General features: G+C 40.0%; 3 protein-coding genes and 1 pseudogene across 3 annotated transcripts; all 4 read left to right on the top strand.

Moving 5' to 3' along the window:
• Positions 1-29303: 29303 nt before the first annotated feature.
• LOC118835339 (olfactory receptor 2AJ1-like) lies at positions 29304-30251 on the top strand. The gene has a single exon (XM_036742530.1). It carries the CDS (start codon positions 29307-29309, stop codon positions 30249-30251), a length of 945 nt encoding a protein of 314 aa, XP_036598425.1. The 5' UTR covers positions 29304-29306.
• Positions 30252-44395: 14144 nt separating this feature from the next.
• LOC118839547 (olfactory receptor 2L3-like) lies at positions 44396-45334 on the top strand. Its single transcript, XM_036747021.1, has one exon. The coding sequence runs from the start codon at positions 44396-44398 to the stop codon at positions 45332-45334; it is 939 nt and encodes a 312-aa protein (XP_036602916.1).
• A 4064-nt stretch (positions 45335-49398) lies between these two features.
• Positions 49399-50683, top strand: LOC118840435 (annotated as a pseudogene).
• A 16139-nt stretch (positions 50684-66822) lies between these two features.
• On the top strand, positions 66823-67761 carry LOC118839726 (olfactory receptor 2L3-like). The gene has a single exon (XM_036747255.1). It carries the CDS (start codon positions 66823-66825, stop codon positions 67759-67761), a length of 939 nt encoding a protein of 312 aa, XP_036603150.1.
• The last annotated feature ends 4328 nt before the right edge of the window (positions 67762-72089 follow it).

Below are 72089 nucleotides of genomic sequence, written 5' to 3'. Positions count from 1 at the left end.
GCTCCTTGATAGTCTCTTCTTTTATAGTTTTCAGGACACCCCACTCTTCTGGTTCTCCTCCTACGCATCTGACTATTTCATCTCTGTTTCCTTTAGTGTCTCCTCCTCCAGATCATTTAGTGCAACCATAAGTATAACATAGAGTTCTATCTTCAGTCCTCTTCTTCTTCACTTGATAGTCTCATCAACTCACATGGGTTTAATTCCTATCTCTATGCTAACAATCTTCAAATCTACTTATCCTGCACAACATCCCCGATGACCTCCAATCTTGCAACTCTAAATGTAATTTTTATACATCTCAAACTGAATATCTAGTAGATATCTTAAATTCCAAATGTCCAGTACCAAACTCATTGCCTTTCCCCTCTAACCCTCCCCTCCTAACTTCTCTGTACTGTCTAGGGCAGCATCAGTCTCCCTTTCCCCCAGGTTCAAAACCTGTGAGTCATCCAGGACACCTCACTATCTCTCATCCGCTGTATGCAATCGGTTGCCAAGGTCTGTTAATTTCACCTTTGCAACATCTCTCAAATATGTTCCCACCTCACACCTAGTAAACTACTGCCATAGTCTACTGGTAGGTCTGCCTTCCTCAAGTCTCTCCCCACTCCAGTCTATCATACACTCAGTCACTAAACTGATTTTCCTGAAGCACATAAAACAATTGGTATTTGTGTTGATTCCAAGTCATCAAAACCTAGCCAAGGAGCCACAGAGGCTCAGTAAATTGGGCCATCTTTTGTCTTACTTCTTACCTTGTTTTTAGTCATTGAATGGGTGTTGCCTCACACAAACTGAAACCTGGGAAATATCCTAATTTAAAAAGGAAAAGGTCAGCCACCACTTCTTGGATTTCCTCCAATTAAAAGTGCTCATTAAACAAATAGAATTAAATAATTAGAGAAATATTGATTAGGTGAGTTAATAGAATAAAGTGGCATTACTATCTAAATGAATATCCTTGTGTAAATGGTAATTTATAATACCAAAGGCCTACCTTAAAGAATTAGACAAAATGATAACAAAGTTCGTCTGGAGGTACGAAAGGCCAAAAATACCAAGAGAAATAATGCACAAAGTGGGAAAGAATGAGGCCTACTGAATCTAATTTGAATATAATTATCATCAAAACAATGTGATGTTAGCTAAGAAATAGAGGAATGAATCAGTGGAATAAATTTCCTACAAAACATATGGAAGTTATGAGCAGAGTAGCCTAGTGTTTGATAGACCCAATAATCCTGGCTTAGTAGGTAAGACTCATTATTTCAAAAATAAAGCTTCTGAGAAAACTGGAAAGCAGTCAAATAGAAACTTGTACAGACCAACATCTCACATGAATACGATAAGCTGCAATTGGTTTCATTAATTAAGCATAAAGGATGACATCACAAACAAATTATAGGAGCAAGGAAAAAAAAGAAATCTCTCAGATCTATAGATACAGAAAATGTTCATAGTCAAAGAAGTGACAGAGACAGTCAAAGAAGATGAATTGGATAATTTTTAATAAATGAAATTTTAAACATGCCTGTAGAAACAAAATCAATGTAGACAGAAAAATCAGTGGAAACAGGCAAATGGGGAAAATATTTGCAAGATTCTCATAAATGTCTCATTCTCAACAGGTATGGAAAATTAATAAATTAATAAGATTGAGATATATTGGCGATTGATAAATGATCAAAGATATGAACAGATATTTTTATAGGAAGAAATTCAAGATACCAAAAGCCACATAAAAGTGCTTCAAATTGGAGAAATGCAAATTAAAGAAACTATGGGGGTTCAACTCACACTCATAATGTTGACAAAGTTGCCAGAAAAAGAAATTAATGAGTTCTATAGGGGCTTTGGGAGAATGGGTATATGAATGCATTTGGTGGCACTGTGAATTTCTCCAGCAATCTGGAAAGAAATTTAGAGCTATACTGACAAATTTATTACACTATACAACCCTTTGACCCAGCTGCAAAATCTGTATCCTCAGGATATCAACCTGAGCCAGGATTTCTCTGCTGAATGGAACAGGAAGGAATCTTCCACTTCCAAAACTCTTGCTTTCCCTGTACTAGAAACTGTTCTCATTATAAGGCAAGGAGGTTGTGTGGTGCTGGAGAAATCAGTTATTGCTAAGGAGACCCCTGCCCCCAGCCCCTAACTAAAACCCCAGTTTGCATAAGAAAAACGGACTTAGTTCCTGCCATTTGGCATTCAGCAAATGTCCCTGGGCCCAGTGACTGTTCTAAGGAATGTAGACTAATTAACCAGAGGAAAAGCCTGATGCTAACAGTCTCTTTGTTTCCTGAGCAGGCTCAGAGATCTTTCTATCTTGAGTCAACAAACCCAGCTGGAGCATCCGTTGGTCTGTCTATGGCCATTAAGGATGAAAGCCTCAGCCCCAGACATTATCTCGAATTATATAACTTTACCTTATCTTGATATTTTATGAACATGTTGTGGGATGTTAATGGCAAATTGGACACAGAGATCCTGGGCTGTAATTTCAGTTGACACTTTGTCAGCTATCTGACTTCCTATTCAGGAAGTTCCTCTTCTTGTATCATGGTCATAAAAAGTGAAATAACTCAGGCTTGCCAAGTCTGCTAAAATAACATATATAAATTTCAAGAGATAATTAACCACTGCACCCTGTTTTTTCTGTATAAATATGACTTCTTCACCCCAACTCCTGGCCATTCTGATTTGGGCTGTTTATGCCCCAGAACGGACGCCAGCTAATAAATTTTCCATTTAAAACTTATACTCTGTGACGTGTCTAGCTCACTCTTGGTATAACAGTTGTACTCCTGATTGTACCAGGAACTCTCAATTTAAAGTTAAGAAAGCCCCCTCTCATATCTGGAAAGTGACACATATGTGTGTGTGTGTGTGTGTGTGTGTATACATATATATGTATATGTATATGTATATATGTCAAATATCATGTGTATATATGAAGGGAATGAATAGGATGACGTCTAAAAGTTATGGCAGGCAAATGTCTCCTCACTCTGTGACTCACTCTCAATATCAAAGCCAACAATGATCTTCAGAGTGAAGATGGTGTATGGATGATGGTGCATCTGTGTATCCAGGAAAGAAATGCGGAAATAAACAAGCTTGCATGCAGTATTGGGGGCAGGATTGGGAGATGGCTATAAAGGATTTGGACAGCACAGTGGCCACAAAAACAGGAGATGTAAGAAAACTTGACCATGTAAAAGAACCAATATCGAATTTCGATTGTGCCTTTTACTGTTGAAACCAGCTTTGGAAATTGCATCAGGACTGGCTAAGCAATGGCATCCAATGGGTCTCTTCTTCAACACCATGTTTAGAGGAGAGAAGGCCATCAAAACTGGGATCAGAAAATCACATCTTTAGAGTGAAAGAAACATCTGAGATCAGTAACTTCAACCTCCTCATTTTAAAAATGAGGAAACTATATTAGGAAGGCAGAATTTATGATTTCAAAGAGAATCTCATATGTGCCTAAAAGGTCCGGAACCACAGGATATAAGGAATTCTCTAGGCAGAAGGCAGGAGAACTAAAGCATGTATTTACACTCCACAATAACAAGCCCACAAACCAGCGTCCCCATTTTGATATTTTCATCAAAAGCTTCCAGGCCCAATAAGTCCGCCTCACAAGAGTAACTAGGAGGCCACAGAGAAACGAGATGGTATAAGGCAAAATCGTATACATGCTTCCCCTCTACGGTAAGAAGATTACCCACTAGCCTCTAGTCAGCTCTGCTACCGGCAGCTCAGCTTCGGCTGTAGGCGTCTCTGGCTCCAACCGGAAAAGGAAAAGAGGATCTTCAAGCTGTCCTCTCCCCTCTTATAGAGTTTTTGACATCATCAAGCGCCGCCTGAACGACCAGGGCCGATTGGTTCTTGACTTGGCCCCTCCCCCAGCGTAGACCACGTTAACACACCTCCCCTCAGCCAGCGCCACGACTCATCACACAGGAAGCTCTGGTCCTGCCCCGGAAGAGCAAGCCCCAGCATCCAGGGAAGCTCAACAAGGCAAGCTGAGTCATTCAAAGAAAACAAAGTCCATTCTGGCTACACTCCACCCCTCACAATGTTCTAGGATGCACAATCCAATCATAATTCAAATTAAATTATATATCCTAGAACATTGTGATCCAATTATGCAGGAAACTAAAACATATCATTCACAATAAAGCAAAACATATCATTCAGTGACATTCCCAAATATTGGTTTACGATTCAAATGTGATCCACCCCTAGATCCCAGCCAGATAATCTCTTCAATCAATCATCCCAAAATAATTATTAATAATTCAAATGTCCACCCCTAGATCTTTGTATCCGTTACATAGGATCAATAATATCATAACAATAAAACAATATAGCAAGGATAACACAAAATAAGTACACAGAACACTATCATCATTCCCCCCTCTCAAACAATTGGGGCTCAAAATCTTGGGGTAAGGGGTGAAGGTCTCATTTTCCATAGCTTCTTCTTGCTGAAATTGGATGTAGAGGTGTCCCTGCCCCAAAGAGTCCCATTCCAGAGTTCAGTTCTTTAGCGAGCTGGCAGGAATTCCAAGAATGCTACGTTCTTAGGCAGTCACCGGAAACTGCAGGATGCTTAAACCTGCAGGAGACAGAACTAGCGACAAGGTTAACTAAAACAGAAAACAAAAAGAGTAGGCAAGTAGGGGCTATTATCCTTTAAATAAAATCATCTCCAGTTTAGTTGAAATTTCAGTTATGCAGAGATCCAATATCAGAGCCAAACTCAGATGGGAAATGTTTCTTTTTAAACGGAACACAATGAGGAAACTAAGCCAAGAAGATCCCACCCTAGATGGAGACCAGGATTGTCCTCCCAGCCTTTCCCCAGATGTACAAGGGAGACCAGGAGGATCCCATCCTAGATAGACTAGGATTGTCCTCCCAGACTTTCCCCAGATGTACAAGCTTTTATCCGTTAATCACACAAAGTCACCTTCCCTCTGAGTGGCTTGTGTCAATTACCAGCATCAGCCATACCTGTGGGGTCCGTGAATCTAATATTATAGCCCTATTCACGGTAAAATATATGGTTCAGGGGTACGATTTGGTAATTATCTTCGCCTGAATAGACAACTGTTACAGTGTTGTTCTTCCCATGGGCTATGACTTCTGCAGCCTTTGGAATATCATCTGGCTTCCGTTTTACCCATACCTTAGCTCCCAACTTTATTCTATCAATGGAGCAAGCCCCTTTTGCCCCTCTAGTAGTTATTCTGGGAGGAGGGTCAGTTTTCACAAAGGGTATTTTTTCACAGGGGATAATAATCACTTGAACTATCCTATCATTCTTACCAAATTGTACAGGTTTTTCACCCAAATTCTGGAGTGTCACAACAATTTCTTTTTGATAATTCGAATCTATCACTCCAGCCAATACATGTATTCCTTGAGCTGCTAATCCTGGTTTAGGTAATATCCGTCCAAAATGATTCTTGGGGATTCTCATACATACTCCAGTAGGGGTTTTTCTTATCTCTTTCCTATTCAACCTAAAATTCTCTATACAATGTAAATCATATCCTGCCGAACCAGGTGTTTCTGGACATGGTAGGGGGACATCTTCCCTCACAGTCCAAAATTCAATATTTTGGATCTCACGTGTTTGCTGTTCTCTAATCTGCAAATTTGGGGTCATCATTCTGGCTAGAGGTGTACTCTCCCCTAAGGGCCTATTGTTCAAATTACGTAAGGCAATAGACAAATTATCCTTCCAATGTAGATATGAATTATTAGAGCTTAATTTTCTCAGCTGTTCTTTCAACAATCCATTCATTCTTTCAATCAGCCCAGATGCTTGTGGGTAATATGGAATATGATATATCCATTCTATATTATTCAACACACAATATCTTTTCACTTCTTTGCCCTTGAAATGTGACCCATTGTCACTTTGAATCTGCATTGGGGTTCCATAGTATAAACTTACAATATCTAGGGTTTTACAGGTGTTTTTCTGAGTTGCATCCTTATAAGGACAAGCCACTAGGACACCTGAATAGGTGTCAACACACGTACATACATATTTACATCCTTTATCCTGGGGTAGTGGGCCAATATAATCTATCTGCCAAATTTGGGCTGGAACTTTTCCCCTTGCTATTTCTCCAGTTACTATCCTAGGAAGAGTTCGTTCTTTTTCTAATTGGCATATACAACACCCCTCTGTTATTTGTTTTAACAACGCATGAGAGATACTGATACCTCGATCCTATGCCCATCGGTGGGTGGCCTGGACCCCTAAATGGCCGGAGGTCTGGTGGACCCATCTCGCTAAGGCCAAGTCATCAGTTGGAGTTGGAGTTGGAGAAGGGACAATACATTCAGTGGCAATCTTTGCTAGTCGATCCGCGTGTGCATTGTACTCACGCTCTGGTGTGGTCAGGGTCGCATGAGCATCAACATGAAAAACTGACAAATCCGTAACCAAAGACATGTCCCATATATTTTCCCATAACTCTTTACCCCAAACTTGTTTGCCATGAATCTCCCAATTCTGATTCCTCCATATAGGCATCCAAGTAGCTAATCCATTAGCTACCGCCCATGAATCAGTAAATATATGACACTGTCCTCCCTTCTCCATTCTGATGGCCTGATGTACTGCCATCAGTTCAGCATATTGGCTACTTCCCCCTATCCCAGAACTTTCCAGAGTTCGCCTAGTACAGGGGTTATAGGCTACTGCTTTCCAATGTCTCTTCTGTCCTAAATATTTTGCTGTCCTGTCAGTAAACCAAGCATGTTTCTTCTGTTCTACATTTAGTCCATCATACCCATTATTCCATTTCACCAAGGATGGCACCATCTGTTGCTTAGATTCAATGGGTTTTTCATTTCTCTCAGTGCCAATGTTCGCCACCGATTCATGTAAAGCAGAAACTCCACTTTTGCTTGCTCTGGACCTATTCTGAATATACCACTTCCATTTGATTATGCTCGCCTCTTGTGCATGTCCAATTCTGTGAGAAGCTGGGGTACTCATTACCCAAGTCATAATTGGAATTCCAGGCCTTAATATCACTTCATGACCCAGGGTTAGTTGCTCAGTTTCTACTAAAGCCCAATATGCAGCTAACAGCTGCTTCTCAAAAGGTGTATACTGCACTCCAGATGAGGGCAGTTTCCTTGACCAAAAGCCTAAAGGTACACTTCGGCTCTGTTGTTTTTGCCACAGACTCCAATTTGCATAGTCATCTTGTACAGTCACTTGTAACTCCACTGGCCCATTTTGCATAGGCCATAAGTCCAGAGCCAATTGTATAGCAGCCTTTGCTTCCTCAAAAGCTCTACTTTGTTCAAGGCCCCAGTCGAATTCATATTTCTTTCTGGTGACTTTATACAAGGGTTTTAAAATCTGTCCCAAATGTGGGATGTGGTGTCTCCAATAACCAAATAGCCCTATGAACTTTTGGGCCTCTTTCTTATTAGTAGGGGTGGGAAAATCCTGAATTTTTTGTCGAGCTTGTGGGAGAATTTCTCGCAGTCCTCTATTCCACTGTATCCCCAAGAATTTTGCAGTTTGAGCTGGCCCCTGAACCTTTGCGGGGTTGATTTCCCATCCTTTGCTTTTCATATGGTCAGTTAATAATGCTAAACTCTCCTCCACTTCTTTTATATTCTTTCCCTGTATCATGATGTCATCTATGTAATGTGTAAGCTGTACACCAGGTAGCTTTAATTCATCCAAATGCTCAGCTACAATCCTGTGGCAAATAGTTGGGCTATGAATATATCCTTGTGGCAGGCATGTAAATGTATACTGTCGGCCTTGCCAAGTAAAAGCAAACTGGTTCCATTGCTTGGGGTCTATTGGGATCATAAAGAAGGCATTGGCCAAATCAATAACTGCATACCAAGTCCCTTCATGTTTTTGTATTCTCTATTAAAGTAACCGTGTCTGGAACAGCAGCATACAAGGGAGGAGTCACTTTGTTCAGCTGTCTATAATCTACTGTCATCCTCCATGTCCCATCTGACTTTCGGACTGGCCAGACAGGGTTGTTCCATTGAGTAGTTGTAGGGACTAACACTCCTGCCTCAACACATTCTCTTATAGTGTTGGCAATTTCATCTTGCCCACCTGGCACACGATATTGCCTCAAAGTAATTACTTCAGAAGGTTTGGGCAAAGTGATTGGATCCATCTTGATTTTCCCCACTAAGACTGCATTAATGCTTATTTTCCTCACAGCAAATTGGTATTTCCCTTCAGGTAAATTTAAGGTCATACCCTTCAAAATGTCTATTCCAATGATGTATTCAGGAATAGGCACAATAACCACACTATATTCTTTCTTGGGCAACTGTCCAATTTTCATCATTAATTTAACTTGTCTGGCTGATATTTCAGTCCCTCCTAGTCCTGTGATGGTAATAGGAGTTCCATGGCTGAATTTGTCTGGATTCCCATAGATAAGGGTGGCCTCGGCCCCAGTATCTATTAATGCCCTAGTTACTGTACTTGACCCATTTTTCCAATATATGGTCAAGTTAATGTGAGGTCTGCAATCCAGCTTACGTATTTCCTTAATTTGGGCTGGGGCCTGGCCTGTTTCCTAGTATTCCCTGGCATGTGATTCACTTGGGTATGAAGGTTCACCATCTGTAGCATTTGCAGGAGCAGTTCTTATTTCCCTATCTCTCCTGTTATCGAGTCCTTTATCTCGGTACATCCTGTACAATTCATTGGTTGGAATGCCATCTATCATTTCAAAACCTACCCCTGCTCTCAATAGAGCAGTGAACATTTCTTTTCTTGTCACTCCATTTTGGCGCCAAGTTTGCTGGCTGTTCACCCTTCTCTCTCGAGGAGATCTGTCCCTTCCCCAGTCTCCTAAGTCATGTAACTGTAAAATCTTATTTATCACCTCTGTAAGATGGCTCCCTACTTCCCCAAGTAACAAATTCAAAATTAGTTGTTTATAAGCAGGGGGAGCTGTCCTAATTATTAAATCCCTATGAGGGATTCCTATGGGATCATTGTAATATTTGTCTGCAGTTCCTGTCATAATAGCAGTCTTCATTACCTCCTCCTTTAGTCTCATGATACAATCTTTAAGTGAATACCAGGGTCTGTGCTCAGTGGGCCACATAGAATCATTAGTATATCTCTTATTGCATCCCGCAGCAGCTAATGCCAACAGAGTAGTCCTGCTAGCATCATCTCCTCGCTGATGATGTTCCCTAAAAGCTTGCTGAACTAGAGGATCGTGGCTGATACCTATGAATCTCATACAGTCCCTCTTATCTACTAATATTCCACCGGCCCCTTGATCACTGAGCCTTACAATCCAAGATATTAATGGTTCTCCTACTCTTTGGCTGAATCTACTCAAAATATCTGTGACCTCTTGTGGTGAGAAATCTTCCTGAAATTCTCTCGTAACTAAATTGCCACCTCTGGTTTCTGTCCTCCTCCTCTCTACGGGACGAACGCTTGTCTGAGTATTTAACCATCTCCCATTCTCTGTGCGAGGGATGTCCTGAACCCTAGTCACGTTTTCTGTCTCAGCCCCTAACACTGTCTCATTTTCCCCCCACTCGCTTCCCCTGCCACCATGGCAAGGACAAAGCAGGCAGTCAGACTTGGTCTGGACTGAGTTGGGATGCACTCTTGGCTTATTTGGCCTCCTGTTGCTCCTAGCCACATTAATAGAAAAGTTCTCATCTGAGTCAGTGGGTTCTTGAGCAGCAATTTGTTCTCCTGCTATCTGAGATTCCCGTTCTTGCTGTGGGGTAGGAGTGCCCCCATCTCTTTCACTTAATCTCAATCTTTCATATACTAGCCGGTAGGCTGATAACACTATCCAGCTTTGCCTAGATAGTGATGCCCCTGACTGAATCCCAACCTCTTGTAAACACCTTTCCAAATCCTTAGGATCTCCTTTCTGTAGCCTTGGTTCCCAGTTTTCACAGGGTCCGGCTTTTTTAGCCAATTCCTTTGCTAAGGAGGAATAAAAAGGATCCTCCCACCCTGGGATATTCATCTCTTCCTCTGAAGTTCTTCTGCTTCTGAACAGAGATCTTATATCTAGCGATCCCATCCACCTCGTCGCCAAATATATTAGGAAGGCAGAATTTATGATTTCAAAGAGAATCTCATATGTGCCTAAAAGGTCCGGAACCGCAGGATATAAGGAATTCTCTAGGCAGAAGGCAGGAGAACTAAAGCATGTATTTACACTCCACAGTAACAATCCCACAAACCAGCGTCCCCATTTTGATATTTTCATCAAAAGCTTCCAGGCCCAATAAGTCCGCCTCACAAGAGTAACTAGGAGGCCACAGAGAAGCGAGATGGTATAAGGCAAAATCGTATACATGCTTCCCCTCTACGGTAAGAAGATTACCCACTAGCCTCTAGTCAGCTCTGCTACCGGCAGCTCAGCTTCGGCTGTAGGCGTCTCTGGCTCCAACCGGAAAAGGAAAAGAGGATCTTCAAGCTGTCCTCTCCCCTCTTATAGAGTTTTTGACATCATCAAGCGCCGCCTGAACGACCAGGGCCGATTGGTTCTTGACTTGGCCCCTCCCCCAGCGTAGACCACGTTAACACACCTCCCCTCAGCCAGTGCCACGACTCATCACACAGGAAGCTCTGGTCCTGCCCTGGAAGAGCAAGCCCCAGCGTCCAGGGAAGCTCAACGAGGCAAGCTGAGTCATTCAAAGAAAACAAAGTCCATTCTGGCTACAGAAACTGAGGCAGTTAAGTGGCTTACACAAAGTTGCATAAACAGTAAGTGCCAGAGCCTGGATTCAAAGCCAGGTCCTCCTGATTCCACAAGTACTATCTGCAAGGGATCATATAGGAGAGTCTTTGTAAAGCTATTCTTTATTTTCATTGAAGATACAACAATACAAGATACTCCAACAGCTAAATCAAACTCACATTGATATAATGAGCTACCACGTATAAAATACTCCAAGGCTGGCCAAGCCATTTATCAAGATGATTTCATTTGGTGCTCACAAAAACTCTATGACACAGTTGCTATTACGGTCATGTGAAGAATGAGGAAACTGAGGCTGAGAGAGGTTAAGGTACTTGTCCAGGATCACACAGCTAGGAAGTGTCACAAGAAGGATTCAAAATCCAATCTTTCTGACTTCAAGTCTGACAGTAACCACTGCCCTATCCAGCACTATCCAATATGAAGATGAATGGGACGGATAATTGCGAAAACTTCACAGGGTATGTCTAATGGAGAGGTTTTGGGATTTGGCCTTGTAATTTTGGAAGGCATGCCCTTCCCCCACTCTCTCTCAGATGTTAGAAGACAATGAACTTCCTGTGAGCTATTTGTTCTCTGCTCCAGGAAGGGTCTCTCCTTCCCCCACCCCATTTCTTCTCCTAGACTTTCAGATGCCACCCTGGCAGTTGAGTTCTGATAGGGAAAAACCTGAAAGGACCGGATCAATCTTGGTCCTCTGTGTAGTTTTTGCGCCTAGACTATAAGCCCACCTCCCAGCCAATGGTGAGAAGGGATAGAGGTGGGTGGGAATCTTTTCATTAAGACTGCAAATTAAGGCAGGTTCCCTTTTACTTGCCTCCTCCATTATGGAGGTGTGCCCCCCAAATCTTGCAAGGTTTGTAGAATAAATTTACTTTGTTCCTCCTAAAGATGTCTCTCCTATTATTTAAAAATTCTGTGCCATACAAAGAGAAATTTTCTCCCAACTCTCCTTTGATGGAGGCAGACCAAGTATGGTACTCATGTTACTGTTGAGTCAAGGGAACAAGATTCTAGTAAGTATTGGAGGTGGAACTAAAACAGTAGTTCTTTGTAATTTCCAGGCCACTCCATCACACCATCCTGCCTTCCTTGAATATTTGATTAGGAAAGAACAGATTCCCGGATAGAAATGTGAGAGATGATGTAAGCACAGGAGTCTGTAATCTCCATAGAAGGATAGCAGATTCGTCTTTGCCAAGGAGAAGGCAGGCATGCTTCTCCTCCTTTGGTGCAGGGAGGAGATTGCATTGGGACCAGGAGCCCACGATTGCTGTAGAGACAGAAAAACAGTTGATGATTCTCTGTCATGTATGTGTTGGAGATCTGAGGAGCAAGGAGAATCTTCAAGTCAGGACTGCGCTATTAAGTATTTAACTGACTCTCCCCCCTCCAAAAAAGAAGTATGCTTTAGACAATTTTCATTTTAATGTTAATTATTAATGGTTTGATCACTTTAAGTCTAGACAATCAAAAAATCAATGATTTCTGCCCTAATTTGTAGGAATTTGTGCATTTTCAAGGTGTAAATGTTCACATTGAAAATTTAACAATCAGGTCTTATGATCCAGTTTAAGCTGGCTGCAGTACACCTCAGCTTCCAATTCTACAATTCTAAAACTGCTGTCATTGACACACATGTATATTGCCCTCCTCATTCTACCAAAGACCTTCAACATCAAGTTAAGCAAGTCCCTTTTGCAATCTAGAAATTAGTCTTCTAAATTTAAAATGAAGGGATTGAATTAGATAACTTCTAAAAGCTGTATCCAGCTCAGAAATTCTCTTCTCAATGTATTTTTCAGTGACTTAGTGTCAGTATATTCCCTTTTGGTCTGCTCTTGGTGAATGTGCAAGCCAACAATCATCTCCAGAGAGACGATTCATGCATGATGGCATGTTTGTATGTCCAGAGCCAGGGATGTACAAATAAATGAACTCAGGGGAAATGTTTGGCCAGAGATGGGGGACGGTTGCAGAGTGGTCTCTGAGGACCTGGGCAGCACAATCACTGCACAAAGAGATATCAGCACACTTGACAGTATCAGAGAACAGAGGATTTCACAGCTGCCTTTTGCTGCAGCAGCTACCTTCAGGAATTGCATCAGGACCAGCTCAGCAAGAACAGCCTATCACTCTGCTAATCATCCCTTCTTGTAAAGGTGAGAGGGGCATCAAAACTGGGATCACAGACTGGGATTGCTGGGATCAAATATTTAGAGTTGGAAGGACACTTTGAGATCATCAAGTCCACCTTGCTCATTTGACAGATGAGGAAACTGAGGACAAGTGAGATGAATGTGCATTCCCAGGTTCTCATAACCAGTAACTGTCTGAGATAGAATTAAAAGTCAGGCCATTCTGACTCAAAGTCCATTTCTCCATGGTCTATGCTAAGCAAACAGAGGGAGGATCTGGACAAAGTCATTGCCAATTTCCACTGAGGAGTATGTACTAAGACATGCTCCAATAGCTAAATACTAAAGCAGCTCACATTCATATAGTATTTTCCTTATAGAACATTTCTTTCTCAAGACCCCGGAATATGGAAAGTACAAATATTTGTACCCAACACAAAAATGAGAGAGCTGAGGTTCAGAGAAATGTAATCAGTTTCACAGGTGTGACTAAAACCCAGGTTTTTATATGTTTTATAATTTTTTTCAAATGCACGCTCTCCATCATGCAATTCAGCCTTTCCTGAAATTTAAATTAAACAAAAGGACAAACTGCTAGATATGGAGAAGTAACCAAAAGAGTCTGTGTAACATCCTTCTTTGAGGATCATCAAAAAAGGCAGGTTGTCTTCCCAAGAAAAGGGTCAGCATGGTCCTCCTACAATGCAGAAAAGAGGTCACCTTGGACAGACCTTTCCCACACAAGGAGTCTGTGATTGTTTGGGGGAGGTATTTGGTGTGAACACATCACACGTGTGCAAGGGCTCTGAAAAGCAAGAGAAGGAGGAGGCTAGAGCTAGGTCTGCAACTGTGTGTGGAAATGTGTGGGAGGGACAGGAGGGTAAGATGTGCAAAAAGAATAAGCCTTGTCAGAGGATGACAACATCCCAGGGTGGCCTTGGAGTCAGGCATTTTGCTATCTTCTGAGCCATCCTAACTCTGACACTGATGCCAGGCACTCCATTTCTCACACCAGACCTCCCATCCCCAGCTTCACACTTAATAGACAGATATTCTGTCTGTGATTCCCCAGCTCTGTGCCCAGACTGTTGAACATCTCCATGGCTAGGAACAATGACTGTATTTCAAGATAGAGAAAACTTCAGAATTCAATTGATTGATTCCTTTACAAGAAATCAAAGGCAGCCATGATGAAGAGCAAGGTAATGTCGGGAAGAGCTTATTTCTGCAAAAGCTGATGACTTGGAGAAGATGTTGAGGTCTGTGCATGCCTTCTCTGTGTGTATGTGTATGTATTTATGTGTGCCACATAAATTGATGTGGTGAGCAAGGAGTTATATACAGAGTTTCCTGATGTAATTACGTCATTCAGTGAATCTATCCTATTTCCCAACATTCTTTTCAACAAATAGACTTTTTCCCATCACAGAAATATCACTTAACTCTTCATTAGTTCTCTCTTAGCTCCTCAATATGATTTTTATGGAGCAGACTGGATACATACTCCCTTTCATCCACTTATGGTATTTGCCAACATGACCTGATTGATATTCATCTACATCTAAAGTCTGAGTGATCAAGGTGTCCGGGTGTCTTAGCATCACACACCAAAGTACCAGTCAAGTTAGAAAAAAAAACAAAACTTAATTTATAGGGTTAATAGGACCCCACAGACCATCTGACCCTCACTTTATACGTAAGAAAACAGAATATCTGGCGGGTGAAGGGTCTTCCTATGACACACACAGAGAGGAAAGAAGGTCAGCAAGATCCAAAGCCAGGCCTTCTGATTCCAAAACCATAACAGCAGTGTCCATCTCTAGTATTTCACAGTTGTGGGGATCTTCTTCTGTGGAACCTCCCTCCAACAGTGCAAATTATTACCTTCCACCCAAATGACTGGGGCCTCTAATATGTTGTAATGTGCAGGGCATACCAGATCTTGTCAGATGCACTCCCTACTCCAGGATGCGCTGGCTGTCCCTCCCCCCTCCAGGGTTCACTGCTATGCTACTTAGCAGCAGCAGCAGCCACAGCAGCAGTAGCTCATACTTGTATAATACTCTAAAGTTAGCAGAGCAGTTCTACCCTCTTCTTCTCCCCATGGCTCTAGAATGATTTCCTGCCCAATATGCTGTTTCACCAGGACCACCAGATTTCTTGGCCTTTATTTTTCCTTATTTTCATGTAAGTTGCCTAAAGCCAAGTACTTACAAGTCAACTGAGAGAATTGCTTTAATACTGGGCTTTCTGGTTGTAATTGTTAATATTGTTGCTATAAATGAATTACTCTATCAAGGCATTATTTGGTGCTAACAGCTAAAGGGATCCAAGATCCTTCTGCAGCCTAGCTGTGCTTGGTTTTCTACACAGATGGGGACTGGCAAATGATGCACATTAAGTAAATGCAGATACGTTCACCTTATCTGTTTGGGGACCCAAGGGGAAAATAATCAAAAGAATCTCCTTATCCCTTGTCGAATGCAAAATGAAGATACTCATATGTCTACCTTCAACACAAGATGATGATGATAAAAACATTAACTAGCAATCATGAAATAATAGTATCACTTACATACGGTGCTTTATCGATATAAAGTACTTTTAATGCATATAAAAATATGACACCACCTCACAACATGAATATCTTAATAATTGATATTCATATTATATAATGCTTTGAATTCTGTGGTGTTAAAATGATTTTGGAATGGTTTGGATTCCTTGGCATTGCTTGATTTGGTTTGATTGGAATGGTTTGATTCCTTGATGTTGGTTAGAGTTGGAAATATCCATATGTTTGTTTGTGCATCTATATCTATCATATATCTAGCAGTTACTCAGGGACTTACTGGATATGTCACCCTGGGCCACTCACTTAATTGATGTATACCTCAGTTCCCCCATGTATAAAAAGACATAATAATAGCACCAACCTCCCAAGGCTATTGTGAGGATAAATATGGGATAATACGTGCACTGTCCTTTTAACACCTAAAAGCACTATGTAAACGCTATGTATAAATAATACTTAAATAACATACATTGTATAAATTAATATGATATATAAATAAATTATATTAATCCTATATATGTATACGTGTATATGGATAAATGTAATGGGTATCTATTCTTCATAAAATTTTATTATAGGGGCAGGTATGTTAGGGGGCATTTGGAGAAGTGAAAGGAGGGTTTTGTGCCCCCGAGGAAGATACTGCTACTTTGAGGAAGGAAAACTACAGTATTTAAAGCAATTGGTATTGACTCCAGATAGAGTGTGACCTCAGAATGGCAGAAATCTAGGGGAAGCAGGGTAGACAGGAAAGCCACCTGGAGGGACTGGAGCATTGCCTGATCCCTGAAGGATGAAAAGACTTCTTGAGGAAAGATGGCTCAGGGTGTGCTGGAGCTGGCTCCCATTGTTAACTCTTCAGTGTGAACATTCACACCTCAGAAATCAACAGAAGCTCCACATCAAACATCAGGAGGTTGCTTTGTTTCATTGTTGGTTTAGATCACCGACAGTGATGGAGAGCATGTCAATAGCTCAGATTAAATTTAAACCATAGCCTACTTTTCAGAGAGCTGGTTGTTACACATTTACAAATACATGGAAGAGAATGTACAAGGCATGAAGGGAAGAGGGGGTGCTGGGCACATACTCATATTGTGGATGCCATAGAATCCAATTCCCTTCTTTGACAGGTCCAAGGTGGTTCCTTGAGCACTAAAGGGATCTGCCCCCATCAGAGCTTATTAGTTACAAAGCAGTAACTTGACACACACCCCCATCTTCTTGATGCATATGTCCACGTCTATGCATAGGTATAGGCAAAGGTATAAATATAGCTATAGGTATAGGTATGGATGGAATCCTAAACAAACATCTAGTAAAGGAAGCAAGGATCACAAAGAACCAGCATGGCTCCATCAAGAATATATTAGGCCAGCATTCCTTTATTGTCTTTCTTGACGGGATTACAACCTGATAGATCATATGAATACTGTGAATATAATTTACTAGCACAACTGGGCCTTTGTCAGTACCTCCTATGGACATCCCCCTCGCTTCTACTGGCTAATTTTGTTACTCATTATCATCCCTAGTTCTAAGGTGAACAATGAATATATAATATTTCCTCATAAATCAGATGAAATATTAAATTTAAATTATCAATTAAAATTACAAAATTATTCCTCATTAATTAGGTTTAAATGTATGAGATTAAATTATCCCTCATTAATCAATAAACTCTGAGTTTCCAGCCCAGTTTATAAAATAGTGACAAAACAGAGAAATCTATTTTTTTCATCATGTCTAGCCCAATGCACTTTCTACTCTTTGTATGTGTGTATGTGTGCATGTATGTGTGTACATGTGTGAGTGTGTGTGCATGTATGCTCACATGCATGGGTGCGTTTGTGTGTGTACGCATGTGTCTGTGTGTGTGTTTGGTGTGTCTGCTGGGAAACATAAGATCTCTGGTGGCTATTCCAAGAAGACTGTACAATGAGACCATGTTATCAGAATTGAGAACTTCACAGTTATCAATGTATGAATGAGGAATGTAAGTAATTCTGGATGCAATCGATTTCACCACTTATACATTGAAAATAATCACTTATGATAGCTAGATTGACTTTTATGCTATTTATCAATTGCAGTGTTAGCAACCTTGGTGTTTCTTTAAGCCATGTGGTTTAGGGGGCCTGGAATATCTATCTATCTATGTATCAATCTTCCTATCTATCTACCAATCTGAGAGCTGTCATATGTATTAAGACCTAAGAACAAAACAATATTATTTCATCATAAAAATAATGAAAGGGATAGATTCAGAGAAATGTGGAAATATTTGCATGAATTCAAATATAGAGGAGAGAGTTTAACGAGAACAAATTATACAATAATTATAACATAAACAAAAACAACTTTGAAAAACTTAAGAGGCTTGATCAATGCAATTATAAACCAATCAATCAGTAAACATTTATTATGTACTACTACAATGTACTAGAGATTGTGCTGAGTGCAATGAACATGAAGTAGAGCAAAACAGAGTCCTGACCCTCAAGAAGCTTACAATCTAATGGGGAATATAACTTGCAAATGACTATGTACAAAAAAAACGTGTGGACAGAATATATAGGAAATGATCAACCAGGCAAAGGCATTAGAATTGAAGAATAGGGAAGGTTAAAAAAAAAGAATAAGGAAGGTTTCATGTAGAAGTTGAGATTTCATTTGGGACTTGAATTCAGCCAAGGAAACCAAGAAGCAGAGAAGAAAGAGCCTTCAGATATGGAAGACTGTGCAAGTGCCCAGAGCTGGCAGATGGAGTATCTGTTTTGAGGAAGAGCAATAGATGTTAGTATCACTGGATCACATGGTTTATTTGGGGGCGGGGAGGTGAGGTATACGTATTCCACTCAAAAATCATTTATTAAATACCTGCTTTGTACCAGGAAATAGTCTACATGCTAGAAGGAAGATATCCCTGCCCTCAAGGAGTTTACAATCTAGAGAAAACTGAAAATTATGGGGAACAGGTTACCAGAGGCTTTGAATGTTAAACAGACAGTTTTACATTTGTTCCTAGAAGTGATAGGGAGCTACTGGAGTTTATTGCTGACATAATTCCTGTGTTTTAGGAAGATCACTTTAGCAACTGAGTAGACAATGACCTGGAGTTTAGAAAAAGCCTTGAGGCAGGGAGACCAACTATCAGGTGGCATTAGGTCATGATGGCCTTTCCCAAGATAGTGGCAGGGTCAGAGCTGAGAAGGAGGCACATCCAAGAGATGGCATGGAGGTAAAATTGAGAGGTTTTAGAAAGAGCTTGATGGTGTGGGCTGAGAGTGAGGATGACACCTAGTTTGTAAGCCTAGGTGTCAATAATCTAATATAAAATAACATATATTTTAATACTCAGCCCCTTCAGTGCAAAAGGAAGCTAATGAGGATATGTTGGGAAAATATGGTTTATGAGTAAAGAATATAAAGATGAAAGGCTTATTAAATGGATCCAAACACTATGTCAATACATCGTGAATATGTTAATTGAGAAGAGAATTGGGAAATGTGAAACATGATGGATACCAAATAGAATCACCAAAACTAAATGAAAATAACTCCAATTTAATTGATGTAAAGTGACTGGTTATCATGGCAGGATTCATTTCCAAATGGCTCTCTGCCCAATAGTCAGACCTGTGCCTTGTTAGACAAAAGAAGTCAAATGAGAAGAAATGTCCTTTGTAAAAGACATTCAAGAAGGTGAACTTGGGAAGAGGGGCCAGACTAAACCAACAACACATGTTGGAAGCAACCCTATTTTGAATGCACTAAGAGATTTAATGCTACTGCAGAAATCTCCAATATAATTTCCTTTTAGACAAAATTTTGGTCTCTTGAATAGGGTGATTCAGTGGTACAATAATGGACAGTGCTAGGCCTAGAGTAAAGAAGACCTGAGTTGAAATCTAGCCTTAGACATTCACTAGCTGTGTGACCCTGGGCAATTCACTCAACCAATGTTTGCCTTAGTTTCCTCATTTGTAAAATGATGATGATAATAGCACCTCCCTCTAAAGGTTCTTTTTAGAATCAAAACAGATCATAACTATAAATCAGTTGGTACAATGTCTGGAATACAGTGAGAGCTATATAAATGTTATTATTATTGAAAAGGTTGACATCTTAAACTTCATTTAATAAGCTTTTTAAATATTTGTGGAAATCTTAAATTCTTAACATGTCAAAAGTAAAAAAAAACTGTTTCATTTAGCTAGGAAGACACTCTCAAGATAATATGGTTAAGTGGCTTTTGCTTATTTCAATCATTTTATTTTGCAAAAAAAAAAGGAATTTGGATTTTAAGATATTTGGAAAAAGAAGAATATTTCACTATCTTGAAAATTTCACACCTTTTTATTATGAAAAGAAAGGGAGCTATACAACTATGTTATATTTTTTCTCCCTTCTGTATAATCTTTGAGAGAATTTGCAGATACAATATATTAGATGAAGATTTGAGAAAAGAATAGGCAGCCTTTGGTATAAGTATGAGAGTGGGGCTGTGTCTCTGAAGTCTTTGGTATGAGTTGGGGGAGGGGCAGTGTGCCCCCACCTTTGCTATATGTGGGGGTAAAAGCAGTGTCCCCTGAGCCTTTTGTGTAGATGGGGGGAGGAACAGTGTCCCTGAATGATTACCAAAACCCTAAATTTCTCACTAAGTCATTCAGAGGTAAACTAGGTATGAACAAAGCCTAGTTATGCCAGTTGAACTAATCCATAAAGCTCTAGATTAGGTTCAAAAAGTGCTTGGTCAATTTGGACATCTTTGAAATCCATTAAATTAAATGGCACAATATTGTACAAGAAACATATTTGGATTTCTTGAGGAGCTAGAGTAATGTTCTGTTTTGGTGGCTGTTAAGTCCTTTCTCAAACATGTCTGACTCTTCATGACCCCATTTGGAGTATTCTTGGCAGGTACTGGAGCACTTTGCAGTTTCCTTCTCCAGCTTATTTTACAGATGAAGAAAGTGTTAAGTGGCTTGCCCAGGTTCACACAGCTAGCAAGGGTCAGAGGCCTGGTCTCAGGTCTTCCTGACTCCAGGCCTGGTGCTCAATCTACTGTATCACCTAGTTTCTCCTACCTAGCTGCCCCAATGTCCTGTGGGGTTTCTAGGAAAGCAGCAATCTAGTTTGGAATCAAGTTTTCAAACCTCTAGCAGGCTAAAAGAGAGGGAGCCAAATGCCACTTATGGAATTAACCAATGAGGAGAAGGGAGGACCTTGGCTTCCAGACCCACTCTTGAACAGAGAGCCTGAAGAGAATTACAGAAGACTTGGACTTATCACTGGTGTCTTAAACATGCCTCCATCCAGAATCACTATACCTTATACTACTTTCTCCTTCAAATCAGTTCAGTGAACATTTATTAAGCACCTAATGTGTGCCAGGCACTGTGCTAAGAATACAAAAAGAGACAAAAGACAGGCTCTGACCTCAAGGAGCTTGCAATTAATGGAGGAGACAACATGCAAACAAATATATACAAAGCAACCTACATACAGGATAGATAAGAAATAATTACCAGAAGGAAAGCACTGGAATTAAAAGAGGTTAGTGTAGGTCTCCCATAAAAGATGGGAATTTAGTTGGGACTTAAAGGAAGCCAAAGAGATCAGTAGTTGGAATGGAAGTTAGAGAGTCTTCCAGGAATGGGGCCAGACAGAGAGAATGCCCAGAGCTGAGAGATGGAGGGTCTTGATGGAACATCTAGGACACCAGTATTACTGGATCAAAGAATACATGTTGGGAGTAAGATGTAAGAACACTGGAAAGGGAGGAGGGAGATAGGTTATTAAGAGCTTTGAATGCCAAACAGTACAATTTGTATTTCTTCACTGAGGCAATTGGGAGCCCCTGGAGTATACTGAGTGGTGGTGTGTGTGATATGATCATATCTATTCTTCAGAAAAATCACTCTACCAGCTAAGTGGAGAATGGAATAGAGTGGGGAGAAATACTTGAGGAAGGCAGGTCCACCAGCAGCTATTGCAGTAATCAGGATGTGAGGTGATGAGGGCCTGCACCAGCTTGGGAGCAGTGTCAGGGGAAAGAAGGAGGGATACTCAGGAGATGTTACAGAGGTGAAATCTACACCCCTTTGCACCATATTGGATATGGTGGGAGTGGGAAAGTTTGAGAGATAGAGCAGAATTCAGGCTGATTCCTAGTTTGTGAACTCAAGTGACTGAAAAGATGTTGTTGCCCTAGACACTTATAGGGAAGGTAGCAGAGGAAAGGGATTAGAGAGAAAGATAAGTTCTGTTTTGGATATCTTGAGTTGAAGTTGTCTACTGAACATCTAGTTGGCAATTTCTTAAAGGCAATTAATATTGCAAAATTGGAGGTCAGCAGAGCAATTGGAGCAGGAATGGTGGATTTGAGAATAATCAGCATAAATATGGTAATTAAATCCACAGGAGCTGATGATATGATCAAATAAAGTACTATGGAGGGAGAAAAGAAGAGGGCCCAGGACAGAATCCTGTGGCAACCCTATGGCTAGATGATCTGCAGGAGAAACCATACAGCAAAGTTCACAGAGGAGGAGAGGTCAGATAGGTAGGAGGAGAATCAGGAAGGAGGGGTGTCCTGAAAATCTAGAGACTAGAGACTGTCATGGAAGAGAGAGTGGTTGACAATAGCAAAGTCTGCAGTGAGGCCAAGGAGAAAGGACTGAGAAAAAGCCACTGGGTTTGGCAACTGAGAGGTTATTAGTAACTTTGGAGAGAGCAGTTTCAATGGAATGCTAAGGTTGGAATCAGGAACTCAGGACAAGCTTGAGTCGTTGAAGAAAGGAAGCTGGGAGATTCTTCAAGGAGCTCAACCATAATGCAACTTGAAGGCAACTATTGACATCACTATTACAATTGATCTGGGGCCATGAATATTCTTATATAAGACAGCAAACGTAATTGATAAATGTCTAACTTTCTTTTCATAATTGTCTTGAATTGCTTTTATCTTTTTTCTAATTTTTCCTCATTTTCTCTTAGTTGATTTTTAATTTCCTTTTACTTTCTTCCAAGATTTCTTTTGTCATTTGTGGCCTCCTGACATTGACTTTTTTTACCTCTCTGTCTTCTTCTGAATATAAACTTAAATCTTCTTTCACATGCAAGCAGCTATCAATGGTCACATTCTTTTTCCTCTGCTTACTGATTTTTATTTTGGATTTGTCTTATTTTATTTTTAGCACCTTAATATTATTATTATTGTTATTAAGTTTTGATGCCAAGTTGCAGATAATGTTGCCCTAGGCCTCAGGTCCTTCTTACTGTTGTTTTCTGAATTCTTTCTGTGGCTCAACATCAGGGACTCCACTCCTCCCCTAAGCTCCAGCCACGCTATTCTGAAAGTGTTCTTGCTCCCTGGGTATTGAACTAACCAAGCTTCTGTTCTCTCCTCCTCAAGTCAAGCCACAGCCCATGTCTGGTCATAACTGCTGGGCCTGACCTCTGGAAATAGTAAGTGTGTTCTTCATTCTTCTCCCACTCAGCATTTGCTGCTCATTAGATGAAAATTTGTGAGGTAAAAGTTCATGAGGTGAAAGCTCGTGACGTGAAATTTCTTGAAGCCTTGAATGATGTGAAAGTTGAGGTGAAATTTCTTGATGCCTAGTCTGCTTCCCTGCTGTTTGTTGATTCAGTGGAACCTGGAGGTGTTTACACTTCACTCAGACCAAATCTCATCCCTTAGACACTTCTCTGAGGTCTTCTTGAGAAGTCTTAGGAGGACAGCTGATTTACTCCTTTATTTGGGGGGCTTTACATTCGTTTCATGGTGATTTTCTGTCTGTTTGTGGAGTAAATATGGAGAGCCTTGACATGTCTGACCTACTCCACCATCTTCCCAGAATACATCTACCTTTAGTTTTGGAAAAAGCCAGCGAATGAAACCAAATCCATCTCATTGGTTATTTTGATCATTATATGAGAGGTGGCATCTTACAGAGCAGAGGGGTTAAGCCATGGCCTGGAGCCACATGCTAGTCAACACTCTTAAAGTGCAGCCCAAAGTAGGTTAATATATGTCATTGGGACAAAATTAACAAAATAAAAAATACAATAGGACATATTATTTATGTAAAGTTATTATGCCAACCATAGAGATCCTTTCATATGAATGAATGGCTCTCATTTCTTTCTGAGTTAGATATCACTGGTGTAAAGGATGAAGTGAAGAGTTGTCTTCAGAAAGACCAGTGTTCAGATTCTTCCTTTGACATTTATCAGCCAAGACATTTAAACTTAATTTTCCCCAGTTTCCTCAGCTATAAAAGATAACAATTATACTCAGATTAGTTATATCGTAGTGTTTTTGCAAGGTCCTGAGATCAGAAACATAAACTATTTTTGAGATTTTAAGGTGTGATATGAATGACCGTATTGATAATAAGATGATGATAATGGTAATTATAATGACGATGATGACAATGATAATGACAGTGATAATACTGATAATGGTGGTGGTGGTGGTGACGATGATGATGATTATGATAAAGATGATGGGGGGGACGTTATGTGAAGATGGTGAAGTAGGTCAGAAGTTTCCAGGCTCTCCAGATTTCCTCCACAGACAGAAAATCACCAAAAAATCAACACAGAGTAGCAAAAATAAAGGAGTCAAATAGTTGCCTTCCTAAGATAACTTAAGAGGACCTCACAAAAGACAAACTTCTGGGCACTGAGGTTTGGCCTGAGTGAAGTATAGACACTTTTAGTTTGAATGAATTAAAGAACACCAGCCCTAAGGGCAACTCCTTTGGGAAGCAGTCTAGGCCTCAAAAAATTTCACCTCAACTCTCACATCATTCCCAGCCTCAGGAACTTTCAACTCACAAACTTTCATCTACAAACAGCAGATGGTTGAGTGGGAGAAGATTGAAGGACCACCACCACCACCCCCACTGTTTCCAGAAACCAGACCTAGCAGTGCTGACCAGAAGTGATCCCAGGCTGTGGATGTGGGTGAGGAAGAGGAAGCACATGCCTGGTGAGTGCAGTACCATGGGAAGCAAGAATATTGGGGGACAGTGTGGCTGGGGACCCTAATTGTGGCTTAGTGGAACAGGGAAATCCTAGAGGTCGAGCCTGTGGACAGGAATCAGAAAATAACAGTAGGGAGGACCCAAGGCCTAGGGCAACATTACCCAGAACTTGGGTTTAAAACTTGATGATGATAATAAGCTACTAAAAATGAAACAAAATACAAAGGAAAAAACAAAGGAAAAAGTAACCCAAACATAAATAACAGCTTTGGTGTAAAAGATGAAAAAAATAACATTTCTACCCTAAAGAAAAATGTCAAGTGGTCAAAAGCCACAAAAGAAATCTTGGAAGAACTTTAAAAGGAATTCAAAAATCAAATAAGACATATTGAAGAAAAATTAGGAAAAACAAAAGCAACTAAAATTATGATAAGAGAGTTAACCAATTGGAAAGAAAAGATACAAAATCTTTTTTCTATTTTTTTAAATTTTCAATATTTATTTTGTTTTAGTTTTCAACATTCACTTTTATAAGATCTTGAATGTTAAATTTCCTTCCTCTCTTTTCCCTCTCCCCTCCTTAAGATGGCATGCAATCTGATATAACCTATAAATATGCAATCATATTAAATATATTTCCATATTACTCATGTTGTACAGAATTAGAACCAAAATGAAAAACCACAAGAAAGAAAAACAAACAAAAAAAATAAAGAAAATAATATGCTTCATTCTTTGCATTCTTGAAAAGAGCAAAGTCTGTTGAAGTTGGTCATTAGACAATGTTGCTATTATTGTGTACAATGTTTTCCTGGTTCTGCTCACTTCAGTCAGCATTAGTTCATGCAAGGCTTTCCAAGCTTTTCTTAAGTCCAACTTCTCATCATTTCTTATGGAACAATAGTACTCCATTACCTTGATATACCACAACTTGTTCAGCCATTCTCCAATTGATGGGCATCCCCTCAATTTTCAATTCTTGACAATTGCAAAAAGAGCTGCCATAAATATTTTTTGTACATACGAGTCCTTTTCCTACTTTTATGATCTCTTTAGGGTACAGACCTAGAGAGGTTATTCCTGGATCAAAAGGTATGCACAACTTTATAGCCCTTTGGGCATAGTTCCAAATTGCCCACCAGAATGGTTGGATGAATTTACAACTCCTCCAACAATTCATTAGTTTTCCAATTTTCCCATATCTTCTCCAACATGTATCACTTTCCTATATTTTCATATTAGCCAATATGATAGGTGTGACACGGTACCTCAGAGTTGTTTTGATTTGCTTTTCTCTAATCAATAGTTATTTAGATTTTTTTCATGTATTTATAGATAGCTTTATTTTCTTCAACAAAAACTGCCTGTTCATAACCTTTGACCATTTATCAGTTGGGGAATGACTTGTACTCTTTTAAATTTGACTCTGTTCTCTATATATTTAAGAAATGAGGCCTTTGTCAGAGACACTGGCTATAAAAATTTTTTCCACCTTTCTGCTTCCCTTCTAATCTTGGTTGCATTACCCTTGTTTGAGCAAAACCTTTCTAATTTAATGTAATCAAAATTAAGAAATACAAAATCTTAGGGAAGAAAATAACTCCTTGAAAAGTAGAATTGGGCAAGAGAAATTGAATAGCCATTATAAGACACTAAGAAATAATAAATTGAGAAAAATTGAAGAGAATCTGAAATATCTCATTAGAAAAAGAACTGATCTGGAGAAGAGATCAAGGAGAGAATACAAAAATTGTCAAACTACCCGACAATATTACAAGAAATTACTAAGAAAAATACCCTGAGATTCTAGAAAAGGAGGGTAAAGTAAACATAGGAAAAAAATCTAGTGTTCATCACCTGAAAGGGATCGCAAGGGAAAAAGTAACTGGAATGTGATAGCCAAGTTTCAAAGCCTCCAGGTTAGGGAGAAAGCATTGCAAGCAATAAGAAAAAATAACAATACTGGAGAAATACAGTTAAGATTTCACAAGACCTAGTAGCTTCTACTCTAAAAGATCATAGGTCTTTGGACATCATATTTCAAATAACAGAAGACCTATCATTGCACCCAAGAATAACTTATCCAGCAAAGTTGAATATAATCCTGAATGGGATAAATGGATATTTGATTGACTGAAAGACTTTTAGTTACTTATACAAAAAGAATGCAACTCAATGAGAAATTTGATATGAAAGAGCCAGAAGAAATATAAGGAAAACATTAAAGATTAATTATAAGGCACTCATTGAGGTCAAACTCATTACTTATGATATGTGAAAATGTTATCAGTATACTTAAAACAGTCATCATTACTAAGGTAATTTGAAGAAGGTTGGGCCTGAGATGTACATGACAGGATGATTTTTTTTTTCAAAAATTGGGTAGGAAAAGGTAAAAAGAAGAAATTATATTATAAAAATGTAGTGCGAAAGGGAGAACTAATACAGTGGAAGCAGGTGGGGGTGGAAGGCTCGTAATGTTGGAACTTTACTCTCATCTAGATTGAAGAAGAAACAATGTGTACATCTGGAAAGGTGTGGTTGGTGGTTTTTCTCCTTCATTCTCAAGGAAGACCAAAATGACATGACTACTCTTGAGTGAAATTACGGTATGTCGGACTGGGGCTAATCAGACCAATATGAGCTGGGAATGTTCTACCCCAGGTCAGGCACAAATAATCCATGTGAACATTTGGGGTTGATTCTCCAGACTTGAACATCTCACATTTCTTTTGAGCTACTTCAATTCTGCTTTTTTCATAGAGCAGAGCACTTTCTCTGATATTGGCTCACCATGCTGGGCAGTCCTACGCTAGTGTCTCCCATGTCACCCCCTCAATTCCAAAGTTCTTAAGAGAAACTTGAGAGTGCCCTTGTATCACTACTTCTGACCACCATTTGAACACTTGCCTTGTGTGAGTTCTCCATAAAGCAGTCTTTTTGACAAGTGTACATTTTGTATGGGAACAACATAGCCAGCCCATCTGAGTTGGGCTCTCTGCAGTAGAGTTTGAATGCTTGGCTGTTTAGTTCAAAAAAAGACCTCAGCATCTGATATCTTATTCTGCCATGTGATGTTCAGAATCTTCTTAAGACAATTCAAATGGAAGCAATTCAATTTCCTGGAGTGGCACAGGTATACTCTCCATGGTTCACAGGCATACAACAATAAGGTCAGCACAACAGCTCTGAAGGTCTTCAGTTTGATAGTCAGTCTAATGCCTCTTGTCTCCCACACTTTCCTTTGAAGCCTCCCAAACACTGAGCTAGCCCTGGCAATATGTGAAACTACACTACCAGGATAAGTAAAGTTAGCCATAGCATTCAAACCTCCTCCATTTGCTGCAACTGGTGGTTCCACATATGGATGGAACGATGTAGAAGTCTTCTGAACATGTAGAGAGGTGAGAAAACTGGGGCACAAGGTGAGGAAGGACTTTTAGAGGAGGATGTAGATTAGGATTTGGAATGGTAAAAGGACAGGATTGGGGAGAGATTTTTGAAGGAGTGTGTGGCTTGGAATTGGGAAGACAGGAGCTGGACTCTTGGAGAAGTGGATGGGATGAGGAATAGGAGCATGGAGGGGAAAGATAAGGTAAAAACATAAGGTAAAAAGAGAGCTGAAGAAGAAAATAATGAGTTAAAATAAGATAGATGGAAACACAAAAGTAGTAATTATAACTTTGAATGTGAATGGGATGTGTGTAGCAGCTCTCTTTTCATTGGGCAACAACTGAAAATTTCAGGGATCCCAATCCATTGGGGAATGGCTGGACAAGTTGTAGTGTATGGTTGTGATGGAATACTACTGTACTATCAGAATTAATGAACTCAATGTTCTTGGAAAGGCATGAAAGGACTTGGACAAAATGGTGGAGTGAAGTGAGCAAAACCAAGAAAACATTGTATACAATAACAGCAATATTGCTTTAAGAATGACTTTGAGTAACTAAATCATTTTGACTATTAAAAATACACAAATTAAAAATAAAGGACATATAAAGAAAGGACCTACGTGCATCCAAAGAAAGAACAGAAGAAGTATGTATACAATAATATATATATATATACATACATATATATACATACCAATTCGTGTCTAATGGTAGCTAGCTATAGAGTAGATTGGGGGGAAAGGAAGAAAAAAAAGAAAAAGGAAATTTGCATGATAACTTTATTATATATTTAAAAGGAATAGCAAGTTGTACATAATTGATTTGCAATATCATGTATAATCGTGTTTTTATTATATTATGGAAATGCTTTTTTATTCTAAGTTAAAATAAAACAAATTTTTAAAAATAATGATGGTGGTGACAGTGATCATGATGATGATGTGAATGAAACAATCCTTGGTTAGCTCAGGGAATTTTTTGCTCCTGAATCTGGTATATTTGCATATTTTATAAACAAACAGTTCTCTCCCAAAGTTTCATTAGTTTCTGATCACTTCACTGCATTGGAAAATGCTATTCACCCAGTCATTGAGAGGTTGAATCAGCTTCCTGATGACCTATCAAGCAAAGAAATCAACTAGGAAAGGAACATGAAGGTAGAACATCCCAGATGAGGCACTTTGATTTTTTGCAGCACTTCAGTCAATGAATTGATTATCCCAAGGACTCAGTTGATCCAAGTAATTCATTTGATCAATTCCTTTGAATTGCAACTCACTGACCTAAACCATGAAATCACTTTTGCTGACAATCATTATTTGTAACTACACATTAGTCCTGGACTTTGTATTTATTCAATCTTCTTCCTTTTCTGAAACTTCTCTTTTGGGCTTCAGGTGAAAAGTGAAATAACACTGATGTGGGAGGAAGAGAATCAGACTTTTGCCAGAGATTTCATCCTATTAGGATTGTTGCATCCAAACCAGTATGGATTACTGTTATTAACTCTTATTCTCATCATTTTTATGGTGGCCATTGTGGGGAACACAGTCTTGATTCTTCTTATCCACCTTGACAGCCGGCTCCACACTCCAATGTACTTCCTGCTCAGCCATCTCTCCTTCATGGATATCTTGCACATCTCCAATACTGTTCCCAAGATGGTCAGTAACTTCATATCTGGCCAGCATTCCATCACATTTGTGGGTTGTGGGTTCCAGATCTTCCTCTCCCTCGTCTTTTTGGGAGCTGAATGCCTTCTTTTTGCAGCCATGTCCTATGATCGTTATGTAGCCGTCTGCCACCCACTGCATTATCCCATCCTCATGAACCATCGCATCAGTGTCCTTATGGCTGCTGGGTGCTGGATTGTGGGAATCATCAACTCTACAATTCACACAACTTATCTACTACACCTCCCCTTTTGTGGCACAAGGGTCATTGACCATTTTTTCTGTGAAGTCCCAGCCATGTTGAAAGTTTCCTGTGTTGACACATCACACTATGAAGGAGGAGTCAATGTGAGTGCTGTATTCTTCCTCCTAATTCCCTTTTCCATCATTCTTGCCTCTTATGCTCAGATTCTCCGTACTGTGCTTCACATTAAATCTGTGGAGGCCCAGAAAAAAGCCTTCTCCACTTGTTCCTCCCACCTGACTGTGGTTGTCATGTACTATGGACCATTTATCTTTACATACATGAGGCCAAAATCCTATCATACTCCAGGTCAGGACAAGGTCTTAGCCATCTTATATACCATTCTCACTCCCATGCTCAACCCAATTATCTACAGCCTCAGAAATAAAGATGTCTTATGTGCCCTGAAGAAGGTTGTAGGAAATACATTTATGCACAGAAATTAAGATTTATTTAAAATTAGATTCAATGCCCTGGTTGTTTTCCTTCATTCTTGAAGAGGACCAAAATGACATCACTGTACTAGAGTCAAGTTATAGTGTGTCTGACTGTGGCTGATCAGACCAGTATGAGACTGGAATGTTCTACCACAGTCCATGTAAACATTTGGGATTGATTATCTAAATTCGTGTACCTAATGTTTCTTTTGAGCTACTTCAATTCTTCTTTGCTCATAAAGCACAGCACCTTCTTTGATTAGGGCACACCATGCTGAGCAGTCCTGTGCCAGCATCTAACATGTCACACAATCAATTCCAAAGTTCTTAAGAGAGACCTTGAGAGTGTCCTTGTATTACTTTTTATGACCACCATGTGAATACTTGCTCTGCGTGTGTTCTCCACTTTTGGCAAGTGAACATTTTGAATTCAATGTGCCCAGCCCATCGGAGCTACGGTCTCTGCGGTAGAGATTGAATGCTTGGCAGTTTACTTTGAGGAAGGACCTCAGTGTCTGGTACCTTATCCTGCCAGATGATCTTCAGAATCTTCCTACGACAATTCAAACGGAAGTGATTTCACTTCCTGGCACGTCCCTGGTATACTGTCCATGTTTCACAGGCATACAACAATGAGGTCACCAGAATGGTCCTGTGCCCATGGATGACCCATTAGAACTGTGTGGAAAATATCCCAAATAGCATTCATGCATTTTTTGGATTGACAGCAAATAATGATGCTTCTTGCTACCTTTAAATACACAATGCAACGAAATCAAACAACTCAAGTGTCTATTGGCATTCCTATTAAGTTGCTGAATTTATTTCATGAATTCTGGTTTAGTCGATACCAAAAATGATGTTATTGATTTCTGTTCCGGTTCTTTCATTATACAACAATCTCGTATGTAGAAGGGAGCAACAAAATGTTAAAATAATATGTTTAGATGATTTAAAAGCTCTGCGATTCATAGCAAAAATCGTTCACTGTCATTGCTACATCAAAGGTACTATCAAACTGCATCGTTGTTGGTATCGTAGGTTGACATTGTCAATGAATTGCTCCCTGGACGACTATCTGGAATCCAACTTCTCCATGCTCAGCAGGGCTTACTGTCAGGCATCAAACAGTTCACACACACACACGCATACACACACACACACACACACACACACACACACACACACACACCTGCTCCAATGACAGAAGAAAATCATTTTACCCTGAAAAAATAGAAATGTGATTTATGATGATGTGGTTATAGATGATTTGGGGTTTTCCCTTTGAACTACTGAATACGATTAGCTAAGATTAGGGATTATTGGTTGATATATGTGAGATCACCACTCTTGATATATAACCCTTCTATTATTTTTCATTCTACAATATTTGTGCATGCTGCATCATAAATATTTCATAACCCATCCAATGCACTAAAGCTCTTTGTATTATACACACACACACACACACACACACACACACACACACACCCCTATGTAGAAGGGTACACAGAAACCTACACATATACGTGTATCTTGATGTTATCAATTTATCCTTCAACCCATCCAACTTCAGCTTCTGTTCTTTCCTATATCACCAACCTACCTCTTTGTCTATTGTCTAATAGAAAATGAAGTCCTTGGGTCCCTGTGCTGTTTACCTTTTCTATATTTATTCTGAGGGCATAACAATGTGCTTTGCACACAGTACACCCTGCACTCTTCTCTTGAGGTTCACTGTCCCTCATCACTATGCTGTTTGTATTGAGCTTTGAATCATTCCCATCATTTACTACCTTCATTCCTAGACACATTCAGATTAACAAAAATGAAGAGGACCATGTAACCATTCTGAATGGGGCAACTACACATTAATGATTCACAACTGGGCCCTCACTGCTACTAGGATATCCTACTGCAACTGCCTTATCAACTCACTATTCTGCTCTCGACAGTGGCTCTTTCAAACTTTTTCATCCATTCTTAAACTTCGCATGGATCTCCCTCTCACCACCTTCTCAACTAAAATTCTTTGTCCCATATTTTGCATTAAAAGTGGGGCAAGAAGCTTCCTTTTCTCTCCTCGTCTTCCTCTCCCATCACTTATATGGCTTTTCCAACTCTCTAGACCTTCACTTTATCTCACATGATGAAGTAGCTTTAATCTTTACTAACGCTAACCCCTCTACCTGCTCAAGCAATCCATTCCTTCCTGTGTCTCCAACAGATTGTCCCTCTCTGTTATCCCAAATCTGTCACTTATTTTCAATATCTACCTGTCTATTTGCTCATTTCCTACTATCTACAAACATACCCATGTTTCCTCACCCTAAAAAGACGCCCTCACTTGATCCTTCCATCTTTGCTAATGATCATACTATGTTTCCTCTGTTTATTGTATTAAAATTCCTTGAAAAACCCCAGATACAATATATGGCTCTACTTCTATCACTCTCTTCTTAACCCCTTACAATCCAGCTTTCAACCTTATTCAACCAAAACTGCTCTCTCCAAAGTTGCTAACGATGTCTTACATGCCAAGCCTAAGACAGTAACCACTGCCATAACAAGCACTTCCCACTACGAAGAGGATTTTTCACTCAGTTCTCATTTAATGGTGGCAGACCAAGTATTGGTACTCATTTTACTGTTGAGTGAAAAGAACAAGAATCCAGTAAGTACTAGAGGTGGGACTAAAGCCATAGTTTTATTATTTCCAGGTCTATCTCTTCTGCATGCCATCCTGCCTTCTTTGAAATTTTAATAAGAAAATAGTAATGATTCTCAGATAGAAATGTGAGTGATCATATAAGCACAGGAGTCTGTAATTGTCTTAGGAGAGCAGATTCTTCTTTGCCAAGGAGAAGGTAAGCTTGCTTCTCCTTTGGTGCATGGAAGAGTTTGCATTGGGACCAGTAGTATATGATTGCTGTAGAAACAGAGACTTTGCTGGTGATTCTCTATCATGTACATGTTGGTAATATGAGGAGCAAGGAAAGGATAGATGAGATTGTAGGCAGCTCCAAATGTGACCAAAGTACTACAAGCCATCAAGCAAGACAAGAGGAGGATTATGGATTCTGTTCTGTCAGACATAATGGAGGAAGGTATAAAGATGTATTTGTCCCTGTCTCACCTCCAAGGTGTATGTTTGTATGTGTATGTTTGTGAGCATAAATATGTGTGTATTTGTGAGTATGGATGTGGGAAAGGGGGAGGTAGAAGAGTCAGTGTATGTCTCAGCAGAGCATCCTCAAGAATTCTTGGAGTGGAGGCCAGGTTAGTGTTTGCTGTCTTCTTAGATGCTCTGGTTCTGACACTGACCACAGTCACTTCCTTGATCTCATTGGACCTTCAAACAATGACATAAAGAAATTGTATTGTGTTGTCTGGAAGATCCTAGGAGTCTTTGTACCCCAATAGATTTGGGGGAACAGTAAACCCAATGGCTAGTGAAAATAGGGAGATCCTATTCTTCCCCCAATACCTCTAACAGTAAGCAATACAAATGTAATTTCAATATGCCCATTGGATTGTTGAGTGCCCTGAGAAGTGAAGGGAATTCTACCTGGTTGGGTATCTCCTGTCAGAGCCAGGATTCAAGTGTCTCACCTCTAGCTCTGGTGCTGCTGTCATTGGGTCAGCTGTCTCTCTTAAAATGAAAAGAAAAGAGCCTTCTAGTCAGGACTGTGCTAGTAAATGTTTAACAACTCACTCTCCAGAGAAAAAGTGTGTTTGACACAATTTTCATTTTAACCTGAAATATTAGTGTTTTGATTACTTTAAATCTAGACAATCAACAAAACAATAAATTATGCCTTGATTTGTTGTTACTTGTGGATTTCCAAGGTATAAATATTTATATTGAAAATTTAGCAATCAGCTCTTATGATGCAGCTTAAGGTGGCTCCAGCACACAACTTCCAATTCTACAATTCAAAACTGCTGTCATTGACACACATGTAGATTGCCCTCCTCATTCTACCAAGAACCTTAAATGTCAAGTTAAGCAAGCCCCTTCTCTTATCTGGAAATTAGTCTTCTAAATTTAAAAGAAAGGGACTATATTAAATAACATCTAAAAGTTGTAACTAGCTCAGAAATCCTCCTAATGTATTTTTCAGTGATTGAATGTCAGTTTATTCCCTTTTGGTCTGCTCTTGGTGAATGTACAAGCCAACAATCATCTCCAGAGAGATGATGCATGGATGTTGGCACATTTGTATGTTAAGAGCCAGGGATGTACAAATAAATGAGCTCAGGGGAAGTGTTTGGCCAGAGATGGAGGGTGGTTGCAGAGGGGGTCTCTGAGGACTTGGGCAGCACAGTCACTGCACAAAGAGATCTCAGAACACCTGACAATACCAGAGAACAGATAGAGGATTTCAGAACTGCCTTTTGCTGCAGCAACTACCTTCAGGAATTGCATCAGGACCAGCTGAGTGAGAGCAGCCTATTAGTCTGGTGGGCATCATCTCTTGTAAAGGTGAGAGGGGCATCAAAACTGGGATCACAGACCAGGATCATTGGGATCACATGTTAAGAGTTGGAAGGACAATTTGAGATCATCAAGTCCACCTTGCTCATTTGACAGATGAGGAAACTGAGGCCAAGTGAGATGAATGTCCTTTTCCAGGTTCTCATAAGCAGTAACTGTCTGAGACAGAATTATCGATCAGGCAATTCTGACTCAAAGTCCTTTGCTTCAGGCTCTATGCCAAGTGAGTGTGGGGAGGATCTGTACAAAGTCATTGCCAATTTCCATTGAGGACTAGGTAGGAAGACATACTTCAACAGCTACATACTAATGGGAGCTCACATTTATATAGTATTTTTCCTTATAGAATGTTTCTTTCTCAAGAGGCCTTGGATATAGAAAGTCCTCTTAAGTAAGGAGGATTTTCTTATTTTTTCTTAGAATTTAGTTTCCCAGGCTCCATGGCCATGACTCTCTATTTTCCAGGTGTTTGATATTATTTCCCAGGCCTATGACTTGTGAAAATCTCCACCATGGTTGAGCAGTGAAATATAGGGAGAACATAATGTGATTTTTACTATGCTTTTGCTGAATGGTGATGCTGCTAAAGCTAACCTGTGAGGCTATTGCTGGAAATATGCCTTTTTTGTCCGTTGCCCTATAAAGCAATTGGGCACTGGTCAGTAAATGTGGAACCCACAAGGGAATATGACAGTGTAATGCTGTGTGTGCCTTGATACCCCCCATAAGGGTGTGGAGGGAATCAGTCCCTCAACCAGTCCCCATTGAGGCTTGAGGGGATTAAATGGAGCACACAAGCTGCAATGCTGTGCCTTGTCATCTCCTGCAAGAAGGGTGATTAGGGAATCCTGTAGGAGTTGATGCTCCCATTATCAGCAATCTCTTTTGAGAAGAATAAACTAGAATAAAGTAAGAAAGATTATTCACCCCTCCAAATCTCTCTTCCTGTCCTTCTTGACTTACCAGATCAAGGGTGAATCTCTCACAAGCTGGAGTCCAAAAGCCCAAGTGCCTCCCATGTATTATTCATGAAACAAGTCCAAATATCTGTACCCAACTTAAAGATGAGAGAGCTGAGGTTCAAAGAAATGTAATAAGTTTCAGAGGTGTTGCTAAAACCTTGCTTTTCATATGGTTTATAATTGTTTCAAATCCACTTTCTCCATCATAAGATGCTGCCTTCCCTGAAATTTAAATTAAAGAATAGGGCAAACTGCTAGATTTGGAGTCCGTGGGACATCCTTCTCTGAGGATCATCACAAAAATGCAGGTTGTCCTGCCAAGAAAAGGGTGAGCATGCCCCTCCTACAATGCAAGAAGGAGGTCACCTTGGATAGACTCTTCCCACACAAGGAGTCTGTGATTGCCTGGGAGAGGCATTTGGTGGTAACATATCGCACGTGTGCAAGGGCTCTGAAAAGCAAGGGAAGGAGGAAATCCGGGAGAAAGATGAGAGGGGAAGACATGCAAAAAGAATTGCCTTGTCAGAGGGTCACAGCATCAGAGGGTGACCTTGGAGTCAGGCAGTTTGCCATCTTCCGAGCCACCCCACCTCTGACACTGATACCAAGCACTCTATTCCTCCTCATACCAGACCTTGTTCTGCTCATGATTCCCCAGTTCTGTGCTCCGACTATTGAGCCACTCCATGGCTAGAACAATGACTGTACTTCAAGATAGAGAAAACTCCAGAATTCAATTGATTGATTCCTTTACACAAAAGCAGAGGGCAGCCATGATGAAGAGCAAGGTGATCACAGGAAGGTTTTATTTCTGAAAGAATTCCTGAGCTGGAGGAGACATTGGGGTCTGCGTATGCCTTCTCTGAGTATATCAGTATGGATTTGTGTTTGGCCACATAAATTCATGTGGTGGGCAAGGGGTGGCATACAGAGTTTCCCAATTTAATTACTTCATTCAGTGAACCTCTTCTATTTCCCAACCTTCTTTTCAACAAATATACCTTTTCCTGTAACAGAGATATCACTTACTCTTCATTATTTCTCTGTTAGCTCCCTAATCTTGGTTTTTGTGGGGCAGACTGGATATAGTAGACCCCCATTCATCCATTTGGGATATTTGCCAACATGACCTAATTGATATTCATTTACATCCAAAGTCTGAGTGACCAAAGTGACCAGGTGTCTTATTATCACACACCAAAGTTCCAATCAAATGAGAAAAACAAAACCTGACATTTATAGGGTAGTAGGACCCAGAGACCATCTGACCCAACTTCTTCATTTTACACATAAGAAAACAGAACATCAGGCAGGTAAAGGGTCTTCTTCCTATGACACACACAGAGGAAGCAAGGTCAACAAGATGCAAACCCAACTCTTCTGATTCCAAATCCATAATAACAGCAGTGTCCATACCTAGTATTTCATAGTTGTGGGGATCTTCTTGTGTGGAAACTCCCTCCACCAGTGCATGTTAGTGCCTTACACTAAATAACTTCCACCAAATGATAAGCTCTAATGTGCTGTGATGTGCACAGCATACCAGATCTTGTCAGATGGAGGACCTAAATCAGGATGCCAAAGCCGTCCCTCCTTCCCCCTGCTAAAGTTCACTGCTATGCTACTTAGTAGCAGGAGCAGCAGCATTACCTAATGCTTATATAGTACTTTAAAGTGAGCAGAGAAATTCTATGCTTTTCTGCTCCCCATGACTCTAGAACAATTTCCTCCTCAATATGCTGCTTCACCAGGACCAGCCCAGATTTATTGGCCTTTATTCTTCCTTATTTTGAGGTAAGTTGCCTAAAGACAAGTGCTTACAAGTCACGTGAGAGAATTGCTTTGACACTGGGCTTTCTCATTGTTATTGTTAATAATGTTACTGGGTTGCTATAAATGAACCATTTTCTCAGGTCATTCTTTGGTGCAGTGGCTAAAGGGATTCAAGAACCTTCTGCAGCCTAGCTGTGCTTGGTTCTCTAGACAGGTGGGGACTGGCAATTGAAGCACATTAACTAAATACAGATATGGGAACCTTATCTGTTTGAGGACCCAAGGGGAAAACAATCAAAAGAATCTCCACATTCTTTGTCAAATGCAAAATGAAGATATTCATATGTCCACCTTCAATATAAGATAATGATAATAAAAACATGAACTAGCAATTATGAAATAATGGTATCACTTAAATATGGTGCTTTATGTATATAAAGTACTTTGAATACATATTATGCCATTTGAACTTTGACAGCCCATGAATGGGAAAACAGTATGAGTGAGGTGAAGTAATTGGCCCCAGATGGTGCAGACATGGTTCTTCTGACTCTGGAATTGCTGCTCCTTCTAAAATCTCCATTGGGATCATTTTCATAACCGGAGAACAATATAGGAAGACATGGCAGAGCATAGCTTCCTTCTTCTTTTGCCTCCTTTCTCTTCAAAGATGCTCCCTTTCCTTCATGCAAATAAGTGTCATTGTAAAAGATATGCTTCATTCTCAAAAACTGAATAAGTTGAACAAATCCAGAGATTCTGTCTTGTTACCTAAGCCTAAACCTCTTTAAATGGTTTCCCTGGTCAAAGATACTTGAGCTTAGAGTGGCTGTCCAGAAGTCCATCCCTTATGAAGAAACAAAAATCTGCTACAGTGTGGAAAGCTCAAGCAAGAGATGCAAAGGAAATAGCTTTCATGGCTCAGAAATACTTGAAGAAGCAAAGAGAGAAGGTATTTTTAAATGCAGGTGGATGAAGGAAGACAGAGAGAAACAAACAGATAGACTCAGACGAAGAGCCAGAGAACAAAGATGGAGAGCAACAGAGAAAGTCAGAAGCAGACACAGGCGGAGCCAGAGACACAGAAAGAAAAATAAAGAGAGGAGAGACACAGAGACATGAGGCATAGAGATAGAAGACCAACAGAGAGAACAGTAACCAGAAGGAATTTGCAGGAAATGGCCTATTAATTAGCTCTGGGCCTTGGACAGTATTATGTAAGCAAGGAAATCAAGGTAAATATTCATGAATTCAAAGACTTTCGAAGACCCATCAGACATGAAATCCTATGATTCTTAGAGTAAATAAGAGTTAGGATATGGCTCCGCCTCAACTCTGTCACCCTCACAGAGAAACTTATTCATTCTTTCATTCAGCAATTCTTTAAGAAGAAGGTACTATCATTGTACATTGAAAGTACTGATAATGTAATTTCCATGAGTTGGTAGGATCAAAACAGGAGGTGTATAGAGGCTGCAAATGGAATGTGGACCTTAACTAGTCTGTTAATGATGTTCATCATGTCTTAGAGTGTAAGTCTTAAACCCAAGAAAAACTCAGCTTAATGGTGGGTTCGTGGGGTAGCAAGCAGTGACAATAGATGGACAATTTGACAAAGCAATGGTTCCATCCAGACATTATGAGAACTTGAAACAAAGGTCTCAAGAATGCAAATTAACTTCCAGTGCCTGTGCCAATGAAAGGCTGGATGTTTCCAAACAAAAATATCATAGGTAAGGCTCAGAACAGAGAGAGAAAGAGGTGGGGGGCTAATATCTCTTGTATTTCTTTGCTACTTTTCTAAAAGATGTTTTCCTCTACTCAGTTCTTCAAGTTTGGAAGGGTTTCAATGTCGAATATGATTTCATTTTCTCTGTTTTACTATGTTTTTATTTTTACATTACCTACATTCTACAATGTTAAAAGAGCCATTCTTTAAAAGAGAATTAAAATGAAGAATAAAGAGTCCATAAAGATTGAACAATGTACAGGGAAAAGTCAGACATTATTTGCAATGTCCTACACTCAAGGTGCCCCACCTTTGGTACCCACCTTGGTACTATCTTCAAAAATGACTATTATACTTTGATACTAGTTTCTATTGGTATGTCATTCATTTAATTTCTGTTTTTGAAGTCATTGTGTATATCGTTTTTTCATTCTGCTTAAAGAAAAGACTTGCCATCAGTTGTCTAGCTCTTTCCATGTTTCTCTGTTTCATCATACCCATCATTTCTTGCAGAATAGTAATATCCTATTATACTCATGTATCAGAACTTATTTATTCATTCCCTAACTGAGGGATATTATCTATACTCCCCAAAAATCTTTTCTTCCATGAAACACGCTGCGATAAATCATTTAGTGTATACAGGGGCTCTCTTTGTCATTCCCCTTGAAGTCTCTGATTCAAGAGTATGAACACTCAGTCACTTTCATTGCATGACTCCATCTGGCTTTCCAATGGTAGGATCAATTCACAGCCCTACCAACAATGCGTTTGTGTGTCCATCTTTCCACAGCCATTCTAATGCTGGTAATTCCCATCTTTTTGCACCTTTTCTAAGTTTCTGACTGTGAGATGAAACCTCAGGATATTTTTTTTTAGTTTGTGTTTCTCTTAGTATTAGTGTTTGGCCATATTCATTAATGTGATTATTTAAAGGTTAAAATACTACTTTTCAAAACTGTTTATATTCTTTGACAACTTGTCTATTGGGGATGACTTTTGGTCTTATATGTGCCTGTTGTCCATTATAGATATATCAGTGCCTCATAATAGCTTCTCATACAAAGATCTTTTTATTTTTCTGGTTGAAAAAAATCACTTTCCTTCTTAGAATAGTTTTCATGATCTTTGTTCAAAAGCTTTTCAGTTTCATGTACCTGAAATTATCCTTGGCAATCTCTTCTACTTTTATTTAGCTAAGAATTCACCCCCCTGACATAGCTGTGAATGTTAACTGACCTGGTTCAATTTGTTTTTATGGTATGTTGGGTTTTTTTCTCAATATTTAGTAGGAAATATAGCCTGTAAACTGCAAGATACCTTGCAAGGTTTCAACCTAAATCACTCTGGCTCTCGCTGATTGGCCAACAATAAATCCCAGGATAATCCCCACTTAGTCATTGTTTGGGCCCAGATTGGTTTAGAGTGAATGTAAATAACAATTTTTTCTGTCTTAGCCAGAAACCCTGAGGGTCTTCCTCTCCCAAATTGATTTTGTTAACTAAGTAAAGAGGCCATTCTCTGCCTCATTTCTCATTTAACCTTAATCACTGAATGGCCATACCTACAGTCAGATTGAGATCTGTTAAAAAACTTTAGCTTGAAAAGGCCAAAGTCCCCCACTACCTCCTGGGCCATCTCCAGTTGATCTGATCTATATCTGGCTACTGAATCGACATGGCTCTGGAGGAGGAAGTGAGGCTGGTTACTTTGCCAGCCCCTCCTTCACTTAAATCCAACTCACTTGCCTGTCATGACATCATCTCTTTGATGTCCTGGTCCTCTTCCAGAATGAAGGACAAACAACCACAACAATATTTAGATCATCTGTCTGTTTCAGAATACTTTGGTCTTGGTGTAAGATGTTGATCTAACCCTACCTGGGTCCTGACTAGCTGCCAGTTTTCTCAGTAATCCTTATTCAATAGAAAATTCTTTCTTAGGGAAAATGTTTTTGACTTTATTTTTCTTTTCTTTTCAGGGGAATCATAGCTATAAACATGGAAATTTGAGCCATACTGTAGTCATATTCTTTTACCCAGACCATGGGTAAATACCCACGTTAGGATTAGGGGAATTAACACCTATCTTATGTCAGTAAGACTCAACACCTAAGGAAGAAGACATTGGAAGGTGCCATCTCAAGTATGGAATATATTTTCAGATCTCAAAACAAGATGCCACCTCACAATAGTAATATCATAATAACTGATACTCAGATTATATAATGCTTTGAATTCTATGGGGATAAAACATATTTGGAGTCATCCAGAAATGGTTTGACTCCTTGATGTGGGTTAGAGTTGTAAATATACAAATGTATGTTTGTGCATCTATATCTATCATATATCTAGCAGGTACTCAGGTACTTACTGGATGTGGGACCCTAGGTAAGTCACTTAATTGTTCTAGGCCTCAGTTGCCCCATCTATAAAAAAGGCATCATAAAAGCACCTAGCACCCAGGGTTGTTGTGAGGATAAAATTGAAATAATATTTGCACAGCACTTTTCAAACCTAGAATCACTATATAGATGCTATATGTAATATACAAGTATTATAAATTAATTGTATAAATTAATGTAACATACAAATAAATATATAAGTGCTGTATATGTATGTATGCATACAAACATGTATGTATAAATGTAATACGTGTCTATTCTTCATAACATGATATTATAGGGGCAAGTATGGTAGGGGCATTTGAAGAAGCAAAAGGAGGGTTTCGTGCCCTCAAGGAAGATACTGCTACTTTGAGGAAGGAAAACTATAGTATTTAAAGCAATTGGTATTGACTCCAGATAGAGTGTGACCTCAGAATGGCAGACATCTAGGGGAAGCAGGGTAGACAGGAAAGCCACGTGGAGAGACTGGAGCATTGCCTGATCCCTGAAGGATGAAAAGACTTCCTGAGAAAAGATGGTTCAGGATATGCTGGAGCTGGCTCCCATTGTTAACTATTCAGTGTGAACATTCACACCTCAGAAATCAGCAGAAGCTCCACATCTAAGCTCAGGGGATTGCTTTGTTTCATTGTTGGTTTAGACCTAAAACAGTGATGGAGGACACATCAATAGCTCAGATTAAATTTAAACCTTGGCCTACTTTTCAGAGAGCTGGTTGTTATGTTATACCGACCCCGAGCAAGACACGCCACAGAGTATAAGTTTTGAATGGAGAAGTTTATTAGCCGGCGGTCATTCAAGAAAAAATTCCCAAATCAAATGACCACGTTTAAACTGAGAGGGTAGTTTATATAGACAATACAGGATTCAGTACTTAATTATCTCTTGAAGTTTACATATGTTACTTTGCAGACTCAGCAAGCCTGTGTTATTTCACTTTTTATGATCATGATACAATAGAGGAACCTCCTGAATAGATTGTAAATACAACATATCAGATAGTTGACAAAGTGTCAATTGGAATTACAACCCAGGATCTCTGTCTCCAACTTTTGCCATAACTCTTGAAGCTAGGAAGGCTCAAGATATGGTAAAAGTCATATAATTCACGATAAGGTCTAGGGTCAAGGCTTCCATCCTTAATGGCCATGGACAGACCGAGAGATGTTTTAGCTCAGTCTTGTTGACATGAGATGGAGACATCTCTGAGCCCACCCTGCCAGAGGAGGGTCGTTAGGCATTAGACCTTTTACCTGGCAATTAGCTCACATTCCTTAAAAGAGTCTTAGGGGCCCAGGCCCCTTGCCGAATGGCAGGAACTCAGTCTGTTTTTTATATGCACACTGGAGTTTGCAATTAGGGGCTGGGGGCAGGGTTTTATCACAGTTACACATTTACAAATACATGGAAGAGAACATACAAAGCATGATGGGAAGAGGGGGTGCTGAACAAATACTCATTCTGTAGAGGTCATAGAATGCAATTTCCCCCTTAGAGATGTCCAAGATAGTTCCTGGAGTGCTAAAGGGATCTGCCCCCATGATGGCTTGTTAGCTCCAAAGCAATAACCAGATCCCCAGTCCTCTTGATGCATAGACCAGTGTGACTACACTATATTATGGGATTACATTATGGTGCCTCCTGATGATCTAGAAGTCTATCAAGCTGCACTTTTTCTTGCTTTTAAAGGGGCTGCAAAATCCAAGTCTCCCAGTCCCTTGCCCCCTTCACTAAATCATGTATCTTGGCATCTCTGAGCTTGGTGAGGTCCAACATTAGAGAGATCAGATGAGGACAGATGACAAGGGACTTATCAAGTCAGAATCCTGTGGCTCCCAAGGGTTTGGCCACACTACCACTTTTTAACTGCAGAAGCATCATTGCTGTTAATGGAGTACCTCACAGTCCATTCCCTAAAGTTTCCTATTTGGGTAGCCTTAAACTCTGGGAATTAAAGTCTACAAAGGGGCAGCAAATACTGTAGCTCTAATCCACAGGGAACTGTTGAATCATCATGACAATTTTGTCTAAAACATCATATATGTATAATGACAATGTCAAATCAAATATCTATTCCCTTATTAACACTAATGGCAAATATTTAGAATAGGAATAAGCTGGGATTAATACTAACTGCTGTTTAGATGTTTTCATTCATGTCTAACTCTTTGTGACCCCGTTTGAAGTCTCCTTGATAAAGATACTGCAGTGGTTTGCCATTTCCTCCTCCAGCTCATTTTACAGATATGGAAGCAGAGACCCACAAAGTTAAATAACTTTCCCAAGGTCAAAGAGGTAGTCAGTGTCTGAGGCTGGATTTAAACTCAGATCCTCCTAAGCTCAGGCTCACCATTTTATCCATGGTGCCAGATAGCTGCCACAACAACAACAACAACAAAATTGATAAACATTTACATAGTGTTTTAAGGTCTTCAAAGCACTGCAATATGTTACAAAAGTAATTATCTTATGGAATAGATGCTGTTATTCTCTCCATTTTACAGGTGGGGAAACTGAGGCACAACCAGGCTAAGTGCCTTTCCCAGAGTCACACAGCTAGCAAATGTCTAAGGCCAAATTTGAAGTGAGATCTTCCTGGCTCCAGTGTTCTTATCCAATATTCTACCTAGCTGCTGAAACATCAAAGCATCAGAATAGAGAATCATTGTTGATGTGCATGAGTAGGGAGATTCTTGAAGAAACCAAGGGGAATTTGGCCCATAGCACTTTCTTTCCATTCCCTCATTTTATCCCATAGGAAAACAGTTCCAGAAATACCCTCCTATGGAGGAACGGAATCAAACTACCACTGGTTTCTTCTTACTGGGGCTTTTTCCCCCAACCAAAACTGGCCTGCTCCTCTTCCTCCTGGTTGTCCTCATCTTCCTAATTGCCTTCCTGGGTAACTCAACCATGATTCTCCTCATCTGGCTGGATCACCACCTCCACACCCCCATGTACTTCCTGCTCAGTCAGCTCTCCCTCATGGACCTCATGTACATTTGCAGTACAGTTCCCAAGATGGCTGTCAACTTCCTGTCTGGAGACAATTCCATTTCTTTGGTGGCTTGTGGATTCCAAAGTGCCTGCTTCTTAATCATGGCCTGTGCTGAAGGGTTACTCCTGGCATCTATGGCCTATGACCGCTATGTGGCTATTTGCCACCCCCTCCACTATCCCGTTCTCATGAACAAGAGAATATGTTTGCTCATGATTGCTGGGTCCTGGGTCTTTTCATCAATCAATTCCTTTTTCCATACTGTGTATATACTCTCTATGCCCTATTGCAAGTCCAGAATCATTAATCATTTCTTTTGTGACATCCCAGCCATGTTGCCTCTGGCCTGCATTGATACCTGGGCCTATGAGTACACAGTGATGTTCAGCACCAATCTGTTTCTTTTTGTCCCTTTCCTTGGCATCATGGCTTCCTATGGTCGTGTTCTCTATGCTGTCCATCATATGCGCTCATCACAGGGGAAGAAGAAAGCTTTCACTACCTGTTCTACCCACCTGACTGTGGTCTCCTTCTACTACGCACCATTTGTGTATACATATCTGAGGCCCCCATCTCTGCATTCCCCAGAAGATGACAAGAACTTAGCTGTCTTCTACACCATCCTCACTCCCATGCTCAACCCCATCATCTATAGCCTGAGGAATAAGGAGGTGTTAGGGGCACTCCAGAGAGTCTTTGGGAGATTCTTGTTCCCAAAAGAGTAACTGGGAACGCAAAGTCACAGAAATAGAAAAAATCTAACCAATCTCATAGCTGGACTACTTTATTTCATAGATTAAGATACAGGCTATATTAATCCATCAATCCTGATTAACCGTTATTTTAAATTAAATTTTATTTTTTTCAATTAACATCTATTTAGTTTCTCTGTGTGTGTGTCTCCCTCTGTCTCTCTCTCTCTCTCTCTCTCTCTCTCTCTCTCTCTCTCTCTCTCTTCTCTCTTCCATGTTCCATGTCAATTAAAACAAATCCCAACATTGGACATCTCCAAAAAAATGCGTCACATTCTGTATAATTGGTTCATCACTACTCTGTTATAAGATGGGTATAATTCTTTATCACCAGTACTGTCAAATCACATTTGGTCTTTTGGATGATCAGAGTTCTTAATTGTTTCAAAACTGCATGCATTAGCAGTGTTAGTTTTTTTTCAGGTTATGTGAGATTTCTTTTTTCTTTTAAATTTATTTATTTTTAGTTTACTACATTCAGTTGCACAAGTTTTTGAGTTCCAAATTTTCTCCCCCTCACTGTCCTCCTGCCTCTCAACCCAAGATGGCATGTAATCCAATTCAGGTTCTACATATACCCTCACATTAAACAGATTTTCAAAATAATCAAGTTGTAAAAAAGAATTATAACCAATGGAATGAATCATGAGAAAGAAGAAACAAAACAAAAAGAGAGAGCAAATATTTTGCTTCAATCAGCATTCAGACTCCATAATTCTTTCTCTGGATGTGTATAGCTTTTTCCATCATGAATCTTTTGGAGTTGTCTCAGAACCTTGTATTACAGAGAAGAGGAAAATCTATCAGAGTCAGGCGTCACAGATACAATGTGTCTGTAATTGCCTGCAGTGTCATCCTGGTTCTGCTCCCCTCAATCAGCATCAATTCATATATGTCATTCCAGGTTGTTATAAAGTCTGTCTGCTCCTCCTTTCTTATAGCACAATAGTATTCCATTACATTCATATACCACAACTTGTTCAGCCATTCCCCAATTGATGGGCATCCCCTCGATTTCCAGTTCTTTACCACCACAAAAAGAGCTGCTAAAATATTTTTGCATATATGGGTCCTTTTCCCACTTGTATGATCTCTTTGGGATAGAGCCCTAGAAGTGGTGTTGCTGGGTCAAAGGGTATGAACATTTTTATAGCCTTTTGGGCATAGTTCTAAATTGCTCTCTAGAATGGCTGGATCAGTTCACAACTCCACCAACAATGTAACAGTCTTCCTATTTTTCCAAGTCTTCTCTAGCATTTTTCATTTTCCTGTTTTATCATGATAGCCAATCTGACATAAGAGATGTGGTTTTTGATTTGCAATTTGATTTGCATTTCTCTAATCAATAGTAATTCAGAGGATTTTTCGTAGGACTACATATATCTTTAATTTCTTCCTCTGAAAACTGCCTGTTCATATCCTTTGACCATTTCTCTATTGGAGAATGACTTGTATTCTTATAAATTTGGCTCAGTTCCCTGTATGTTTTAAAATTAGGTATGTATTAGAGACACTGGTTGTAAAAATTCTTTCCCAATTTTCTGCTTCCCTTCTAATCTTGGTTGCATTGGCTTTGTTTGTACAAAAACCTTTCAATTTAATGTAATCAAAATTATCCATTTTTTCATTTTGTAATGCTCTCTATCTCTTGTTTGGTCATAAATTCTTCCCTTCTCCATAAATCTGACAAGCAAACTATTCCTCACTCCCCCAAATTGCTTATAAGATCAGCTTTTATATCTAAACCATGAACCCATTTTGACTTTATTTTGGTATATGGTGTAAGATAAGATGCCCAGTTTCTGCCATACTATTTTCCAGTTTTCCCAGAAACTGTCATGAAATAGTGAGTTCTTGGGGTGGAACCAAGATGGTGGAGTAAAAACAGGGATGCAGATGAGCCTTCTCACAAATTATTTCAGATACCTCTAAAAAAAGTGAATCTGAACAAATTTAAGAGTGGTAGAATACACTAGGAGACACAGTGTGTCAGATTTCCAGCCCAGGAGAACCTGGAATATTGACAGGAAGGATTTGTAGCACCAGGCTGGGATAGCGCAGGGCTCATGGGGCTATACCTCACCATAGGAGAGCAGGAGTAGGCCCTGCAGGCTGAATCACAGACAACAGTAGCAACTACCAAACCTCTCAGTTCGGGCCTCTGTTAGAGCTGGGTGAGAGAAGCACAGGGCCTGTGGCAATGGCAGCAGCTACTCCTAAGGCTATCAGCCCACACACTTAAGGTTTGACAGTCACCTTCTTGAACTTCTGGAAGCCATTATGACTGAGTAAACTGTAGGTGCTCTCATCCTGCCCTTTGTTGACCTTGAAAAACCCAGAGAAAATTTCCTGGAATAAGAGAGCCAGAAGTAGAGGTACAGCAGTCTTTTAACTTGGGAAGCTAGGGAGATGGTTCCCTCTTGTGGTGGCTGAAGGGAACCAGTGCAGCAGGAGTTCCTGAGACCCAGGGGGATGGAGGCAATGAGCACCAACACCAGGACATCGGGTATGCCTTCCCCAGGAGAACTGGCAGACACCAGTGGAGGCGACAGCTAAGGCTACTCATGCCACAGTGCAGTCCTAGGGGATTTCCAACCCTTCCTGATGAAAAGGCCAGAGCAAAATGGAAAATTCGATCTTCAAATACAAGACTCAAGAGAGGCATAAAAATGTAAACAGGAAAAACAAAGAAAAAAATCTTGTTATCCAATAAGGGTAAATTTTTTACATCCCTATATGGGAGGATGATACTTGTTAATCTTGGGAATGGTATATTTATTACAACATTTAAATAGGATATATATGGGTGTGTGTGTGTGTGTGTGTGAGTGTGTGAGTGAAGAGGGTGTGGGTACAAATTAACTGATGTGATGATAAAAAACCTAATTAAGGGGTGCAAAGAGATTGAAATGAGAAAAAATGTAAGGAGGAGGGAGAAAAGGGTAAATTACATCACATGAAGAGGCACAAAGCTTATTATAGAAGAGGGAAAGAAGGGAGGGAGAAGAGCATTATTTGATCTTTACTCTCATAGGATTTGGTTCAAGGAGGGAATAACATACTCTGACAAGTATAGAAATCTAACCTGCCCTACAGGCAGTAGGAGGGTAAAGGGGAAAGAAAAGGGAGGAGGTGGTCAGAGGGGAAAGACTTATAAGAACTGATACTGAGTAAGGCGAGCAGAACCAAGAGAACATTATACATGATTACAGACACCTGGTATTTGTGACAACTAACTTTGATAGACTTGGCTCCTCTCATCAATGAAAGGTTCAAAGACAGCACCAAAAGACTCATGATGGAAAAAGCTATGCACATCCAGAGAAAGAATTACAGAGTCTGAATGCAGATTGAGGCAAACTATTTGCTCTCTTTTTTTCCCTTCTTTTTTTGCTTTCATATCTTCTTTCTCATGATTCATTCCATTGGTTATAATTCTTCTTTACAATTGGACTATTATATAAATAAGCCAATGCAAAGGAATATGTAGAATATATATCAGATTACATGATGTCTTGGGGGGAGGGGGCGGAGAGAGAGGGGGAGAAAATTTTAAACTCAAAAACTTGCATAACTGAGTGTTGTAAACTAAAATTAAAAAATAAATTAAAAAAACACATTGTGTGAGCTCATTCCCGCGGCAGTGGTGGCACATGTGACTCTGGCCCAGCCCTTGTTCTGAGCTCCCGGGCTGAACCTAGATATTGGTAACTATGAATCTGTATTGGGTCTGTCTGTTCATGTTTGTACTTTGTTTGTAATTTGCTCTGAAGTTCAGGGTGCTGGCTTTTTTTCCTGAACTAGGTGAATGATATTTGTGTGCTGAATTAAAGTAAGCTTGTCAACCCCTTCACCTCACTTTCCTTAGTTAAGCAGATCAAAAGAACCTGTGCTTTTGGCAGCTTTCTGGGTGCTGGCTGTGGGTGGATCTTACACCCCCACAGAAGCTGCTAGCCGGATTGTTGAAACAGAGTGAGAACAGGCTTCACAGAAGAAGATTTCTTTCCTCAGTGCACTGAAATACAAAGACCATCACCATGGATTTTCAGCATCGGCCTGGGGGCAAGATGGAGCGGTGGGGTGGCTTCATCTTCTGAGAGCAACTGAGATAGAAGGGAACGACTCAGACAACTGGCTCTTGAAACAATCGATATCAACAAGGATCCATACTTTATGAAGAACCATTTGGGTTCCTATGAATGCAAACTCTGCTTAACACTTCATAACAATGAGGGAAGCTACTTAGCACATACGCAAGGAAAAAAGCATCAAACGAATTTGGCTCGGAGAGCTGCAAAAGAAGCCAAGGAGGCTCCAGCCCAGCCAGCCCCAGAGAAAGTCAAGGTGGAAGTGAAGAAGTTTGTGAAAATTGGCCATCCAGGCTACAAAGTGACCAAACAACGGGAGACGGAGATGGGCCAGCAGAGCCTCCTCTTCCATATTGACTATCCTGAGATCGCTGAGAGCATCATGCCACGCCACCGGTTCATGTCTGCATATGAGTAGCAGATTGAACCCCCAGACAGATGCTGGCAGTATCTTTTGATGGCAGCTGAGCCTTATGAAATGATTGCTTTCAAGGTGCCAAGTAGAGAGATTGACAAAGCTGAGGGGAAGTTTTGGACCTACTGGAACAGAGAAACCAAGCAGTTTTTTCTCCAGTTCCATTTTAAGATGGAGAAGGCTCCTGCTCCTCCGGCCCTCCCTGCTGGGCCTCCTGGAGTGAAGCGGCCCCCACCCCCACTGATGAATGGTTTGCCACCTCGACCACCTCTGCCAGAGTCCTTGCCGCCACCACCCCCAGGTAGCATGCCTCTGCCACCCATGCCTCCCAGTGGGCTCGCACCCCCAGGCCCTCCTGGGCCTCCTCAGATGCCCCCTCCTGCACCTGGAGTTCATCCCCCTGCTCCTGGGGTTCATCCTCCAGCTCCTGGGGTACACCCCCAGGCTCCCGGAGTACACCCTCCTGCTCCTGGGGTACACCCTCCTGCTCCTGGAGTGCATCCCCCAGCTCCAGCGGTACACCCCCCAGCACCTGGGGTTCACCCTCAGGCTCCAGAAGTACATCCCCAAGCACCTGGAGTTCACCCCCAAGCTCCTGGGATTCACCCACAAGCTTCTGGAGTTCACCCTCAGGCTCTGGGGGTTCATCCTCAGGCTCCGGGGGTGCATCCTCAAGCTCCAGGAGTTCATCCTCGAGCTCCAGGGGTATACCCCCCAAACCCAAGAGTACATCCCCCAACTCCTATGCTCCCAATGTTGTAGCCTTCTCTTTCCTCGGAAGGACCTGGAAACATTCCTCCTCCTCCACCAACCAATTGAAAAGCTTTTCCTCCTCCCCTACCAAGTTGGTTTTTATTTACGTTGCATCATTCCCCCAAAGATGAGTATTGGTGTTTTTTTGTGCAGAGGTTTGAACTCTGTCCTCAAAGTTGATTAAATAGGTTTCTACCTTGTTTAAAAAAAACATATTGTAGAATTATGGGTTTTAATCCATTCTGCTATCGACCTCTGTTTTATGAGGGAGTTCACCCCATTCACATTCACAATTATGTGTCTTTCTTTGTGTCTTTCTCTGTATCTTTCTTTCCACCCTATTCCCCCCATTTATGCTTTTATTTCTGCCTTCTCCCTTCCCCTTCCCAAAAGAGTTTTGCTTCAGAACACTGCCTCTCCCCATTTTCCCTTCCTATTAGCCCCCTTTCTTTATCTTACCCCTTTCCTTATTGACAAAATGACATAGTCAGTAGGATGTGCAAATCAAAAGGAAAGCATGGGGTTTGGGAGGCTGGGATTGTAGTTGGATGTTTCCCAGCTATTGGGTTGTTCTTTATACTTGTGGTGGCTGTGATTCTGTGGATCCTCAGAAGCAGCAGTGGCCTGAGGGAAAACAGGCAAGTAGCAGTGACAAGAGTGGTTTCTCAGGTGCCTAGATTAGGGCCCATGGGAGATAGCCTCTCCTTCCCCCTTCATATTCCACTAGCGCTCCTAGAGGAGACAGGCCGAAAAGTGGCTCTGGGAGTAAAACAAGCAGAGACTTGGGGGAGGTGGGGATGGCCAGAACCAGGACTCGAGTGAATTAGCCCAGCTCTGGACTGTGCTGGAGATGTACTGTATTTGGAAGCCAGACCAGAGCCCCAAGAGTTTGGAACGGAGCCCTGAAGCAAGAGTGGAGAGCTGCCTGCATACTGACCCAGCAGAAGTGGAGAACTGCCTGAGAGCCAACCTTGGTGAAGAGAGAGCAAAAGCAGAGAGCTGCCTGCATCAAGACTCAGGCAGAATCCAGGAGCAGTGGGCTCCTGTGGGAGTAGGAGGAACCTCAGAGCTCAGAATTCAGCCCTGGGGCAAGATAAAAACTTTGCAGCAAAGCACTATGTGTGCTTTTCTGCTGCGTGCCCCTAGGATGGTTTGGGATCAGGGTGTGTGGAGTTGTCTGTGATGGGTGGGGAGAAGTGCTGTGGACCCCCAAGGACCTCACCCTCTTGGCTTTGTTGTTCAACTGCCCCTCAGGACTTGAAAGTGGGGACTGGAGCAGTGTGGGGAGAACATATCCCCAAGAGAATTTTATTTGGACTTTTTGATTTGTGTTGGGACTTTGCTCATTAAAGCATGCCTAAACCTGAGAGTGCCAGAAGGAAGCCTACAAAGGCAGTGTGGGGAGAAGGACAAACCCCCGAGAAGGACTCTACTTGGAAACTCTGTATTGACTGAAGAGATTGTAACTTGCTGTGACCTAGACATGGATGGTACTTGTATTTTCTGCCACCCCTTAAAGATGATATGTTGTCCTAGAGAAGACCCTGGCCTGGAACCCCCTGCTTATGTAAACAAGTATTTTTGGGGAATGCTACCGAATAATGCTTTGCTTAAAGATGTTATTATTAATGTTATGGTTTATTTTATTGAACAATCATGCTGCATGGATATTCTGAGAAATGGTATAAGATATACTGAAGTTTTATTTAAGATTATGTGGCCACCTTGCTAATAAGTTATTATGTGATGAGATCACAAACTACAGTGCCTGTATTTGTTCCAGGATCCATGGCCATTTAGATTGTGAGGCCAAGGATCCTGGAGTGGTGGAATGTATTGGCAAGCAAAGTGGGATTTTTTCCTGTTTTTTTTTTCTTTTGGAGTGCTTCTCAGCACTAAGGCAATCAAGTGTCTTTGACTGAGCCTTGCCTTTCAATCCAGTCTTTGATTGAATCAAGAGTCTTTCATGACCTGCTTAAGTCACAAAAAAGTCTAAGTGACATGAGTTTGAGTCACATGGTTGTGATGCCCTCTCACCGTGAAAAAGTGTATATATACTCTGAGGTTAGCATTTCACTTTGGGCATACTCTTTGAAAGTGTGATTTGGCCAGACAAGACTCTGGGTAGCCATTAAGGAGCCCTCCAGCTTTGAAAACCCAGAATATTGATGCTTTTCTCTCTGGTAACTATGTATGTATTGCTGTGGACAGACAGTTAGAAGCCCTGTCTACTGATTTGTGTTATTAGCCCTGTTTATATAATTTCTGCTTGTAATTTCTCTTTGTGTTTTCCCTGAAGTTCAGGTGCTGACTTTTTCCCCTGAACTAAGTGAATGATATCCATATGTTTCATTAAAGTGAGATTGCAAACCCCTTAAAGTTGCTTTTCTTAGAAAAGCAGATCAAAGAACCTGTGCTGGCAGCTCTCCTGTGTGCTCAGGTTATTGGCCTTACACCTCCATAGCAGCTGCTAGTAGCATTGATGCTGCAATGAGATATTTTATGTTTTCTCCTATTTTTTCATTCTTTAGATTTTATTTGAATGATTCTTGTTGCCTCATAGAGTCATTAGCTTCTACTCGCGCAATTCTAATTTTTAATGAATTGTTCTCTTCAGTTAGCCTCTGTACCTCCTTTTCCATTTGCTCAATTTTACTTTTCAAGGAGTTATTTTCTCCCATTAGATGCTGTACCTCCTTATCCATTTTGCCATGTTTACTTTTTAAAGATTTGTACTCATCACTAATTTTTTTTCATTTTGTCCTTCTTTTTTTAAAAGAATTGGTCAATTTTTCTTTTACCTCTCTAATTTGGCTTGTAACATCCTTCTTGACCTCTTCCAAAAATAGTTTTGGGGCTTGGGAGCAGTTCATATTCCCTTTTGAAGTTTCATATGTGAGTATAGTGTCAATGCTGTCCTCATCTGAATTTGTATTTTTATCTTCCCTATAGCCATAGTAAGATTCTATGGTCTTTGCTTTTCTAGGTTGCTTCTTCATTGTGATTGCCATTTTCCTGGCTTTTAAAGTGCATCTCTTCTTCTGGGACACAGAGGGCTCTGTCCCAAGCTTCTTGTGCTGGAAGCTAGAGGCTTGGTTACTGGCTTTGTGTACTGTGGCTTCTGGTTTTGTCAGCTAGAAGCTATAATGCTGCAGCTCACCTGGTGCTGAGGTGGAGTTGGCTGGTGTGTGGTAAGGATTGAGGCCTGGTGAAGTCTTTCTGAGTTTCCCCAGGGTTACATTGAAGCTCATAGTGTGAAGTGTTGGGGAGGGGTAGTCTGGCTCCCTATGGCTGAGCTATAGAACAGTTAGCCTCCATCATCATTTGTGCTGGTGTCCACCAGTTGCCTGACTGTGCAAAAGCACTCCTGGTGTCCTGGTGTTGGCACTTGCTGGCTTCAATCCCTGGGGTCAGGACTCCTGCTGGTATGCTGAGGCAAGGCTTGCTGGGACACCTCCTGTCCTGTACTGGTCCCCTTCAGCCACCACAAGAGGGACCTGTCTCCCTAGTTTCCCAAGCTAAACAATTGCTGTACTCCTCCTCTTGGCTCCGCTGTTCCAGGATTTTCCCTGTGACAATATTCTCTGGATTCTTCAAGGTCTACGATGGAGTGGGGGAGGGGGAGAATTAGAATACTTTCAATTTACTCTGCCATCATGGCTCTGGGAAGTTCAAGTAGATGAGTTTCAAACATTTAGTCTGTGGGCTGATAGTCCAAGGAGTAGCTACTGCTCAAAACTATATAGGCTATTTGTGAAAATTGGTAAAGAAGGAGTTCTACCAAACTCTTTTTATGAAACAAATATGGTACTGATACCTAAACCAGGAAGAGTCAAAACAGAGAAGGAAAATTATAGACCAATTTCCCTAATGAATATAGATATAAAAATGTTTAATAAAATATTAGCTAAAAGATTACAGCAACTTATCACAAGAATAATAAACTTTCATCGGGTAAGATTTATAACAGGAATGCAGGGTTGGCGCAATATTAGAAAAACTACCAGCATAATTCATCATATAAACAACAAAACGAGCAGAAACCACATGGTCATCTCAATAGATGCAGAAAAAGCTTTTGACAAAATACAACACCCATTCCTATTAAAAACACTAGAAAGCATAGGAATAAATTCAGTCTTCCTTAAATTAATAAGTACCTTAAACCATCAGCATGCACTATATGTAATAGCAATAAGCTAAATGCATTTCCAGAAAGATTGGGGGTGAAACAAGGAGGTCCATTATCACTCCTATTATTCAATTTAGTACTAGAAATGTTAACTTTAACAATAAGAGAAAAAAAAGAAATTGAAAGAATTAGTATAGGCAAAGAAGAAACTAAGTTATCGCTCTTTGCAGATGATATGATGATTTACATAAAGAATTCTAGAGAATCAAGTAAAAAACTACTTGAAATAATAAATAACTTTAGCAAAGTTGCAGGATATAAAATAAACCCACATAAATCCTCAGCATTCCTATATATTACTAACAAAGGCCAACAGCAAGAGGTAGAAAAAGAAATTCTATTTAAGGTTACTGTTGAACTATAAAATATTTGGGAATCTACCTGCCAAGACAAACCCAGGACACATAGAACACAAGTAACAAAACACTTTTCACACAAATAAAGTCAGATCTGAATAAATGGAAAACATCAGTTGCTCATGGTCAGTCCGAGCTAATATAATGAAAATGACAATTTTACCTAAATTAATTTACTTATTTAGTGTCTTACCAGTCAAACTACCACAAATTTTTTGTACAGCTGGATAAAATAATAACAAAATTCATCTGGAAGAACAAAAGGTCCAGAATATCAAGGGGATTAACGCAAAGAAATGCTAGGGAAGGTGGCCAAGCCATAACAGATATCAAGCTGTATTATAAAGCAGCAGGCACCAAAACTACTTGGTACAGGTGTGTTGGCAAACAAAATGGGCTCTTAGCACTCAGTTCAACCAAGTGCCCTTGAAGAGTTTGGCCTTTGTTTCCTTGATTAGATTGGGAGTCCTTGGTGACCTCCTTGCCTCAGGGGAGAGCCTAGTTTACACATGGGTTTGAATGACATGTTTGGGACATCAGGCTTTTAGACCATGTGGGTTTAAGCTACCTCTTTGTGACGATTTTAGGTCATGTGGGTGAGTCAGATGTGTGACTCACCCTTGACCCTGAAAAAGATATAAAACCAGGGGTTGGCTTTCTATTTTTCGGAGCTCTTACCCAGGGCTGTGGTGGTGCGCATGACTCTGGGCCAGCCCTTGTTTTGAGCTCCCGGGCTGAACTTAGATGTTGGTAACTATGAATTGTATTTGGTCTTTCTGTCGATGTTTGTAATTTGTTTGTATTTGCTCTGAAGTTCAGGGTGCTGGCTTTTTCCCCCAAACTAAGTGAATGGTATTTGTATGCTGAATTAAAGTAAGCTTGTTAACCCCTTAACGTTGCTTTCCTTAGTAAAGCAGATCAAAATAACCTGGGCTTTTGCAGCATGCTGGTAGCATGCTTGTTGTTGGGCTTGTGTTGGTCTTTCACTCCCACAACAGGCTAAGAAATAGACTGGAGGATCAGTGAAATAGTTTAGGTAAACAAGATGCAGTAGTCAGGGACTATAACAATCTACTCTTTGATAAACCCAAGAGTTCAGCCTCTGGGTTAAGAATTCACTATTTCACAAAAACCACTTGAAAAACTGGAAAATAATATGGCAGAAACTGGGCATAGACCCATATCTTACACCGTATACCAAAATAAAGTCAAAATGGGTTCACAATTTAGATATAAAGGCTGATACTATGAGCAATTTGGGAGAGCAAATTTAACAATGCTGCCTGCAGCTGCTGTGGAGGTGTAAGGCCAATAAAACTAGTACACAGGAGGGTTGCTAGCACAGGTGTTTTGATATACTATTCTAAGGAAAACAACTTTAAGGGGTTCACAATCTTGCTTTAATTAAACATTCATATATCATTCACTTAGTTCAAGGGGAAAGTCAGCACCCTGAAATTCAGAAAAAAACAAAAACAGAAATTACAAGCAGAAATTATATAAACAGAGCAAGTAACACAAATAAGCACACAGGGCTTCTGTATGTATGCATGTATAGCAATACATGTATAGTTACTAGAGAGAGAAGCACCAACATTTGAGTATTCAAAGCAAGGAGGCTCCTTAGTGGCTACCCAGAGTCTTATTTGGCAAAATCACATGAACACTCTTCCAATGAGTGAGCTCCAAAGCAAAATGGTAACCTCAGAGTGTATATACTGTTTGCAGTCAAATACGCTTGATTCAAAGAAAAGCAAGACTCAATCAAAGGCACTTGATTGCATTAGTGCTGAGAAGCACTTCAAAATAAAGAACAGCAAAAAGTTTCACTCCACTTGCCATTACAGCAAGGAATAGTTTACTTGTCAGATTTATGCAAAAGGGAAAAATTTATGATCAAACAAGAGATAGTGTTACGAAATGCTGAATAGATAATTTTAATTGGGTTAAATAGAATGGGGTTTTTTTGGACAAACAAAGCCAATGAAAAAAAGATTAGAAGGGAAGCAGGAAATTGGGAAATAATTTTTATAGCCAGTGTCTCTGAAAAAGGCTTCATCTATAAAATATACAGGAAACTGAGTCAAATTTATAAGAATACAAATCACTCCTCAATTGATAAATGGTCAAAGGATATGAACAGGCAGTTGTCAGAGGAAGAAATTAAAGAAATCTACAGTCATATGAAAAAATGCTCTAAATTACTATTGATTAGAGAAATGCCAATCAAAACAACTCTTAGATTCCACATCTCTCCTGTCAGATTGGCAAACATGACAAAAAAGGAAAATGGTAAATGCTGGAGAAGATGTAGGAAAATAGAAAGACTGTTACATTGTTGGTGGAGTTGTGAACTGATTCAGCCATTCTGGAGAGCAATTTGGAGCTACGCCCAAAGAGCTATAAAAATCTGCAAACGTTTTGACCCAGAAATACCACTTCTTGGGCTATAACCCAAAGAGATCACACAAGTGGGAAATGGACCAGAACGTATAAAAATATTTATAGAAGCTCTTTTTGTGGTGGCAAAGAATTGGAAATCAAGGGGGTGCCCATCAAATGCGGAATGGCTAAACAAGTTGTGGTATATGAATATAATGGAATATTACTGCGCTATAAGAAATGAGGAGCAGATGGACTTTGTAATAGCCTGGAAAGACTTATGTAATCTGATGCTGAGTGAGGGAAGCAGAACCAGGAGAACACCGTACACGATTACAGACACCTGGTATTTGTGATGACTAAGTCTGATAGGCTTGGCTCTTCTCAGCAAGGCAAGGTTCTAAGACAACTCCAAAAGATTCATGATGGAAAAAGATATGAATATGCAGAGAAAGAATTATAGAGTCAATGCAGACTGAGGCAAAGTATTTCCTCTCTTTTTTTCCATTTTTTTGGTTTTGTTTCTTCTTTCTCATGATTCATTCCATTGGTTATAATTTTTCTTTACATTTTGATTATTGTGTAAATAAGTTTAATGTGAAGGTATATGTTGAACATATATTGCATTCCATACTGTCTTGGTGGGGAAGGGAGAGGAGAGCAAAGTGGAGAAAATTTGGAACTCAAAAACTTTTGGAACTGAGTGCTATTAAATACAAATAAGAAATATTTTTTTAAGAAAAGGAAAATTTAACCATCAGCTCATGATCCAGTTTAAACTGGCTCCAGCACAATTCACTTTCCAATGCTACAATTCTAAAACTGCCCTCATTGACATGCACATAGGTTGCCCTCCTCATTCTACCAAGGACTTTTAATGTCAGGTTAAACAAGTCCGTTTCCCCTATCTGGAAGTTAGGCTTATAAATTTAAAATGAAGGGATTGAATTAGATAACTTCTAAAAGTGATAGCCAGCTCAGAAATTCTCTTCTCAATGTATTTTTCAGTGATTGACTGTCAGTGTATTCCCTTTTGGTCTGCTCTTGGTAAATGTACAAGCCAACAATCATCTCCAGAGAGACTATGCATGGATGATGGCATGCTTATATGTTAAGAGCCAGGGATGCACAGATAAATAAGCTCAGGGGAAGTGTTTGGCCAGAGATGGGGGATGGTTGTAGAGATGGTCTCTCAGGACTTGGGCAGCACAGTCACTGCACAAAGAGATATCAGCACACCTGACAGTGTCAGAGAATAGAGGATTTCAGAGCAGTCTTTCCCTGCAGCAGCTGCCTTCAGGAAGTGCACCAGGACCTGCTGAGCAAGAGCAGCGTATTAGTCTGCTGATCATCATCACTTGTAAAGGTGAGAGGGGCATCAAAACTGGGATCACAGACTGGGATCACTGGCATCGCATATTTAGAGTGGGAAGAAAACTTTGAGATCACCAAGTCCACCTTGCTCACTTGACAGATGAGGAAAGTGAAGCCAAGTGAGATGAAGGTGCTTTCCCAGGTTCTCATTACCAGTAACTGTCTGAGATAGAATGAAAAGTCAGGCCTTTCTAATTCAGAGTTCATTGCTACATGCTCTATGCCAAGCGAGTGTGGGGAGGATCTGTACAAAGTCGTTGCCAATTTCCATTGAGGACCAGATGGTAACACATACTTCAATAACTACATCCTAATGGCAGCTCACATTTACATAATATTTTTCCCTATAAAACACTTCTTTCTCAAGAGCCCTTGGATATACAAAGTCATCTTAAGTAAGGAGGATTTTCTTATTCTCTCTTGGAGTTTAGTTTCCCAGGTTCCACAGCCGTGACGATCTCTTGTTTCCAGATGTTATATACTATTTCCTAGGCCCACGACTTGTGAACATCTCCACCATGGTTGCACAGTGAGATACAGGGGTGACACAACATGATTTTTACTACACTTGAGCTGAATGATGATAGTGCTGGAGTTAACCTGTGAGGCTATTGCTGGCAATATGCTTTTTTTTGTCTGTTGCCCTATAAAGCAATTGGGCACTGGTCAGTAAGTGGGGAACCCATAGGGGAATATGACACTGTAATGCTATATGTGCATTGATCCACCCCCATCAGTGCTTAGAGGGAATCTGTGTTTGCCTCAACCAGCCCCTATTGAGGCATCAGGGGATTTAGTGGAGTGCACATGCTGCAATGCTGTGCCTGTCTCCATTGACTCATTGAGAGGCATGGGTAGTTGCTCCCCTTCTTGTCTTCCCTTGCAAGAAAGGAGATTAGGGAATGCTGTAGGAGTTGCTGCTCCCATTATAAGCAACCCCTTTATTAACCCCTCTGAATCTCTCCTCCTGTCCTTCCTGTCTGACTAGATCACGAGTGAACCTCTTAGAGGTTGCAGTCCAAAAATTCCAGTGCCTCCATTCTGTTACTCGTGAAACAAGTCCAAATATCTGTACCCAACTTAAAGATGAGAGAACCAAGGTTCAGAGAAAGGTAATAAGTTTCAGAGGTGTGACTAAAACACAGGTTTTTATATGTTTTATAATTATTTCAAATCCACTCTCTCCATCATACAATGCTGCCTTCCCTGAAATTTAAATTAGACAAAAGGACAAAGTGCTAGATGTGGAGAAGTAACTAAAAGAGTCTGTGGAAAATCTTTCTCTGGGGATCATCACAAAAAATCAGGTCATCTTGACAAGAAAAGGTTTGGCATGGACCTCCTACAATGAAGGAAGGAGGTCACCTTGGATAGACCCTTCCCACACAAAGAGTCTGTGATTACTTAAGGGAGGCATTTGATGATAAGACATCACACATGTGCAAGGGCTCTGAAAAGCTAAAGGGGGAGGTTAGAGGCAGGTCTGCAGCTGTGTGTGGAAATGTGGAGGAGGGATGGGAGGGGAAGATGTGTAAAAAGAGTAAGCCATGTCAGAGAGTGACAGCATCGGAGGGTGACCTTGGAGTCAGGCAGTTTGCCATCTTCTGAGCCACACCACCTCTGACACTGATACCAGGCACTGCATTCCTCACACCAGACCTCCCATCCCCAGCTTCACAACTCAAAAGACAGGTTTTCTGCTCATGATTCCCCAGTGCTGTGCTCTGACTGTTGAGCCACTCCATGGCTAGAACAATGACTGTACTTCAAGATAGAGAAAACTCCAGAATTCAACTGATTGACTCCTTTACATGAAAGCAGAGGGCAGCTATGATGAAGAGCAAGGTAATATCAGGAAGGGTTTATTTCTGCAAAAGCTGCAGAGTTGGAAAGTAAGTAAGTCTGTGTATGCCTTCTTTCTGTGTGTACGTATCTGTGTGTACCCACATACCTGTATGTGGTGGAGAAGGGGTGACGTACAGAGTTTCCCAACTTAATTACTTCATTCATTTAATCTTTCCTATTTTCCAACATTCTTTTCAACAAATAGACCTTTGTCCCATTCCTGATACATACCTTACACTTCATTAGAGGGAACTAGTTCCTTGGAGCACCTCAACCTGTGTGTGTTGTCATGGGGCAGACTGGATAAAATAGACACCCCTATTCATCCATCTGGGGTAATTACCAACATGATCTGATATTCATCTACATCTAAAGTCTCAGTGACCAAGGGGACTGGATTTCTTAACATCATACATCAAAATCCCAGTCAAATAAGACAAAAAACTAAACATAACATTTGTAGGGTAGTAGGACCCCAGAGACCATCTCACCTAATTTCTTCATTTTACATTAAGAAAGCAGAATGTCAGGCAGGGGAAGGGTCTTCCTATGGCACACACAGAGAGGAAGCAAGGCCAGCAAGATCCAAACCCAGGTCTTCTGTTTCCAAATCCATAATAACAGCAATGTCCATACCTAGTATTACATAGCTGTGGGTATCTTCTTGTGTGGTAACTCCCACCAGCAGTGCATATTAGTACCTTCCACCCAAATAACAGGGGGAAGTAATGTGCAGAGCGTAACAGATCTTGTGAGATGCAGGACCTAAATCAGGATGCCCAGGCTATCCCTCCCCATCTCCAGAGTTCACAGCAGCACCAGCAGCAGCAGCAACAGCATTACTGCATGCTTACAGAGTACTACTAGAACTTTTAAATGCAGGTGGGTGAGGGAAGACAGAGAGAAACAAACAGATAGACACAGACACAGAGCCAGAGAACAAAAATTGAGACCAATAGGGAAAGACAGAAGCAGACACAGGCAGAGCCAGAGACATAGAAAGAGATATACAGAGAGGAGAGACACAGAAAGATGAGGCATAGAGATAGAACAACAGAAAGAACTCTTACCTGAAGGAATTTGCAGGAAATGGCCTATTAATTAGCTCTGGGCCTTGTAAAGTATTATGTAAGCAAGGAAATCAGAGTAAATATTCACAAATTCAAAGATTACTGAAGACCCACCATGCATGAAGTCCTATGATTCTTACAATAAAGAGTATGGATATAGCTCAGCCTCAACTCTGTCAACTTCACAGACAACCTTATTCATTCATTCATTCAGCAATTCTTTATTAAGCAGGCACTATCATTGCATGCTGAGAGTACTGATAATGTAATTTCCATGAGTTGGTAGGATTAAAACAGGAGGTGTACACAGGCTACAAATGGAATGTGGACCTAAGCTAGTTTGTCGATGATGTTCACCATGTCTTAGAGTCTAAAGTCTTAGACCTATGAAAAACAAACTTTAATGATGGGTTGGTGGGGTAGCAAGCAGTGACAATAGATGGACAATTTGACGAAGCAATGGTTCTATCCAGACATTATAAGAACTTGAAACAAAGGTCTCAAGAATGGAAATTAATTTCCACTGCCTGTATCAATGAAACCCTGGATGTTTCCAAGTAAAAATATCACAGTAAAATCTCAGAACAGAGAGAAATGGGGGAGATATGTCTGTTGTATTTCTTTATTATTTTTCTAAAAGATATTTTCCTCTACTCAGTTCTTCAAGTTTGGCAAGGTTGCAATGTAGAATATGATTTCATTTTCTCTGTTTTAATGCTTTTTTATTTTTACATTACCTACATTTTACAATGTAAAAAGAGCCATTCTTTATAAGAGAATTAAAATGAAGAATAAAAAGTCAATAAAGCTTGAACATACAGGAAAAAGTCAGACATTATTTGCAGTGTCCTACACTCAAAGTGCCCCATCTGTGGAACTAACTTTGGTACTAGTTTCAACTGTTTTGTAGTTCATTTAATTTCTGTTGTTGAAGTCATTGTATATATTGTTTTTCTTCATTCTGCTTACTTCACTTCTCATCAGTTGTTTAGCTCTTTCCATGTTTCTCTGTTTTATCACACTCATCATTTCTTGCAGAATAATAATACCCCATTATATTCATGTATCAGAACTTGTTTATTCATTCCCAAACTGGGGGATATTATCTGCCCCCTCAAAAAATCTTGTCCACCATAAAACATGCTGCCATAAATCATTTAGTGTATATAGGAGCTCTGTTTGTCATTGACCCCCTTCAGGTGTTTTCTTACCCATGAAGTCTCTGATTCAAAGAGTATGAACCCTTAGTCACCTAGTTTGCATGACTCCATCTGGCTTTCCAATGGTAGGATCAATTCACAGCCCTACCAACAATGCGTTTGTGTGTCCATCTTTCCACAGCCATTCTAACATTGGTAATTCCTATCTTTTGTCATCTTTCTGTTTTCTGACTATGAGATGAAACCTCAGGATTTTTTTTAGTTTGTGTTTCTCTTAATATTAGTGATTGGCAGTATTCATTAATGTAGTTATTCATAGGCTAAAATACTATTTTTGAAAACTATTTCTTTATATTCTTTGACTACCTATCTATTGGGGAATGACTTTTGGTCTTATATGTGCCTGTCGTTCATTATATATATCAGTGCCTCATAATAGCTTCTTATACAAAGATATTTTTTCTGGTTGAAAAAACTCACTTACCTTCTTAGAACAGTTTTCATGATCTCTGTTTAAAGGCTTTTCAATTTCATGTAGCTGAAATTATCCTTGGCAATCGCTTCTACTTTTATTTAGTTAAGAATTCACTCCCCAGAAGTAACCGTGAATGTTAATTGAACTGGTTTATGGTATGTTGGGGTTTTTATTAATATTTAGAAAGAAATGTAGCTTGTAAACTGCAAGATACCTTGCAAGGTTTCAACCTAAATCACTCTGGCTCTCGCTGATTGGCCAACAATAAGTCCAGGATAATCTCCATTTAGTCACTGTTTGGGCCAGGATTGGCTTAGAGTGAATGTAAATAGCAATTGTTTCTGTCTTGGCCAGAAACCCTGAAGGTCTTCTTCTCCCAGATTGATTTTTTTTTTTACTAGGTAAAGAGGCCATTCTCTGCCTCACTTCTCATTTAACCTTAATCACTGAGTGGCCATTGCTTCACTCTGATTGATTTCTGTTAAAAACTTTAGCTTGAAAAGGTCAAAGTCCCCCACTACATCCTGGGCCAACTCCAGTTGCGCTGATATTTATCTGGCCACTGAACCCAGATGGCTCTGGTGGAGAAAGTGAGGCTGGTAACTTTGCCAGCCCTCCCTTACTTAAATCCAACTCACTTGCCTGTCACGGCACCATCTCCCTGATGTCATGGTCCTCTTTGAGAATGAAGGATAAACAACAACAAAAATGTTGAGATCATCCGTCTGTTTCAGTTTACTGTGGTCTTGGCATAAGATGTTGATCTAACCCTACCTGCATCCTGACTAACTCCCATCTTTCTCAGTAATCCTTATTCCATAGGAAATGCTTTCTTAGGTAACATATTTTTGAGTTTATTTTTCTTTTCTTTTCAAGGGAATAATAGCTATAAACATGGAAATTTGAGTCAGAGTGTAGTCATACTCTTTTACCCAGAACATAGGTATTTGTTTAGATTCAAGGAATTAACACCCTTGTGTCAGTATGACTCAACTCCTAGGGAAAAAGACATTGGAAGGTGCCATCTCAAGTATGGAATATGTTTTCAGATCTCAAAATAAGATGCCTCCTCACAACAGAAATACCATAATAAATGATACATTATATAATGCTTTGAATTCTATGGGGTTAAAATGAATTTGGAATTATGCAGAAATGGTTGGACTCCTTGATGTGGGTTAGAGCTGTAAATATACATGTGTTTGTTTGTGCATCTATATCTATGATATATCTAACAGATACTCTGGTACTTACCGGCTGTGTGACCATAGGCAAGTGACTTAATTGTTCTAGGCCTCAATTGTCCCATTTGTAAAAAACGCATAATAATAGCACCTACCTCACAGGGTTGTTGTGATGATAAAAATGAGATAATATTTGCACAGCACTATTCAAACCTAAAAGCAGTATATAAATGCTATATAATATAAAAATATTATAAATTAATTTTATGAATTAATGTGATATATAAATACATATATAAATGCTATGTATGTGTGTGTACATATATACATATATGTATAAATAACATGGTATTATAGGAGCAGGTATGGTAGGAGCATTTGGAGAAGCAAAAGGAGAGTTTTGTGCCCTCAAGGAAGATACTGCTACTTTGAGGAAGGAAAACTACAGTATTTAAAGCAATTGGTATTGACTCTAGGTAGAGTGTGAGCTCAGAATGGCAGAAATCTAGGTGAAGCAGGATAGACAGGAAAGCGTGGAGGGACTGGAGCATTGCCTGGCCCCTGAAGGATGAGAAGACTTCCTGAGGAAAGATGGCTTAGGGTGTGCTGGAGCTGGCTCCCATTGTTAACTCTTCAGTGTGAACATTCACACCTCAGAAATCAGCAGAAGCTCCACATCAAAGCTCAGGGGATTGGTTTGTTTCATTGTTGTTTTAAGCTTAAGAAAGTGATGGAGAACATGTCAATAGTGCAGATCAACTTGAACCATAGTCTATTTTTCAGAGAGCAGATTGTTACACATTTACAAATACATGGAAGAGAATATACAAAGCCTGATGTGAAGAGGGGTTGCTGAGCAAATACTCATTGTGTAGATGCCACACAATCCAATTCCTTCCTAAGACATGTCCAAGATGGCTCCTGGAGTACTAAAGGGATCTGCCCCCATGACAACTTGCTAGTTAAAAAGCAGTAAGCAGATCCCCAGTCCTCTTGATGCATAGACCAATGGGATGACACTCCTCACGTTCTAGAAGTCTATCAAGCTGTACACTTTCTTGCATTTAATGAGGCTGCAAAATCGAAATCTCTCAGTCCAGTGTCCCTTTTACCAGGTCAGGTATCTTGGCATCTGCAAAATTGGTGAGGGCCAGAGAGATCAGATGATGCCAGATGACCAGAGACTTACCAAACCAGAGTCCTGTGGCTCCCAAGGGTTCTATCACACCACTGTTTTTTTAACTGGAGAAACATCATTGCTGTTCACAGAGTACTTCACAGTCCAGTACCTATGGTGTTCTGTTTAGGTAGCCTTAACCTCTGGGAATGCAAATCTACAGAGGGCCAGCTTGTACTATAGCAATAATCCACAGGGATCTGTTGAATCATCATGACAACTTTCTCTGGTCCATATCACACGTATGTAATGAGTACGTCAAGTCCAATCTCTATTCCCTTATGACTAATAATCAGTAATGACAATTATTCAGAGTAGGGAATAAGATGGGATTAATACAGTTTGTTGCTTAGTTGTTTATATTCGTGTCCAACTCTTTGTGACCCCATTTGGGGTTTTCTTGGCAAAGATACTGCAGTGGCTTGCCATTTCCTCCTCCAGCTCATTTTACACATGCAGAAACTAGGGTCAACAAAGTGAAATGACTTTCCCAAGGTCACTGAGGTAGTCAGTGTCTGAGGCCAGATTCAAACTCAGATCTTCCTAAGCTCAGGCTCACCATTTTATCCGCTGTGCCAGATAGCTGCCACAACAACAACAACAACAACAAAATTGATAAACATTTACATAGTGTTTTAAGGTCTTCAAAGCACTGCAATATGTTACAAAAGTAATTATCTTATGGAATAGATGCTGTTATTCTCTCCATTTCACAGGTGAGGAAACTGAAGCACAACCAGGCTAAGTGCCTTTCCCAGAGTCACACAGGTAGCAAATGTCTGAAGCCAAATTGGAAGTGAGATCTTCCTGGCTCCAGTGTTCTTATCCAATATTCTACCTAGCTGCTGAAACATCAAGGCATCAGAATAGAGAATCATTGTTGATGTGCATGAATAGGGAGATACTAGAAGAAACCAAAGGGCTCCTCAGCAGTTTCTTTCCATTCCCTCATTTTATCCTACAGGAAAACAGTTCCAGAAATACCCTCTTATGGAACAATGGAATCACACCATCACTGGTTTCTTCTTACTGGGGCTTTTTCCCCCAACCAAAACTGGCCTGCTCTTCTTCCTCCTGGTTGTCTTCATCTTCCTAATTGCCCTCCTGGGTAACTCAAGCATGATTCTCTTCATCTGGCTGGATCACCACCTCCACACCCCCATGTACTTCCTGCTCAGTCAGCTCTCCCTCATGGACCTCATTTACATTTGCAGTATAGTTCCCAAGATGGCTGTCAACTTCCTGTCTGGAGACAATTCCATTTCTTTGGTGGCTTGTGGATTCCAAAGTTTCCATTTTTTACTCATAGCTGCTGGTGAAGGGTTACTCCTGGCATCTATGGCCGTTGACCGTTATGTGGCCATCTGTCGCCCCCTCCATTATCCTATGCTCATGAACAAGAAAATGTGCTTGCTAATGATTGCTGTGTCTTGGGTCTCTTCATCCATCAATTCCATTTTCCATACAGTGTATATACTCTCTATGCCTTATTGCAAGTCCAGAATCATTAATCATTTCTTTTGTGATATCCCAGCCATGTTGCCTCTGGCCTGCATAGATACCTGGGCCTATGATTACACAGTGATGTTCAGCACCAATCTGTTTCTTTTAGTCCCTTTCCTTGGCATCATGGCCTCCTATGGTCGAATTCTCTATGCTGTCCATCATATGCGCTCATCACAGGGGAGGAAGAAAGCCTTCACTACCTGTTCTACCCACCTGACTGTGGTCTCCTTCTACTATGCCCCATTTGTATATACATACCTAAGGCCCCCATCTTTGCATTCCCCAGAAGAGGACAAAAACTTGGCTGTCTTCTACACCATCCTCACTCCCATGCTCAACCCCATCATCTATAGCCTGAGGAATAAAGAGGTGTTGGGGGCATTCCAGAGAGTTTTGGGGAAATCCTTACCCCAAAAAGAGTAGGTGGGGACATGAAGTCACAGAAATAGAACCAGAAACAATCTTACCAATCACATAGCTAGACTACTTTATTTGACAGATAAAGACATAGACTATATTAATCCATCAGTCCTAATTAGCCACTATTTTAAATTAAATTTTATTATTCCCATTTAGCATGTATTTACTTTCTGTCTCTCTGCCATGTTCCCCTGGAAATAAACAAACAAATTGCAAACTCTTTTCGTAACTTGAAAAAGTCAATCTAAACAAATCCCAACGTTGGGCATCTACAAAAATTGTGCGTCACATTCTATATGATTGGTTCATCACTATTCTGTTAGAAGATGGGTACAATTCTTTATCACCACTGGTGTCAAATCATCATCGGTCTTTTGGATGATCAAAGTTCTTAATTGTTTCAAAATTTCTTGTATTAGCAGTGCTATTGCTATTTATTTTTTATGATTTATTTTTTCTTTTAATTATGTACCAGATAGAAAAGGGGAAAAAATAGTGATTGTTTCTCTTCACCTCCAATACTTCTGTTTATCAAGGTGGAATGTAAGAGAAATTTGTTGACCACAAGTCTTGCTCCTGCCCTGGAGTAAGTTTCTTCTTTCCCTCTGCTTTGTATCATTGTGGGAACAAGAACAAATACCTTTGGCAGAAATACTTCTGCTTCTCCAGCCACAGTGCCAACATAGCCACCATCTTTCCCCCCCGCCCGACTACTGTTTCACTAAGCCCCTCCTGTGTCCCTGGTTATTGCTATTTTAGAAATTGTTACGTTAGTTTTTCTTACTTTCTTCTTCATCGGTTTACACACATCTTTCCCAGTTTCTCTGACACTGTATCCTATGTTGTTACGGCACAGTCATATTCTATTACATTCATATACCATCATTTGTTCTCCATTTTATGGGAAACCAATTAGTTTCCAGTTCTTCAGTCCCAAAAAACAGATCTGCCACAAATGACTTTACACATAAGCACTTTTCCTCTTTCTTTTATTTCTGTGAGTATAGGCCCTGTAATCAAAGTATGCACAATTTAATACTTTTGGTAATATAGTTCCAAATTTCGTTCCAGGTGGCTGTATAACTTCAGAGTTATGATAGCAGTACATGAATGCACCTGCTTTCCATGGACCCTATCATATTTGTCATTTTCCTGCTTTGCCAATAAGGCAGATGTTATGTGGAATTTTACATCCTCTAATTTTCATTTCTCTAATTATTGGTGATTTAGAACATTTTTTCTCATATAGCTCTCTATTCATAGCTTGGATTTTTTCCCTTGAGAAAAGTTTTATCATCATAAAAATCGGTGATGAAGAGAAACTTAGACACAATTTTTTAGCATAATCTATTTATTTGCAAGGCTGGAAGTTGCCAGCAATAGAGGTCAATGGCCCCTCAATGACCAGAGACTCCTTACAGCAGAAAGAGCAGTCTTTTACACAGTTGATTACATAAGATTCAGTGATGCTAACCTAAGATTGTGGTTTGTCTATAGTTGAGGAGAAGTGAGGGGGTAGGGTGGACTTATATTTGGCATAATCATGCTGACTTGTAAAAGGGTGTTTCCAAAGTCCAGGGCAATGAGGAAAACAGAAAGTGAGTCAACATCCTCTGGAAAGTCCTATTTTAGGCAACCCCCTCCACCAGAATCATCTGGTGCTAGTTGTGACCAGGCACAACATCTTATGACCACATTGACTCAATGAGGCAGGGCTGTAGCCCAGAGAAATTGGGAAGTTAACCTCTTATAAAAGAGACAAACTATCTTATAGACCCTGATGTCAATAATACAGAATAAAGTGAGGTATCAATTTTCAACGTCACAGTTCCCCTTTTCCCTTGCTCTTCCTAGTTATGTCTTTCATCATTTATCAATCAAGAAATGGTTCTCGGTCTTATAAATTTTAAATCAGTTCTTTATTCTTTGTCCTAGAAGCAATCAACCAAAATTTACTAAGCACCTACTGTGTTTCTGACATTGTGCAACTTTCTGGGGATACAAATACAAAAGTGAAATAGCCCAAACCTTTAAGAAATTTAAAGGCTCCTGGGGATAACGACATGTTCACATTTTAGTAAATAAATGTTTATGCAAACTTAATGCAAAGTACATAGAAACATATGCATGTATGTATATACATGAATGCATATATGTACACTTAGGTATCATATGCATACATGCATATAATTACCAGACTTCCATTCCCAAATCCAAACCACCTTTTGGACATTTCAAATGGATGTCCCAAAGCTATTTCAAATCCAACTTGTCCATGGTGGTGCTCATGATGTTTCCCTCCCATCCCAAATTTCTCCTGAACTTCCATATTTCATTCATATCATCTTCCTCAGAGTCATCCTTGACACCTCATTTGTGTTCACCCACTGTATCTAATCAATTGCCAAGTCTTGTCCACAGTTCTCAAAGCATTCTTTTTTTTCCCATCACTAATATGGCCACTACCCAAGTTCAGGTTCTCATCACATATTGCCTAGAATATAGAAGTGGCCTAATGGCTGGTGTATAGTGTAATAACTTGACAGCTAGTACATCCTCTCTCCATTTCATCCTCCATTCCACTACCAAAGTGATTTTCTTCAAGCGTAAATTCAGATTATGTCAGTCTCTTAGTCAATAAACTCCAATGGCTCCCTCATACCTCTTGGATAAGATACAAATCCTTCCATTTAGTATCAAAGGCTTTACACAAACTGGCTCCAACCTATCTTTACAATTTTGCTTTGCATTGCTCCACTTCACTAGAAGCCCCTCCCACTGGCTTCTAAGACTGAGATAACTCCCCAAGATAAAGGATTGAAGATCATGGCTATTTGGGGTTTGAGATGAGAGAGAAGAATACCTGAGAAATTAGAAGGTGAAGCAGAAAACTGATATGACATGAAGGCAGCCCATATCCATGGAGATCAGGATGAAATCAATCAACAAATACTTATTAAGCACTGCCTAGGAGCCAGGTACTCTACTAGGTGCTGGGCATGAAAATGCAAAGAGTGAAATAAATCTACTTCTAATATGTTTCTATTCAAATGTGGATTATAGACAGCACATGTAAAATTATACACAGCCAGTAGTAATACGAATATACATGTATGTGCATATATGCACATATGTGCATGTATGTATATACACATATCTGGTAATTGAATCCAAGGTAATTTGGAACCAAGAGCACTAGCTGTTGGGGGAAGGGAAGAGGAGATGATAAAAAAGGTCATGAAGAAGATGGTTCCTGAGGTGCTTCTTAAAGGAAAAAGAGGACTCCATAAGACAGATGTAAAGAGAGAGCAAATTTGAGACATGAAGGATGTCCAATGTAAAGATACAGTAATGGGAGATGGAATCTGTGTGAGGAACCATGGGAAGATAAATTTGGCTAAATTACATGCTATAGGAGATATTAATTTTTCCCTGAGGATTGCCTTGCCTGCGTCCCCAAGAATGTTAGTATGTTATCTCATCAGTGTCATTATATATAATGAAATTATTATTTCTATAATTTGTTCTTTGGTCTACCCATTCTTTAGGATTAAGTCATTTAGTCTGCAATTAATTTTCAATACCTTTTCATCACCCTTTCTTGAATATTTTACTGCATTGTGGTCTATAAATGATATGTTCAATGTTCTGCTTGTCTGCATTTGTTTGTAACATTTTTATGCACTATTATATGGCCAATTTTTGTAAATGTGCCATGTGTAACTGAGAATATGCATATTCCTTTCTATTCTCACCCATTTATCTGCAAAGGTCTGTCATATCTCATTTTCTAAAATTCTATTTAGGTCATTAAGTTCTTTTTTTGTTATTTTTGGTGCATTTATTAATGTCTCGAAGGAATAAAATGAGTCTTTCCCCCCATACACCATTATAAGTTCCCTATTTTCTGCCTGCAATTCATTTAATATTTCTTTAAGAATTTTGATGCCATGTCACTTGCTATGGATATGTTTAGTACTGAAATTAATGACTATGAATATGGTCTATGGTACCTTTCATGAGAATGTAAACTCCCTTTAATTAAGCTTATTTTTGTTGCTGCCTGGCCTGAGCTCATGAATATCATCCCTGACTTTTTTTCACTTTAGCTGAAGAATAATAGATTTTGCTCCAGCCCTTTATTTTAACGGTGTGAATATTCATGTTTTTGATCTGTGTTGGGACTGAATAACATGCCTGTGAGCTTTCCTCTGGTTGTAGCTCCCATCAGTTACATCTAGATTCAACAGTGTGTTTTTTTTAAAATCAGTTGTAATGTAATCATGCACTCACTGATTTGGTGTTTATTCAGAGATCAGATAGGCAAACAT

The sequence above is a fragment of the Trichosurus vulpecula genome, chromosome 2 (assembly GCF_011100635.1).
Source record: "Trichosurus vulpecula isolate mTriVul1 chromosome 2, mTriVul1.pri, whole genome shotgun sequence".
Classification (NCBI taxonomy): Eukaryota; Metazoa; Chordata; class Mammalia; order Diprotodontia; family Phalangeridae; genus Trichosurus; species Trichosurus vulpecula.
This window is presented reverse-complemented; position numbering and strand designations above follow the sequence as displayed.

What these genes read in the sequence shown, in the direction of transcription:
- LOC118835339 (XM_036742530.1), top strand. Translation starts at nt 29,307, where the DNA reads ATGTGGGAGGAAGAGAATCAGACTTTTGCCAGAGATTTCATCCTATTA.
- LOC118839547 (XM_036747021.1), top strand. Translation starts at nt 44,396, where the DNA reads ATGGAGGAACGGAATCAAACTACCACTGGTTTCTTCTTACTGGGGCTT.
- LOC118839726 (XM_036747255.1), top strand. Translation starts at nt 66,823, where the DNA reads ATGGAACAATGGAATCACACCATCACTGGTTTCTTCTTACTGGGGCTT.